At 40.6% G+C, this 62,230-nt stretch overlaps 2 protein-coding genes and 1 long non-coding RNA gene across 3 annotated transcripts; 1 reads left to right on the forward strand and 2 right to left on the reverse strand.

Moving 5' to 3' along the window:
• Positions 1-20,601: 20,601 nt before the first annotated feature.
• On the reverse strand, positions 20,602-23,024 carry LOC113029892 (homeobox protein NANOG-like). Its single transcript, XM_080305816.1, has 4 exons — positions 22,387-23,024; positions 21,945-22,165; positions 21,771-21,854; positions 20,602-21,631 (listed from the first exon to the last, which is right to left on the reverse strand). Exons 1-4 carry the CDS (start codon positions 22,412-22,414, stop codon positions 21,275-21,277), a joined length of 690 nt encoding a protein of 229 aa, XP_080161942.1. The 5' UTR covers positions 22,415-23,024; the 3' UTR covers positions 20,602-21,274.
• A 6,269-nt stretch (positions 23,025-29,293) lies between these two features.
• LOC113029890 (uncharacterized) lies at positions 29,294-31,075 on the forward strand. Its single transcript, XM_026180911.2, has 4 exons — positions 29,294-29,380; positions 29,871-30,229; positions 30,320-30,403; positions 30,799-31,075. The coding sequence occupies exons 1-4, from the start codon at positions 29,350-29,352 to the stop codon at positions 31,051-31,053; spliced, it is 729 nt and encodes a 242-aa protein (XP_026036696.2). The 5' UTR covers positions 29,294-29,349; the 3' UTR covers positions 31,054-31,075.
• Positions 31,076-35,170: 4,095 nt separating this feature from the next.
• LOC145431089 (uncharacterized) lies at positions 35,171-38,478 on the reverse strand. Its single transcript, XR_013911446.1, has 4 exons — positions 38,076-38,478; positions 37,574-37,725; positions 37,029-37,121; positions 35,171-36,731 (listed from the first exon to the last, which is right to left on the reverse strand). It is a non-coding gene; the product is annotated as an uncharacterized LOC145431089 (long non-coding RNA).
• Between the last annotated feature and the right edge of the window lie 23,752 nt (positions 38,479-62,230).

Here is a 62,230-nt window from a genome sequence, read left to right on the forward strand (position 1 = left end):
CACCACTGGAATAGGCTCCGGGACCTTCTTTGACTTAGAAAACAACATTAGCTTAGTCTTGTCAGCATTGAGAACTAATTTTAGCTGAATAAGTGAATGCTGGAAAGCAACAAAGGCTTTCTGTAGGGTTTCAATGGCCTGAGCAAGAGATGATCCATAACAGTAAATAACTGTGTCGTCAGCATAAAAATGCAAATTTGTGTCTGAGACATTTTGACCCAAGTCATTGATATATAAAAGGAACAGAAGGGGACCCAAAACTGAGCCCTGTGGCACCCCCTTGTGGACAGCAACAAATTTAGAACAAAGACCTTCAAGTTTAATGCACTGGGTTCTATTATTCAGATAATTTGAGAACCACGCTATTGCATGTTCTGACAATCCAAGGCTGAGTAGTCTGTTTTTTAGGACAGCTAACAACAGGCATCTGCTGTGATGTTCACAATTCTGATGCTGTCTCACATGTATCAGTACTGATAAATGATCAGAATTATAATATTCCTGACTGCCTGAGGCTAAATTGAACCAAATCAGGACTTTGAGAACCAGAATCGAATGGATTATATCAGTGATGATACCCAGCCCTAGCGAGCAGCGTAGGCCCGACAGAAGTGGATGTAGCTGTGGGTAATAAGAAAAGATGAAAACAACTATTGATAACTTTTTTGTTAATATAAGGCCTGATCCGTCTGAAATTCATAGCCAGTGCTCTGACACGGTGCCATCAATCTTTGAATGCTGAAAAAGCACAGTATCCAGAAAACACATTATATGTTGCAATAAATGCACTGCCCAAATGTCCCCTCTCCCCACTGCCTTTCAGCAGCATGCAGTACAGTTAGTTAATAATTTAGAAATGAATGTTGTCTGTATGGACTGCAATTCCCCCCCAAAAAAGTGCACATGTAGCACTGCGGTGTTAAGCGATGCGGTTGAAAAATTTGAGTGTGCCTAACTTTTGTGCCGGTGTGCGTAAATTTTTCAAGTTAGGCACACTGGTGTGCCCATGGCAAAAAGTTAGTCTAGAGCCCTGCCAATAGCTGTAGAAAATGCTAACATTGTTATCTTTTTACAAAAAGAAATGCTAAACATGAGGTTTTTGGACAAAGTTTGTGTTCTCCATTCTTTAAGCACTGTTTCGAGCACCATTTAAGCACCGGCACAGTTTCAAAAGTACCGGTTTGGCACTAAACGATACCCATCCCTACATAACAGTAGCTACAGTCATCTTTATGCTGTTGAGGCTAAAACTTGATGCTACGAGCTCAATCATCATTGCTAGAAGGCATCATTTAGAATATCTAGTAATAAAGGAGCATTAACTGTTAGCAAGGCTCTCTGCTTTCTCTGTAAAAACTTGCACTGTGAAGTCCAGGGTTGTTCACATTTCATGCAGTGCTGAAGACACTGGTGTTGCAATCATAATGTCCGTTGCCTGGTGGCATCGACCAGCCAAACAGGTGAGGTGAGTTGTGGAGGATCCATTGAGGTTCAGGCACAACATTGCCCACAGCATCAGGATAGTGGGCCTGATTATTTGCACCCATTCTCATGAAGTTGATGTCCAGTTGCTCGCTGAGTGAGGACGCTCCCTGAAACAGAATCACAGACAGATACACAGTCAGTAAAACCACAATAGATTTCTTCTTTGAAATTATAATCAATACATTTCATCAAATGAAATTAATTACCCAGGTAGTGACTGAATTGAAAACAGTTCTGTTTAATAATTGGAGATGCTTACATGAAGCGGGACGCCCTGATTGAGATGCTAAGAATCTGGACTGAACACGGAATAAATTTAATGAGTACAATGTACCCAAAATTCAAAATGAATTCAGTTTCTAATGTTCTAGTAACTTCGAAAAAGATTCACCTGTTTGTAGGTCAGTGGACAAGAGTTTTTATCTGGCTGTCTGAGAACAGCCCCCCGGTCCTTCCTTTGAGCACCTTGGCCTTTGCTTCATTCTCTTCTAGCACTTGTTGCAGTGTGTTTCCCATTCTGGTTTCTCTGGACAGCAAAACTCTGTTCCTCCTCTATGACAGAGCAGGAAACTGCTTTAGCAGTCTCGAAGATGTTGTTCTTCATCTTCTTAGCAAGAGCTTCCTCAGCCCAAGCAGCAAGTTCTTCCAAAGGAAGACTCCCTTCAAGGATGCTGCCAGAAATCCACAAGTGTGTGAGGTAGAAAGACAGAGGGCAAGTAAGCGCAAGTCAGTATGCTCCACATTTGTCATCATGGTTACTGATATTATCTCATCTTCCTAAGACTCTAAATGTTGAGTTTACTTTTATTGGTCCCAAGTCTGATGTTGAGAGTAAAGCCTAAAGAAAAAAAAAAGTTATTGTCAGCTTTTCTACTCTCTGCTCTGTGACTACAGAGACTTGAAATAAAACATGCAATGTTATTAAATCTTCCCCTTACTAAACACCTGAAGTCAGCTCAACTAAATTGTAGGATGCTGCTGATGGCCATGTATGTTTGTACCAGGGTTGTATTGCAATCTGTCAGGGAATGTTACAGATGCAGCATGGAGGCTGGAAGCTCCCAGTTTGAATCATGACTATGCCCCCCCCCACCCAGATTCTAAATAAACGAAGAGAATACACAGATGTGCCCAAGATTCTGAAAGAGCAGCAGATTCCCTTCCCAGCTTGGCTTAAGGTGAAATATACTGATAAAACAAAAATTTAGAACATGGCAGCTGAAGCCACTGAAGACATGTCTAGTAGAGGTAATGCTGTGAAAGTCGTTCAATCACCAGAAACCGCTCTGGAACTGAAGCAGCTAACCTGGAGCAAGGTGGGCAGAGAACCAACGAGCGCAGCGCTGAACAAGAAGCGAGATCCGAGATGGCACCTTCTCCCTCAGGAAACTGAGGTTTACCCACACTGTTTTACTTAAGTCTACTTTATTCGGTTTATGGTGCACAATACATAAATAAAAGAATGCTCTCTACGGTGAGGCCTAAGCCATCGAGAGCCTCCTTCATAGACTGATGAGGAAGTTGGCTCTCGAGGTGAAGCAGGGTCCATTTCAGGGACCTCTACCTTGGAAGTTAAGATCTTATTTTGATTTTTGTTCCTTTGCTTGCTCACAAAGCCAATGATGATCATGACTGGGAAGCCCACCAGCAACCACGTGCCCTGCAACGTTGTGTTTTTCAACAACAGCAAACTTTATTTATATTGCCCATTTAAAAACCAGTGGTATAACAAAGTGCTTAACATAGGAGAGTCAAATGTAAGTAATAGAGAGAGATGAAGGCATGGCAAAGTACCAAACATGCTAGGAATTGATGGCATTAAAAACACAGAGACAAGAGAAATACATAAAAGTATAATAGAATAATATGTGTAAAAGATAAGAGTTAAGAACATTTTAAATCTCCTGAATCTAAACAAACAAATTCAAACTGAAAACAGATTAATGAATACATTATTAACTGAGTGAATGTGGATTGATATTGTTTATTTAGGTATTAGATGATGATAATACACCAGAGATGGCCAACCCAGTCTAACACAGTATATCTGAAACTATGACAAATACTTTGAGTTTATCTAAATGTTACAGCAAAACTTCAGCTACAGTGCCGTCCACCTCTGAAGACATGTGCTTACATCATGATGAGTTAGGACTGATTGTTTCAGACTGCAGAACCATTTTCTCAAGATTCTTTAGATCAACCACTTCATACTATGACTATACTATAGAGTATTGTGGCAGAACATAGAAAGATAGACGTCTAAAGTCGGTAAAGTATTTGGATGTTCAGTCTGTCAGATTTTGAGGCACATGGAAAGTTCAGTTTTGCAGGTGGCAGATTTGTGTTTTATTTCCAGCTTCTCATGCACAAGACATTCTAAAACATGGTGTTCTCTCTCATTTCCCAGTGTTACACTTGGCTCAAAAGCTGCAACATAAAAAAGGAGATGAATACCAGAGTATGGGTGAGAAGAGGTTTTATCTTAAAATGGAATACAAAGCAAAGACAAGTGAGCTCCCTGGGAAGCTTGCCTCAGGTATGCTTTTATCCACACCTGACTAGGTGTGGCCAAGTAGCACCACCTGAACACACTGAGCAGATTAGAGGCTACAGAGGGACGTAACACCCAGAAAGTATATATTTTTTTAAATGTAAAAGATATATTTACAGTATCCACAGATTTTACAAAATTCTAATATTTCTAAAATCCACAGTTTTTAAGATAAAAGGCCTAAAATTCACCTTGTGTCTTTCATTTACTGAAAGAGACTAAGTCTGACAGATTATTTGAATTACATGAGTTTAAACAAAAATTGTCGTGGTCCTGGGTCGTTAGACCCAGTGTTTTGTGTTTAGTATTAGTATTGTCTTATGTTTTGGGTTCATTCTTGTTTACTTAGTTCCTTGGGTTTTGGTTCTTGTATTTAGTGTTTCTGATATCCCTACCTGTGTCCTCTCCCGGTGTTCTCTTTGTATCTCTGAGTTTGTGTCTCAAAACAGTTTCCGGTTTTACATTGAAGGTCTGTGTCTCGTTATGCCCATTAGTTTCAGCTGTGTCCACCCCGCGTGTCATTTCCTCATTGCCTGGTGTGTATTTATAGTGTGTGTTTGCCTCTTTTTCTTGTAACTCTGTCCGTTTAATTTGATAAACCTCTGTTGCTCTCTGCTCTCCATTCTCCACACGTCAACCTCTGTGTCACCTCATTATGTTTTTCCCTGTAGCCTGTCATCACCCACCTGTGATGACAGGCTAAACAAGATTCCATGACTTCTAAAAATGCATGTACTCAAATATTATAGTTCATTATGTTATGAGACTCAGTGAAAGTAAAAGAAAACATTGAGGCTGAAAACTCATGGATGGCACTGGCTTTTTCACTGTAAAAAGAAGTTTTCTTCCCACGCAGTGAACAACATACGCTAATGTTTTTGTCGCTTTTTACGGAATCAAACTCAAAGTAAGGTCAGTACTTCCATGCTTTAAACGTTGCACGCTCATACTCTCTCCCACACTAGTTATATTATCCATTGTTATCTGCACACAGCTGTTGCCACGAATGTAGCACTTGCTTACGTCATTGTCATGAGACACTCTCGCAAACAAAATCATGGTTTAGTAACACAGTAACGCAGCGTGCTTATGGGAAAGTAACAGTAATCTAATGGCCTTTTTTGCAATAGTAATCCCTTACTTTACTCATTACTTGAAAAAAAGTAATCGGATTACTGTCACTTGGTGTTTGCTCGCTCTATGGTAGAGTATCACTTCCTGTTCCTGCTCAAACACAGTGGTGTTTCTGAGTAGCTTATCTGCAATTAGCAATTTAATAAAAAAACTTTTAAATACATTCTTTTTCACAGTATAATCTTCATGTGCTTCATCCGAAGCACACTTTCTATGTACTCACTACCTAATTTATAGCCAAAGTATTCACTCACTGTGTCTGTACTGTTTCGCTAGCTTAGCTCGTAGCTGACTCGTTAGCACCATGGCTACTTCATCTGTCCCTCCTGCACTTTCCTGCTTATTGTGTCAGATGTTTAGCTTTTTTGCTAAGTTGAAAAAATCAACTGTGGGAGCAATCATCAGAAAATGGAAGACATACAAGACCACTGATATTCTCCCTCGATCTGGGGCTCCACGCAAGATCTCATCCCGTGGGGTCAAAATGATCATGAGAACGGTGAGCAAAGATCCCAGAACCACACGGGGGGACCTGGTGAATGACCTGCAGAGAGCTGGGACCAAAGTAACAAAGGTCACCATCAGTAACACACTACAACGGCAGGGAATCAAATCCCGCAGTGCCAGACGTGTTCCGCTGCTGAAGCCAGTGCATGTCCAGGCCCGTCTGAAGTTTGCCAGAGAGCACATGGATGATACAGCAGAGGATTGGGAGAATGTCATGTGGTCAGATGAAACCAAAGTAGAACTTTTTGGTATAAACTCAACTCGTCGTGTTTGGAGGAAGACGAATACTGAGTTGCATCCCAAGAACACCATACCTACCGTGAAGCATGGGGGTGGAAACATCATGCTATGGGGCTGTTTTTCTGCCAAGGGGACAGGACGACTGATCCGTGTTAAGGACAGAATGAATGGGGCCATGTATCGTGAGATTTTGAGCCAAAACCTCCTTCCATCAGTGAGAACTTTGAAGATGAAACGAGGCTGGGTCTTCCAACATGACAATGATCCAAAACACACCGCCCGGGCAACAAAGGAGTGGCTCCGTAAGAAGCATTTGAAAGTCCTGGAGTGGCCTAGCCACTCTCCAGACCTCAACCCCATAGAAAATCTGTGGCGGGAGTTGAAAGTCCGTGTTGCTCGGCGACAGCCCCAAAACATCACTGCTCTCGAGAAGATCTGCATGGAGGAATGGGCCAAAATACCAGCTACTGTGTGTGCAAACCTGGTAAAGACCTATAGTAAACGTTTGACCTCTGTTATTGCCAACAAAGGTTATGTTACAAAGTATTGAGTTGTATTTTTGTTATTGACCAAATACTTATTTTCCACCCTGATTTACGAATAAATTCTTTACAAATCCTACCATGTGGATTCATGGATTTTTTTTTTTCACATTCTGTCTCTCACAGTTGAAGTGTACCTCTGGTGCAAATTACTGACCTCTGTCATCATTTTAGGTGGGGGAACTTGCACAATCGGTGGCTGACTAAATACTTTTTTGCCCCACTGTATCTGGGAGATTACACTTTCTGTTCTTGAGACATTGGTGGTTAAAAAGATAAATTTGTTACCAGATGTTCTAAATGATGCTTTCTAATAACGATGATTGAGATGATAGTATCAGGTTCTAGCCTAGACAGCATAAAGTTGGTTGTAGCTACTGTTACAGCCCCCATTTATTGGTCAATGGTCATTCTGGAGCCTCAAGATGAGGATTTTTGAAATACTGGTTTCAAAAACAACATGGCAGAAATATGATGCGTGGAGGTCTGATTGTGAAACCACATGCTGGTGGTTTTCAGAGAAATTTAAAGGACTTCTGCGTCAACTGTATTTTTCTAACATGGAAACTAGCTGGCACTGGCAGCATATCAGGTTTAATGTAAATTTTATCTGACGGCCAATTTAAATGTTCCTTTCATGTTTCTTGACCAGTGTTGGGTAAGTTACTTTAAATTATTAACTTAGTTACATTACTAGTTACTTCTATCAAAAGTAACTCAGTTACTTCAAGTTACTCGTTACTTTCAAAGTAACTAGTTACTAGGAAAAGTAATTTTTGGTTTTACTCAGAATTCTCTTGTTAATGTGTTGCTTCCGTAACTGGATACCAAGCAAGATTGGCAGTCTTCTAGCTTGCTTACTTGCCACAAGTGCACCGTGCCACCTACCAATAGAAAGGATAAAAATAATCTGTATATTTACACGAGAGAAATCCCACGCCTGGACCGCCGTTGACAGCTGCCATGATTCTAGCCTACGTCACAGTGTCATGTGCGCTTTTTACATCCAACACGAAAACTGCAGTTATGGTGCTTTGAATTGTACTCAGAACTCGAAAATTCTGCCTTCCGAATAGGAAGATGTAGGTAACACCAGACTGCAGATGAACTGCATACGCGGCTGGACTGGGACAAAAAAATTAATAAAATAAAATAAAATAAATAAATAAATAAATCGACCAGCCCACCATTATAGGAAAAAAAAGAAATCATAAAGCCTTTGAATGAAAACAAATGCTGTTGTGACAGTGATGTGCACTTCTCTGATGTATATATGCATCAATCCATCAATCGTTTGTTGTAAGATTCAGATAATTATTTTTTTAAAAAGCTAGACATTTTAAATGAGAATAAGTATTTCTTTGTGCCCCCCTTTCCCTGTTAATGCCCTACCTGGCCCCCCTCGCAAAACTTTGCTAGACCCGCCCCTGCACAGTTACCAGCTGTCAGCTGGTGTTATTTGTCTCTCAGAAACAGTTCAGAACTTCTGTTCAACTCATTCATGTCACCTAAAAGGTAAACCTGTTTCTCCATCACCTGCTCAGCTCTGGTGATTCAGTAAGGACATCTCCTGGTTTCATCTTCATGTTTCCCTCTCACCAGATAACCAAACCGATATCATGACCAGCAGCTTTACAGCTGTGGCTCCAGCAAACATCAGATGATACTAGAAATCAATATTAAATACATTCTAACAACAGCTGAAGTCAGTCGAAAGTATTGTTGAAATGCATAAATTTGTTAAAACTCAGAAATCTGGTGCAGTGTCTACACCTGCCAACTACAAAGAAGCATGAAGCCTGTCATGAAGTCAAGCTTCTTGTTCAAAGCCTTTACGTGCTTCCTCCAGGACACTGATATGGTTAGCAGATGTAGTTCAGAGGAAAGAAAAGAATTCCTACAAGGTCAGTAGATCTGTAACACAGTCTGGATTTCTTTAGGATGGAAACGTTACTTTTCAGAGACACAGAGCTCAGAGAAAACTACAAAAGTGGGTTGTCCATACCAAAATAATCTAGATGGATAAACTGCACCAAACAATAGTAGGAAATATTGACACAGAACTGTGTAATATTTAACTTCTACAGCTTCAGCTACACCAACACAAGGGAAGAAGTGGCCTTCACCATCACTGACAAAGGTGTTCAGGTAAGGCAGGACCTGCTCCTGTCGAGCCACAGTGCTGAAATTTATCTGCATCATGTGCTGGTTTTCCTAAACTTCCTCCTTCAGTTCTGACAACAAGTCTTCAACTGAAAAAAGGAATGATTATAACTATATGGTCCACATGGGCCAGCATATTTACTGTTATGCTTTGGGACAAGTCCCTTTAGAACAGAAAATTATACCAAAACAGTAATTAAATAATGGCTAAATTGCTCACTCTTATACAGAATAGCATCACACAAACACTCTGCACGTTGGCTGCATTCCTACAATTTGCCACCAGATTTCACTTGAACATTGCTCACTGGGCAACAATGCTGAGTACATACCTGTTGAGATTCTGGGAGATTCAAATTGATGAAAGCCATCAGAGTCTTCCAGTCTGCCATTTTTGCAGCTTCACAGACTGGAACACAAAACTGGTTTAAGTATCTCTGCTGGAGCAGGTGGTTTGTCGCTGAGGATTCGAAGCATCTGTTTAAACCATCCTGTTTTGCAGCATCAACAACCACATTGATGTCAGGCTCAGTGAGAGTTGAAGACATGATAACCAGTCATGTGTTCATAAACTGCATTAGGATGTACCTGTTCAACTTCACCCACTGAACCCAGGAGAGTAGGCACTGGAAAATCTCTTCTCCTGACCAGAGTCTGTGACTGTAGAGCAGCTCTTGATGTGGGTGTGTGCCTTACTTGTGAGATGCTGTGGACAGAAAGAAAGAAATTGACAAAGAAAGTAGGCTTTAAGAAAACAACCCCCCCAAAAAACCAATGTGAATATAGACTGCTCAAAAATAAAATAAAATAAAATAAATAACAAAAATGAAGGGAACACAAAAAGATGACATCCCAAATGTAAATTATTAAAATATTCTTAATACTTTGTTCTTCACATAGTTAGATGTGCTAACAACAAAAATCACAAAAAAAATCCTCAATGGAAAGAGACATCAGTGTAATGTCCAATTTAGCACACAGAGCTTCCTGCAGCTTGATCACAAGCAGATAAATTGAAGCCAGTTTTAATACACGGCTGCAAAGCTGGTGGACTGGAAGACGCTGATGATGTCCAGCTTTTCCTTTTATCCTGCTTAATGCTACCTGCATCACATCTTTCCAGAGGAGAACCACGGGAGCTCAGGAGACAGGAACCCAAGTACTACAATGCTGCTGCTACTGCCAGAACCAAGGAAGAGCTCCCATCTCACAGCTCTGAGCAGCAAACCATGGACGGCCAGTTTCACTACCAGGACTCAGCCAGTGTATACAAAGGAAAGCCAGGCCAAGCTGTCTGCCAGTGGCTCATCATAGTATGTATGCATGTTCATTTTTTATTTATACAGCGCCAAATCACAATAACAGTCACTTCACGGTGCTTTATATTATAAGGAAGACTTTTTTTTTCTTTGGTAATATGAACTAATATTAGCAGAGTTAGCTAACCTATGACCTGCTACAAAAATACCCTCTGTGTTGTAAGGCCATGTTTCAGTAGTTCTCCCAGAAGTACTTTCCAGACTAGAAAAGGGGGTCTATCCCTGTTTCCAATTATACCACCACTGTTTTGGTTTTGTTTTGTTTTTTTCCCCCAAATGGCGACACTTGGTGGCAAAGTTTTAAAGCGTGCCACCAGAATAAAACCTTAAAGCTCTGAGGTTTACTTTTGTATTTTCTGATCTAAAGTCACTCATGCCAACACACATCAGTAACCATGCTGACCCATGTGGACCATATAGACTTGTGCTTGGCCTGTGTCTTCGTATCCTCACAGACTTGTGGAGTTCTGGCAGCAGCCTTGAAGGTAGTCTCCCCCTGGCATACCTCACTATGTGGGCTGAGAGAGCTCTTGATTAGGAGATGAGGAACAACATCTTTGAGACTGCTGAACTGTTTCCAGCTCTGTGCGAAGGAAGGAGGACCACAGCAAAAATGCCACTTTGCATGGTGTACAGAGGACAAGCGCTACATATGAGCCCTAGCTTAGCCCTAACCTTAACTTAAAAGTTCTTGTCCATCACTTTAATCTGAAATGTTATTATGACCCACAGGAGGTGAAAGGACTGACCAACAAACAGGTGAATTCATGTTTAATTTTGGGTCAATCTGACTCATTGATTGAAACTGAAGCTGTTTCCAGCTCTGTCACAGAGGAGAAACAGGTTTTTACTGTCCCAAGTGTGGTGGCCTGAAGGAGGAGAAGAGGAAAGGGTAACTAAATAGTACTGACAACACCATTTGGGCGTGCAGTTATGCCTCAGGAAATATTACATTAGCCATTGCAAAGGTTTTCCAGTTACAAAGGCACACAGACTCTGTACTGACAAGACAGAGGCGTGGCAAATTAATATAAAATGTATTAAATTACCTGAGAATATAGAACTGCGGCGAAATGTTAAAAAATAAAAAAATTAAATAAACATAAAATAAACATAAAAAATAAACGAACGCAGCAAATTAAATGGCGGTACTTGCAATACCACCAGACCTTTTAATTTAAACTCTTAATAACCACACATTGCTTAAAAGAACAAGGTTTGTGGCCTCTCGCTGCTTTATTTAAAATAGCAGCTCAAAACTGTTTAATTTGGCCACTTTGGCACTCCTTCCTCTACGTTGCTTCCCCAAGGGGTACCACCTGTTACTCACCCGTGACTCACACAACCACCTAAATGGTGGTTTATACACATCTCCCAGTGTTTACACTCTCATGGATAAGAGGGAACATCACTAAACATCACAGCTATTGTAAATGACGCCGGCTACTAACAATGACTGAGCTGAGTGTATCAGATTTTCTGTGGATTTTATCTGAAAGCCATTTTAATGTTCTGTTGATGTTGACTTAACGGAGACTGTCTTTAACGTAACTATTTTATGACCACAGTAAAATTAAGTACAACCTTTTTTGTGTATCGTGGGTTGTTTGTTTTGTGTGGGGTTTTGGGTAACATACATCGGCCTTCACTTGCTGGAGCTGAAGTGAAGGCCGATGGGATGATGCCCTGATCCAGTTCATGTGTGATGAGAAACAGCTCAAGTGAACTAAGTGAAGCATTGACTTTTTTTCCTGTTCTTTTCCTCATTTTATCTGCCCACTGAGTTTTCATGCCATGAGGACGAAGATGATCTGTTGTTGCTGTGACTTCAACTACACACACTTCTTGTTTAATGTTTGACCACTAGGCTGGACTGTTGAGTATGTACATGAAGTGTTTCTGGAACCTTTTGAATTCAATGGTTAATCATCTGTCACACAAAACCTCTGCATGTCCTCCTTCACTACATCAATGAACCTCCTCTCTGGTTTTCATTCTTTCTGTCCTGGCTGGCAGTCCCACTCTTTTAAAAAAATAAAAAACATAAAATTTGTATAAACCTGCAAGAAGAACACACTGTACATCAAATATCTTTTTATTTTGCTTGTTAAATGTGAGAATGAGGATGCTAATTGTTCAAGTGTAGCTTTGATTTTGTGTGTGTGTATGTGTGTGTGTGCAGTGAGGACATTGCTGCGACTTTGACCACACACACTTGTTATATAATGTTGGACCAGTAGGTGTCACTGTTGTCCATGTACATGGAGTGTTTCTGGCGTCTGGAGAAAATCAGAAAGATTAATGAACTTTTTAACACTTTATTAAAAAATATTATTGATTTTCACATAGACACATGAAGCAGTATTTCATTCCACCAAAGTCCTCATTTTTTTGGAAGTAAAATCATTGGTGATTCATGCATGTCTGACTTCAAAACAGGCGTGCATGTGTGATTGTGTCATCTGGGGCAGGGATAGCTCAGTAGGTAAAGTGGTTGCCCCATAATTCACTTGGTGAGTAATTGGCCTACGGGGATCAATAAAGTATACATTATTGTTATTACTACACAATTCCTCTAATTAGTCCACCCTTTTTCCTCCTCAAGTTTGCCTCTATCATGCGCTGGTTGTAGAATTTCTTCGAGTATGGGGTTGGCTCTCACTTGTATTCTAGAAACATAAAAATAAAAACACTGTTTGGATAGTACTGCCATCTTTACCACCTCTTTCATTTTTGATGGGTCATGGTAAATCACCTTATCAAGAGCATTCTCAGCCCATGTAGTAAGGTCTACCAAGGGAACAACTCCCTTTAAGGCTGCTGCCAGAATTCTAAGACTAAAAGGCAAAACTGGTTTAAGTATTTCTGCTGGAGCAGGTAGTTTGTTGCAGAGGCTGCAGAGATTCTGTTTAAACTATAAGGTTTTGCAACATAACCAACCATGCTGATGTCAGCTCAGTGTGAGTGGAAGACATAGGCATGACAATCAGTGATGTATTCATAAACTGCAAAAGGATGTACCTGTTCCAATTCACTTCCTTGTAAACCTCCCTGTTACAGCCCTAGCTGGGCCTCCTGAAACTGCCCTTGTGTGGGCGTGGTGTTTTTCTCCACCTCCTCCTCTCTTGCCACTCCTACCCCCTCTGTTTCTCTCACTCTCCTCTCTCCCCAGGACACAGCTGCTCTTGGTTAGCCTTGTTTGCCACCTGAATCCAGTCAGCAATCACCTCTGAGGCTATTTAAGCTGGGAATGAGCTCTGCGCAAGGGAGTTTTCTCTGGTGTCTCTGCTTTGTGTGCTAGTTGTGTGAAGGTCCTGCCTATAGTGTGTAAGCAGTATGCCTGCTTTACGTGAGTAGTGTGGGCTTGTGGGCCTTGGCGGCAGTAAAGCTAGCTGCTGGCTAGTGACAGGGTGAGCTTGTGGGCCCCTGGAAGTGCCTCCTCGTGGTGTGGAGTTTGTTTGGTTGTTGTGTTCTGTGTTGTTGCAACCTTTTTCCCTTTTTCCAAGTGTTATTGGTAAAAAGGCCTTGCTGGCTCTTTATGTTAAGATTATCTATAATAAAGACTATTTTATTTACTAAAAACACCTGTCTGTTTTCCTTTCATTCTGTTCTGGACTCATTTGTTACTGGTCCCCTCACTCGTATGCCTAGACCCCTTCGGGGGGGACGTAACAATGTGGGGGCTCGTCCGGAATATGAATGGAAGGAACAGCAATTGAGTATTAGTGAGTTGTTTGCCGGTGGCCTGTTTAGTTGTATGGTATCTGCTACGCTCTCTCTCCAGTTAGCAAAGGGGAGTGTCTAGCTGAGCGTAAGCTCCTCCTTCAGGCACTCATTTTTTATTTTGCCTTTTTTATTTTCGGAGTAATCCCGGGTGGGGATTAGTTCCCTGTCGGGGGCAGGCTTGTCGGTGCTTTGTGCACTTGATGCTTAGCCTTTAAAGTTGCCTCGAGCCTGGTACACTCCAGAAGCTAACTAGGCTAAGATTTTAGTAGGTAGGTCTGGGGAGAGGGTCAGTGGTATTTTTATTTATTGGTTAAACTGTGGCCAAACATTTCCCACCTGTTTTTCATTTGTGTATTGGAGGTGGTGCTTCTTTGTTGTTACTGTTAGCCTCAGGTAGTTTTAGTTTCAGTTTTAATGGCTACCTTTGAAATTGCCGTGTTTAAGGAAAACCCTTCGCTTGTCCAGCTGGACGCCTGTAGGAAGATGGATTTGCATGAGGTCGCATCATTTTATGGCATTTCTGTCTCCACGGCTCTACGTAAGGCTGAGCTGAAAGCTGCTCTTGTGTCTGGCTTGGTGGAGAAAGGGATAGTGGCCCTGCCAGTGTCTGCCAGTCCACTTGAGCATGGTGTAGCGTCTCAGCCTGTTCCGCAGGTGCCAGCTCAAGCTGTAGCTCCATCAGTGTCTACACCTGTTGCTCAGTGGCTGCCTGAGGACGAGCCAATGACACTGCCTCACTTTGAACCACTCTCCATAGAGTCATCCGTAGGTTCAAAGCACGATGCTATGCTACATGTCCGCCTGGCTCGTCTTCAGTTGGAAAAGGAGGATCATGAGAGGTAGTTCCAGCTAAAGGAGTTGGAGCTTAAGCTTTTAGACGCAGAGCTTGCCAGAGCCAAGGAGGTTGAATTGAAAAAGGTGGAGACAGCTGTTAAGTTGCAACAGTTGGAACTCCAGCAGGCTTCCCTTCCTCCGACTGCCTCCATTCGGCAGGCAGACACACCATTTGATGTGGGGGAAAAACATTTGTCTGGTTCCAGTGTTTCACGACATCGAGGTTGACAGTTATTTTGAGTCCTTTGAGCATATAGCTGCAGCCTTGCACTGGCCACGGGATTCTTGGGCTATTTTGCTACGATGTAAGCTGGTAGGTAAGGCTCAGGAAGTTTGTTCCTCATTGTCAGCTCAGGACAGTCTGAATTATGACAAGCTGAAAAGTGCCATCCTGCTATCTTATGAGCTAGTCTCAGAAGATTATAGCCAGCGTTTCCGGGGATTAAAAAGGGGACAGGATCAATCCTACCGAGATTTAGCAAGGAAGAAAAGTGTGCTTTTTGATCGGTGGTGTGTGTCCAGCAAAGCTACTGACCTGGCGTTGATGTGTGAATTAATGTTGGTGGAGGAATTTAAGAACCGTATCTCTAAGCAGATTGCAGTATACCTCAGTGAACAGGTTTCCTCATTACAGCAGGCTGCAACACTGGCTGATGAGTTTGCCCTCACCCATAAAACTAGTGTTATTGAGCACGACCGACGATCAGGATATCAAAATCTTGTTTCTGTTCTGAGACTGAGATGGAAACAGCCTCAGAGGTATCAGTAGTTTTGTTGGTCATCTCCATTTGTAGAGCACTCTCTGCCCATATAGCGAGTTCTTCCAAGGGAAGACTCCCTTCAACCCCGCTGTCATAACTCCACGAGTCTGTGAGGGTAAAGACACAAGAGAAGTAATCACAAGTCTATATGGTCCACATGGGTCAGTTGCTGATATGTTTTGGCACAACTGACTTTGTAACAGACAAATTAACAAAGGTTATATAGATGAGTCTTAAACACAACAGTTTGACACAACCTTGGGGGGGAAAAAAGTGGTCGGATATTTGTAGATTCTTTAAAACCAAAAAGGATTTAAAGTGGACTCTCTGTTCAACTGTGGAGGGAGAAATGGTTATTTCTGCAATCAGGACTTACAACACAGAGTGAAAGAACATTTTTGCAAGTTGTCTTAGAGGTTAGTCAACTCTGTTCATATTAGCTCACCAGGCAACAATGCTGAGTACATACCTGGAGAAAAGTGTATCCCATAATCTTCCATCTTTGAAATCCCAGTGATTAAAACAGGAAAACTGGAGAAAGTATCTCTGCTGAAAGAGCTCCAAACCAAGCAGGATAGGAACTTAAGACTGACAGACGTAAGAGCGATTCTCCTGGGCTTTTAAGGAGGTTTGTGGGTGTGGGCAGGAATGTGGAGGTTTGCGCTTCTTTTGTTGGTTACTTTGCAAGCAGTCAGGCAGTTTCTACCAACTGGCATCATTTACATTTCTTTAAAATGCTGTTTCTCAGGGGTCCGTTCTTCGTACCTCGCTAAGTTAGCTGGATTTGATTGTTGGCGATTTCGCGTGATCTTGGATGGTTCGGTTCCCCGAAGCTCATCCGGGATTTGCTGTCATAGCAACAGATCCGTAAGCGTAAACCTGCTCGGGAGCAGGCTTACTTTACGTAAACAGGATTAGATCGCGGCCACTCAGGTATGTCCGCTTCATTTATATGAAAGCAACAGCGATATTTTACCACTGTTTTACCATAAATAAATATTATCAATGTAACTAAAGTTAATGCAGTACTTGATCCTTTTATTGATTTCATACAGATACATACAGGTCATTTCCTAAAAAAAAGGGAAATGTACTATTAATCATTCTATTTCATGTATTTGATTATTTCAGATGTAATTCATATTTTAGAGTAGTAATAGTAAATTACTTTGTGTACTCAAGATGAGAGACCACGGCTATAAAAGCGAAGGTGGATTTGGGAAGTCTGTCGCAGCCATGTCCTGTCCGTATACGCGAGCCACCCATTGTGGAAGGTGCAAGATTGATAAGGAGAGTCCTCAGAATTCAGCGTATATTGCGGGATAGTCAGGATCCTTTAGCTCAGTGCGACAGTGTGCTCATAGAGATATCGATTTTCCCGTGAGGGTATTATTCACTTAACCAACTTGTTGACGAGGGGGTGCAGGACCACCACCTGTCTATTTTTGCTCTGCCCTTTTCTTGGTTGCTGTTATAAACAAACAAACAGATTATTTCAGGGTCTCTTTCCAAGAGACTAAAAGCAATATAAGTGATAAATATTATCATTCTGTAGAATATTCTTATATTTCACTTTTACTTGTTCCCATGTTCTAGTGGGTCCTGTCGTGGCTCTAATGTGAAAGAGGATATGATGTAATATACTATACTATAATATAATATAGTGTAATATAATAAATTTACCCTACCGCCTACTGGTGTTGGCCAGAGAGGCCGATGGCGCGATATGGCAGCCTGGCTTCAGTCAGTCTGCCCCAGGGCAGCTGTGGCTACAACCGTAGCTGCCTCCACCAGTGTATGAATGTGAGAGTGACTGAATAGTGGTATTGTAAAGCGCTTTGGGTGCCTTGAAAAGCGCTATATAAATCCAATCCATTATTATTACATTACTTACGAGTTTAATTTGTCAGCAACTTTCTGCCAGCCCTCTCTCCTTGCTTTTGCAGCCTTTGCAGTGTTCCCTTGCGTTTTAATTAAACTCTGAAACTCCTGAAATCCCTCAATCAGGAGTTCTTGCTCTGCTGCCGAAAAATACCGAACGCGCTCCTTCGACATTTTCGCCGACCAATCAAAGGGTTGCCGATCAATGTTTCTACTATCGATGCGTAGCCCCTGTTAAGCCACCCAGTGATCTCACATTACTTCATCCAGCTGTACTAATCGTCAACAACAGGTGTGTTCGGAGAACCGGATTAGCGAGCTCAAAGTTAGCGCGATGATTTGATCTTGGATGTAGTAAGCGAGGTACGAAGAACGGACCCCAGGTCTGAAAAAAGAAAGTACAGTTAGAAAGCAGCCATACAAATGAGCTTTACCAAATCCTTTCAGCTCACACTTTATAAAATATGAAACACTTAATACACTTAATCCGCTTAAATCAATTAAATAAACACATCTTTACTCATGTGTTTGAAATACATGATGGACTATATGATGTGAAAAATTCTCATTTTGTAAAGAAAGCCAAACCTGTTGAGTTGCTGACTGTGAGCTGCAGCTGGTGTATATCATGATCTTTATGGATATTTCTCACTGGTGAGTTGAGTAAAGTTTAGTTTGTTCTGCTTTCATGTCAACTAGATCTGTGTTAGATGATTTTGATTTAAATTCCTGCTCTGGTTGTTTCAGACAAGCAGCCAGTTTGATCTTTGCACCGATGATTAATTTACTTTCTATTATCAGAAGATTTGTGCACATAGTTTATAATTTCAAATGTTTCAGAGCAAATACAGCTGCTATTTAAATATATTTTTGCATATGTTCTGCATTATTTCAGTGAGTATTGAAACCTGATGTTAAAAATGTTTTAAAATGAGCCAAATTATACCAATATTACATACAAATAATGAATTAAACCTCTAATTTAGATATTTTTGATCATGTGGAGGTCATTTGGAGTTTATAAGATAGCAAATGGTAGCTTTCACCTTCTTTGAAAAGCACCTTTACATTGTAAAAGTCTCTGACACTAAAACACCCACATAAGTCAATGTCAACAATACCAAGGCTAACGATCCACATCAACGCTTGTCATAAACCCACAGACACATGCATCTGGCCTCCTCTGGCTCATTCAGAATTAGAGACGCACCCAGTTCAGCCAGTGACCACTAAACATACGCTAATGTGTCGTTTAGAGTTCCTGTATCACACCCTGCTACCTCCGATTAATTATCAAGTCAATGCAGACAGTTGGCACCAGGGCCATGAGAGATAAGTGAGGGTAAAGGTGTTTGTGTTGACATGTCTTAATTTGAAGTAACTGCAAAGACACGGAAGTCATATTGTTTGCAGATGATACAAAGTTCTATAATGAACTAACACTGGATCTGAGCAAAACAAAACTCTATTTGGGAGATGTACAAATTCTATCATTGATAAACTGATGATAAATAACAGACTTAGGATCATAAATAAAACCACTTCAACAGAACCACCAAACCCACTTTTTATTAAATACTCTTAAATTTCTTTTTTTTACTTTAACTGAGATTCACTGAGTCTTGTCAAAACAGCCTATGTTTTATATTTAAATGGCAAGAAAATAAAATCTACAAGAAATAAACCTGTAAAACAGGATAAAACATGTATGTAGCTTCCATGTTGAAAACTGCAGATGACATGGAAGTCTTTTAAATCTTTGTGAAAACCACCAGCATGTGGTTTGGCAAGACCAAGGTGGAAGAAATCCTCATCTGAAGCTTTGCTGAACATAAAGATTTCTCTCAGGTCGTCATGATTTGGTCTTTATCCTAATCAAGTCCTAAATGTTGTGGGCCAAAGATTTGTTTTTTGCTTTATAAATCATGTGTAGAGTTCTGAGGTCAACCAAGTCTTTAAATTTAAGAGTATTTAATAAAAAGTGGATTTGGTGGTTCTGTTGATGTGGTTTTATCTATGATCCCTATTACACTTTGTGTGTGTTTTACAGGTTATCGATATATTCATAATGACCATGATGGTTTGTGATTTATTATCACCGGAAGAAGTTTGTTCTTTCAGATAATTTATTTTAATTCTATGTTATTTATCATCAGACTCCTGAATAGTATGAGTTTTGTTTGCTCAGATTCAGTGTTAATTGATTATAGAAAAACCAAGTCTTCAATTTCTTAGTTTTTTGGTAGTTCATTTAGAAGTTGTTCCAAGTTACTTCCACAATAACTTTGTGTCATCTGCAAACAATATGACTTCTGTGTCTTTGAAATTACTTAGCTGAATGTACAATATCAATCCACATTCACTCAGTTAATGATGCATTCATTAATCTGTATGCCTCTTGTATTTCATTGCTCAAATTCAGGACATTGAAAAACACCTTATGTCATAATGCTTTTCAGAAACTCTCAAAGACAACATTACATGGATTATTAGACTCAGTGCTGCTCATTTATTGACTTGATTTTTCATTCCTGCAGCTTCGCTGTTCTGACAGCTCCACTCAGGCTCTGCTTGACACCACCGTGCTCCTGCTGCAAGGCGCCTGGTTTCTGGTACGCTTCCCAGTCATGATCATGGTGGCACTGTGAGCAAGAACCTGGCAACCTCCAGCCACCATGCCCCATCGTAACATTCCTTGACAGATCCCAACACAGCCCTGGTACAAACATACATGGCCATCAGGAGCATCCTACACTTTAAATGAGCTGACTTCAGGTGGTTCAGTAAGGGGAAGATTTAATAACATTGCACGTTTCATTTCAAGACTCTGTAGTCACAGAGCAGAGAGTAGAAAAGGTGACAATAAAATGTTTTTGGAGCTTTACCAAGTAATCAGCATCAGACTTGTTAACAATTAAAATAAAACCCAACGTTTAGAGTCTTAGGAAGATAATCACAGAGGCAAAAACTTTCCACTGTATCGTCTCAGGTTTCTTAAAATGAAGTCTGAGGTAGGGTTGTTATTTGAGGTATTCCTGGAAAAATCTTTTTGTCCATTTGAAAGCTCCAGATTCTTTAGATTATCTGTCTCATACTTTGATTGTGAATATAGAGGATTGTAGCTCAAGTTAACATGGAAAGATAGAGGTTTAAAGTCTCTAAAACATTTGGACCCATATGGAAAAGATATATATAAATCTTATAAAGTTTGGATCTGTCTTGTGTGAAACTTGTATGAAAAGCATATAAGAGTGAAAACAGATATAAGATCCCTTGAAAAATTAGATAATGAAACTTGTATGTTTTGGATACTTACTAAAACAATATATGAAAGTAATGAGAAAGTGGCCACTTTCATGAGTAAAACCACATATAAGTTTTTACTATTTCTTTTCCATATGCGGATGTTCAGTCTCTGACAGAAGGTTTGGAGACATGTAGAAAGTTCAGTTTGAATGGGTGAAACTAATATTTTATTTACAGTTTCTCACACACAAGGAAGAGAATTTTCTTCATGTACAATATTTTTTACAACAAAATGAAACAAAACACATTTTGATGAATTCATCTCTTAATCTTATATGCAGAATTTCTGATGGTGTTTTCTCTGATATCCCAGTATGTATTTTGGCTATTTTGACTATTTACAGTAGCCGGAGCCTACTGAATTCTAATATTTCTAAAATCCATTGGATATTGAATACCCCCCTCCCCCTTTACTGAAAGCGATCAAATCTGAGACTGTTGAGCTACATGAAGACAATAAAAATAATTTTTAAAAAAGTCCTGGGTTGTTTATATTCCATTCAGTGCTGAACTGGTGTTCAAATCAAATTTTATTAGTCAAATACACAGTCATACAAAGTACAACATGCAATGAAATTCCTGTGTCCTGGGGCTGCGGATGTAGCCGCACCAGGAAGAAACCAAAAAGACAAAAAGACAGTGAAAATTCGTACATCAGGGACAAGAGGAAAAAAAGGAACTCTAAAACAGTAACAGTAAAAAAAAGGTCTTGATGGGCTTTCCAAACCCAAACATCGTCTCTCCCCTGCATACCGATGTATGCAGGGGAGAGACGATGTTTGGGTTTGGTGCCTCCAATTTCACAGACAGTCTAAATGTCTGTCACTCGTCACCAGGTCTGTCAATTTCTTGTTGAAGAGCCGTGAGCTTCTCCAAGATCTTATCCATGTTGTGTTCAATGAGAACAGTCTGAGTACTCACAGCTCTTCCCATTGCTTCGATCATAGTGGACATTTTTGCTGGGTTTTGAACAGCTGTGTCGTATTCGTGATGCCCGTTGCCTGGTGGCATTGACCAGCCAAACATCTGAGGGGAGTCGGGGAGGGTCCATTGAGGTCCAGCCGCAGAATTGCCCACAGCATGAGAATAGTGGGCCTGATTATTTGCACCCAGTCTCATTGAATTTACCTGGTGCTGGGTGTACCGCTCCCTGAACGGGGGCTGTCTCTCTCCCTGAAACTGAAGGGGACAAGGGGACTGTCAGTAAAACGAGAATAGTTGTTTTAAATTATTGGCATTACACTTTTTTAAATACAGTCAATTCCCCAGATAATGACAGAATCAGAAACAATTCTGTTTAATAATAGGAGATACTTACATGAAGTGGGACATCCTGATTCACATACTGAGAATGTGAACTCCTCCTAAACTTACTCCGTTTGTTTTGAAACCAAGTTTTTACCTAAAGATAGAAGAAAACAGAAAACATTTAATGAGTACAATGGACCCAAAATTCAATTTCTTATGTTGTAGCAAGTTGAAAAACACTCACCTGTTTGTAGGTCAGTCCTGTCATCTCTGCCAGCTGTTTAATCTCCCTTGGCTCATAGTAATGTTTCGCATTAAAGTGATGGACAAGAATATTCAACTGTCTCTCTGTGAACACCACCCGGGCCTTTCCTTTAGGTTTCTCTGGAGCAGTGCTGGGATGGTGCAGAGTGGCAGTGATGTTGCCATCCTGGCTTCTTGGGAGAGCAAAATCTTGTTTCTCTTCTGAGACAGCAGAAAAAAAGTTTTTAAAAAGTAAATTGCTGAGTCTGAAACACAACAGTTTCCCAGAAAAAAGGTGGGATATTTATACATTATTCAGAACCAAGAGTGACTTCTGCCATCAGGACTTACAACACAGAGTGAAAGAGTATTTTTGCAAGTTGTCTTAGAGGTTAGCCAACTCTGTTCATGTAGCTCACCAGGCAACAATGCTGAGTACATACCTGGAGAAAAGTGCATCCCATGTTCCATCTTTGAAGTCCCAGTGATCAAAAGAGGAAAGCTGGAAAAAGTATCTCTGATGAAAGGGCTCCAAACCAAGCAGGATAGTGCTGTGTATCCTAAGGCTGATTTAAGAGCAATTCTGGGCTTTTAAGGAGGTTTGTGGGTGTGGGCAGGATTGTGGGGGGTTGAGCTTCTTCTTTTGTGAGTTACTTCACCCTACCAAGTTTCAACCAACTGGCATCATTTACATTTCTTTAAAATGCTGTTTCTGAGGTCTGAAAACAGAAAGTACAGTTAGAAAGCAGCCGTACAAATGAGCTTTACCAAATCCTTCCACCTCATACTTGATAAAATCTCAAAAATGTAATGCCTAAAATTACTGTTTTACTTTCAATTTAACCTCTTACCCATTACTTTAGTGTCCATTTTAACTGCTCTTAAATTAACAAAAAAAAAAAATTCAACACCAAATTCAGTTCGGTGGGTCGTTCAATGGGTCGTTCAATGGGTCGTTCAATGGGTCGTTCAATGGGTCATTCAATGGGTCGTTCAGTGCGTTGTTCAGTGGGTTGTTCAGTGGGTCTTTCATTTGGTCGTTCTTTGGGTTGTTCAGTCAGTGGGTGAGTGAAAGCAAGATTAAGTGGAAAGTGTCTATGTGAGTGGAAAGTTCTTTCCACTCACATAGACACTTTACCCTACTGGTGATGGCCAGAGGGGCCGATGGCGCGATATGGCAGCCTCGCTTCTGTCAGTCTGCCCCAGGGCAGCTGTGGCTACAACCGTAGCTGCCTCCACCAGTGAGTGAATGAATAGTGGCATTGTAAAGCGCTTTGGGTGCCTTGAAAAGCGCTATATAAATCCAATCTAGTATCATTATATGTTTTTCTTCTGCCCAAGTTTGAACCAATTTTGGACTGATTTCTTTTCTGTACTGTCAGGGGTTCTTGGAAGTCAGATCTGAGAAGAGCCTTTAATTGCCATATTTGGAGTTCCAAAGATCCCTCTTAATGTAACTCCCCAGCAAACTGAGATCTTAGCTTTTTGTTCCCTTCTTGCTAGATGCTGTATTTTACTTCCATCTGCATTGCAATGGCTTAATACTGTCCAGACATTCTTGTGGAATATCTCAAATCTTTTCCTTAGAACAATGCAATTTACCCACCCTCCGACTAGATTGAAAAGAATTTGAAATGTTCTTTTTTTTTTTTTTAAGGTAGGCATAGGATTTACTCCCCCCCCCCCCCTTTCTATTCTTTTTTAATTTAATTTAATTTTTTAAATTGTATTTATATAGTGTTTAATTTTAATTTTTTACATTTAATTTAATTTAATTTATTTATTTAATATTTTTTCTAATTTACTCACTTTTTTCTTCTTTTTTTCTTTTCTGAATTTTCTGTTCTTGTGTTGTTATGATGTTTTTTGTATTTTAATTTGTGTTTTGTTTAACAAGAAAACGTTAAAATGATTGGGAAAGAAATGTTTGATAAAATATGTCACGTAAGATGTATACAATACAACGTATATAAGTTTGTATAATCTCTTAATAAACAAATTTTTAAAAAAGTTGCTGTCCATACAAACAATACTGATTTGTAGACTTGTAATTGTTTAACTAACAATCTTGTCAACACAAAGTTCCAATCCAATTTTATTTATGAAGCACTTTAAAATACCCAGCACAGGAACAAAGTGCTGTACAGAAAATAAGTTAAAAACAATAGAATAACAGAAAACAGCAAAAATATAGAAATAAAACACATAATGCATAAAATTAAAACAGCCCTATATATATATATATATATATATATATATATATGTATATATATATATATATATATATATATATATATATATATATATATATATATATATATATATATATATATATATATATATATATAGTTTTATTCATCTTTCTTAATCATTTATGGTTGTGGTGTGATCTTCTCCTGGTTCCTTGTTTCCCCGTGTGTGTTGCTGTGTCAGTTGTGCTGCCCCACTGTGCAATTTATTATTTTTAAACAATCGTGTGATTTTTTGTATTGATGTACTTTTGTTAATTTCATACGTACAGGTGTTCCACACACTAACTCCTGTGATTGTAATGCTGTGATATTTTACATTAGTCTTTACCATTGGCTTGGTTCATCTACTCCCGCTGAGTTTGCTACAGTAATAGTTAATGTTTTATTTTTAGAAAGGTGTCCAGTTTTTACAATTTCTTTAGGTAACCCAGGACCAGCATTAAGAAAAAAAGTCATTAAAACCATTTGCAAATTGTTTTATGTCACTGATCAGTGTATTTTGTGTTTGAAAGTTATTGGGATATTCCAATCTTTTAGTTCCTTTATTTACAATATCATTTAGTACTGTCCACGCTTTTCATATTTTTTTTTATCTAAAAGTTTAATGTAGTAATTTATTTTACTCGTTCTCATAATTATTATGAATTTATCTTATACCTTTTATAAGTTTGTTCTTGTATAACAGATTCTTTTTCTTACATGCGTTTGTTAGCCATGTTTTCAGTTTTCTTTGCTTTATTCACCAGGGGATAGCGTTTATTGTAAAGACTTAATATTATAGATAAGAAGTTTACATATGCCACGTCAACATCTTGAACACAGATCTTTCTCTAGTCTTGGTTGTTACACTGTTCTTTAAGGTAGCCGATTTCTTAAGCCTAAATCATAGTATTTACACAATTTTCATTTCATTTACTCCCTGCTGCTCTCCACCTCTTCTCCCTCTCTTGTCTCTTTCTTCCTGCAAGTCTCTCCATTCCCTCAATCTGGTCCACATCTCATCACTCACTATACTTTTTCTACTCCCTCTCTATCACTTCCTCCATTCCCTTTATCTCTCACTCACAAACGCATGCATCCATACATGCAAGAAAACATAATTTATTAGCTCACCCGGATAAGACCCATGCAAAACAAACTGAAGGTTTTTGTCCGGAAACCCACCATCAAAGTACCCATTGTCTCTGATGTCTGCAAATAAGAATAACCAGAACTCCAGACACTGGCTGTGAAGAAAATGCCACCAGTATTCAATTCTTTCATTGGAAGTACTTCCTCCCTCCAGGTAACTCTCAAAGGTGTCGTAAGGAGCCACGGGCACAAGGAAACACTGAAAGCCTATAACATGGCCATTTTCAGTTCCAAGATCACCTCTGGCAACTCTACACCGCTGCACCGCTTCTACGTAACACCCCCCGATCACTTTCAGATTACTATTTGTTGTGTATGCATTAAGACAGATTATTTTTCTCGACAAACCATCAACACTCTCATTGATTGAGATGCCATATGGTTTAAGTTTGCCGTAGGAGTACAGGTGCCAGATGAAGTTCAGCCCTTTTGAAAAATAGTTCGCCTTCGCCTGAGACGTCTTGTGTGCCTCAATGCCACCCCTCAGGGATCCAGCTCAGTCAACACCAAGTGCACATCCTCTTTCCTCACGCGTAGTCAATGTTCTCTGCATTTAGCATATATCCATCAGTACGCGTGAAGCTACCAGAGTACTGCAACTGGTTGTCAATGAATTCAACCAAGACTTCCAGGTCAGAGTACGCTTTTGTGACGAGTGTGTCCCCTAAGAACTCTCTTCAGATGTCTCTCACTTTTATAAAACTTGTGTGTACTGCCAAGCACTGTTTTAATATATTTATATATTAAAACAGTGCTTGGCAGTACACACAAGTTTTATAAAAGTGAGAGTCCAATCTCAAAATTAAAATCTACTTACTTTTTAGCCTTTTTATTAAATACTCTTAAATTTAAAGACTTTGTTGACCTCAGAACTCTACACATAATTTATAAAGCAACAAACAAATCTTTGGCCAAAACATTTAGAACTTGATCAGGATAAAGGCCGAATCGTGATGACCTGAGAGAAATCCTTATGTTCAGCAAAGCTTCAGATGAAGATTTTTTCCATCGTGAGTGATCGTGGCTCAAGAGTTGGGTGTTCGTCTTGTAATCGGAAGGTTGCCGGCTCGGACAGTCTCAGTTGTTGAGTCCTTGGGCAACACACTTCACCTACCGCCTACTGGTGATGGACAGAGGGGCCGATGGCGCGATATGGCAGCCATGGCTACAACTGTAGTGAATGAATAGTGGTATTGTAAAGCGCTTTGAGGGGTCCTGAAAAGCACATTATAAATGTAATCCATTATTATTATTCAATCTTGGTCTTGCCAAACCACATGCTGGTGGTTTTCACAAAGATTTAAAAGACTTAAAACTCATCTGCAGTTTTTCAACATGGAAGCTACACACATGTTTTATCCTGTTTAACTGTTTTATTTCTTGTAGATTCTATCTTCTTTCCATTTAAATATAAAACAGAGGCTGTTTTGATAAGACTCAGTGAATCTCAGTTAAAATAAAACAATAAGAAAAACATTAACATGTAATGTACATCTTTTTTCCCTTGTTTTCACCAGAGTTGGTGGGGCAGATGAAGGCTCGAGTAGGAGATTAATAAAGTCAACTTTTTATATATATTGTAAATGTTGCAGTCAGTGCCATCCATTTTCTTCCAACAAGTGATGACTTTGCTATGATTAAATACTGTCTGCATTTTTGTTTTGCTTTCATTGAGTCTCTAACATCATAATTTACAATATTTGAGGATGTTAAAAAGTGAAAGTCATGAAATCTTGTGTTTAGCCTCTGACCCAGAATGTCACAGCAGAAATGGAGACTCATCAGACCAGGAAACATTTCTCCAATCTCTTATTGTCTAATATTTGTGAGTCTGTTTCCTCAGTTTGCTGTTCTTAGCTGACAGCTGTTGTAGCCAGTGTGGTCTTCTGCTGCTTCTAGCCCATGTGCTTCAAATTCTGACATGTTGTGTTCTCAGAGATGGTCTTCTGTATAGTTTGCTTTAAATGAGTGGTTATTTTTAGTATCTGCTGCCTTCCTATCAGCATGAAGTCATCTGGTCTTTCTCCTTTGACCTCTGACATCAAGAAGCTCGTTTCGCTCAGAGAAGTGCTGCTCACTGGATGTATCGCTGAGTTTTACATTCTTTTGTGCAGTTTGCATTAAGTTTATTTAATTTCTTCTCTTTGATTCACCACTCACTCTTTCAAATTGTTTTCTATCTCGGTGAATCACTGAGATTTAAAGAAGGTTCCACACAAGCCCTGATCAAGTCCTAAATGTTGTGGGTCAAAGATTTGTTTGTTGCTTTATAAATTATGTGTAGAGTTCTGAGGTCAGTCAAGCCTTTAAATGTAAGAGTATTTAATAAAAAGGCTAAAAAGTAGGTTTGGTTTATTATCCTAATTCTATGTTATTTATCAGCAGTTTATTAATGATATAATTTGCTTGACTCCCAAATAGTATGAGATTTGTTTTGCTCAGATTCAGTGTTAAATCATTATAGAAAAACCAAGTCCTAAATTGATTTTCTAGTTCATTCAGAAGTTGTTCCAAGTTACTTCCACAATAACTTTGTATCATCTGCAAACAATATGACTTCTGTGTCTTTGCAGTTACTTCAAATCAAGACATGTTAACACAAACACCTTTACCCTCATTTATCTCTCATGGCCCTGGTGCCATCTGTCTGCATTGACTTGATAATTAATCAGAGGTAGCAGGGTGTGATACAGGAACTCTAAAAGACACATTAGCGTATGTTTAGTGGTCACTGGGTGAACTGGGTGCGTCTCGAATTCGTCTCGAATTCTGAATGAGCCAGAGGAGGCCAGATGCGTTCATGTGGATCGTTAGCCTTGCTTTTGTTGACCTTGGCTTATGTGGGTGTTTTAATTTCACTTTTCACACATTTAGAGGTGCTTATCAAAGAAGGGGGAAACTACCTTTTGCTATCTTATAAACTCAGTAATGTTCTCCACATGATTACAAAGATCTAAATTAGAGGTCTAAGTCATTATTTGTATGTAATATTGGTACAATTTGGCTTATTTTAAAACATTTAATAAATATCAGGTTTCAATACTAATAATACACATTTTGTTTAAAATATATTTAAAGAGCAGCTGTATTTGCTCTGATACATTTGAAATTATAAACTATTTGCACAAATCTTCTGATAATAGAAAATAAATTAATCATTGGTGCAAAAGATCAAACTGGTTTCTTGTCTGAAACAACCAGAGCAGGAAGTTAAATCAAAATCATCTAACACAGATCTAGTTGACATGAAAGCAGAACAATCTAAACTCATTAGATTTATTTGTTTGTTTTATTAAATAAATTCTTCACATTATATAGACCACCTTGTTTCGTTTTAAACACATGATTAACTATGCAGACCTTGATAAATTGACTTAATTTCACTTGCCATTTTCAGACTCAATTATTAAAGTTAATAAAGACAAAATGAGTGGTCAGCGGTCATTGTGATATTCTGTGCCACATTTGTGAATGGTTTGCATGAGTACAAAAACCATTTTTGCCTCAAAAAGCTGCTGTGGGGGTTTACACAGAGGTGTAACTGAACGGCTGCAGGTCAAATTAACGTGAAGATGTTTTTGCAAAAATGTTCTATGTGAGTGGAAAGTTCTTTGGGTGATCTAATACTGCGTTAATTGATGCAAACATGCAGTGAGTTCATTTCAGTAATTAGCTGCTAATTTTAGCTGCTAATTTTAGGCATTAAGTGTTTCATATTTTATAAAGTGTGAGGTGGAAAGATTTGGTAAAGCTCATTTTGCACTGCAGCTTTCTAACTGTACTTTTTTTTTTTCAGACCTGAGAATCAGCATTTTAAAGAAATGTAAATGATGCCAGTTGGTAGAAACTGCCTGACTGGTTGTAAAGTGAAGAAGAAGCTCAACCCCCCCACATTCCTGCCCACACCCACAAACCTCTTTAAAAGCCCAGGAGAATTGCTCTTAAGTCACCTAACTGCTTGGTTTGGAGTTCTTTCATCAGAGATACTTTCTCCAGTTTTCCTCTTTTAATCACTGGGATTTCATGGAAGATTATGGGATGCACTTTTCTCCAGGTATGTACTCAGCATTGTTGACTGGTGAGCTAATATGAACAGAGTTGGCTAACCTCTAAGTCAACTTGTAAAAATACTCTTTTACTCTGTGTTGTAAGTCTTCATGGCAGAAGTCACCATTTCTCCCTCCACAGCTGAACAGAGTCCACTTTAAATTCTTTTTGGTTTTAAAGAATCTACAAATATCCGACTTATTTTTTTATACTTTGTGGGAAACTTTTGTGTTTAAGATTCATTGTGTTGATGCTCAGTCATCAGGTAAGTAAATCCCTGAAGGTTGATTCAGTTCACCTGGATGTAATGTTTTCAATGGGAGAAATGTTTTGTGACTTCTTCAGTCTGAGACCTTTTGGGATTTAAGACTCATCAATTTAACCTTTGTTAAGTTTTTCTGTTAGAAAGTCAGTCGTGCCAAAACATATCAGCAACTGACCCATGTGGACCATATAGACTTGTGCTTACTTGTCCTCTTGTCTCTTTACCCTCACAGACTCGTGGAGTTCAGGCAGCGGCCCTGAAGGGAGTCTATCCTTGGAAGAACTCGCTACATGGGCAGAGACTGCTCTAAAAATGGAGATGAGCAAAAAAACCGCTGATACCTCTGAGGCTGTTTCCAGTTCAGTCTCAGAGCAGAAACAAGATTTTGCTGTCCCAAGAAGCCAGGATGGCAACATCACTGCCACTCTGCACCATCCCAGCACTGCTCCAGAGAAACCTAAAGGAAAGGCCCGGGTGGTGTTCACGGAGAGGCAGTTGAATATTCTTGTCCATCACTTTAATTTGAAACGTTACTATGAGCCAAGGGAGATGAAACAGTTGGCAGAGATGACAGGTCTGACCTACAGACAGGTGAGTGTTTTTCAATTCAATAGATTATAAGAAATTGAATTTTGGGTCCATTGTACTGATTAAATGTTTTCTGTTTTCTTCCGTCTTTAGGTAAAAAATTGGTTTCAAAACAGACGGAGTAAGTTTAGGAGGAGGTCACATCCTCAGCATGTGAATCAGGATGTCCCACTTCATGTAAGTATCTCCTATTATTGAACAGAATTGTTTACGATTTGATTTTATGGTATTTTTAATTTGGTTGTTGTTTTGATCTGTGTTGTTCAGCACTTTGGTCTGCCTGGTGTGTTCTTAAAGTGCTATACAAATAAACGATGATGATGATGATTCTGTCATTATCTGGGGAATTGACTGTATTTAAAAAAGTGTAATGCCAATAATTTAAAACAACTATTCTCGTTTTACTGACAGTCCCCTTGTCCCCTTCAGTTTCAGGGAGAGAGACATCTCCTATTAGAGTATCTCCTATTATTAAAAAGCACTGTTTCTGATTCTGTCATTATCCGGGGAATTGATTGAAGTATTCTTGAAGTATTCTTATTTTACTGACAGTCCACCTGTCTGTGTTTCAGTTTCAGGGAGAGGGACAGCCCCCATTCAGGCAGCAGTACACCAAGCACCAGGAGGTAAACCCAATCCCAAATGGTGGAAACCATCAGGGCCCCTATCATCATGCTGTGGACAGTTTTGCTCCTGGACCTCAGTGGACCTTCCCCAACTCGCCCCAGACATTTGGCTGGTCGATGCCACCAGACAACGGCCAGTATGAATTTAACCCTGCTGCTGGTATGAATGTACATGAAGAATACTATATGCCTTTTGTATGAGAAACTGTAAATAAAATATTTACACCCATTCAAAACTGAACTTTCTCAGCCCCTCCCCCCCCCCCCCCCCTCTTTATTTATAGAGTTTTTACATGTAAGTTGACATATCAGGCCCAATAAAGAGGGTACCACAGACACAAAGATATATCTCAATACAGATTAGGCCATTAAAGTTAAATAAATAAATAAATAAAATAAAATTAAAATAAAGGAAAAAGTGGGAAAAACACACAGAGAGAGAACAAAACAAAAGAAAAAGCAAAGAAAAAAAGAACAAACAAAAACAAACAAACAAACAAAAAAACACTCCCCCCAGAACCAGAACAAAAGAAAACCCCATGGTACTAAAGTTTAGTCTGTTGGAAGTGTTTTCAGTGAACTGAAGTAAATAATAAAAGGCTGCCACATCTGTGAGAACTTATTAACATTTCCTCTGAGTCTGAATTTTATTTTCTCCATTTTTAAAAAGAACATAACATCTTCCAGCCAACGTGATCGGGCTGGAAGGTGATGAGCTTTCCAAGACAGCAAAATTCTACGTCGTGCCAGCAGTGAAGTGAACATAACATCCAGCTGTTTATGACTAAGGTTTAGGGTGGCATCTTCAGAAACACCAAACTAGTGGGCATGGTTGGAGTGTAACGCTCAAAACATGAGAGAGCACTTCAAAATAAAAAGTCCAGTATAACTTAAGTGTCGGGAAGGCAAAAAACAGGCGTTGCATCTGTTGCACAGGTCAGGAATGCTGGGGTATATTTTAGATAATCTAGATGTGTAATCTGTATACCGTCTTAAACTGAATAAGGGAGAGTCTTGCACATGAGGCTGAAGAATGAATTCTGTCAACTATTTTGTCCCAGTAACCTTCCCCAAACGTAAGACCCAGTTCCTTTTCCCAATTCAAAGCAATTATTTGGTTGAGTAATTGCTCGATGCCATAATTAAAGTATATACTTGTGATATTAGAGCCTTACTGTGAGGCTTCAACTGGAATAAGTCTTCCCACCAAGGCTTGAGAAGCTGACTTGGAAACTCTGGCAAGATAGAAGATGCACAGTGTCTTATTTGAAAGTAGCAGAACAAATGATACGAGGGCAAATCATACAAAGAACAAAGGTCACTGAAGCTGAGAAAAATGTTATCTTTAAAAAAGTCATAAAAACATTTGATACCTTTTCTTGCGCATATGCAAAAGGGGGAGTCCACCAGCGATGGGGGGAAAAGGTGGTTGTTGCAGATTAGGGTCAGAGCAGAAGCAGAGACTGAATTGAAGTGATGCTGGAACTGATACCATATTTTTAGAGAGCCAATTAGAAAGGGGTTGTCTGTGAATCGTAACAGGGAAACAGGAAGGGATGAAAATAATAGTGCCAAGAAGTGATACAGGAAGGTTTACCCTTCTTTGAAAAGACAACTTTACATAGGTCAGCAAAGGGTTAAATTTTGCTGCTTGCAAAGCTTTAAATGAACTGGTAATATGCACTTTAAAGCCTGAAGAAGCTAGTTGGAAATCAAAATCGGTTTGTCTAAGCTCTTGTGCAGCTGGGTTTATGGGAAAACATTCACTTTTTTATATATTAATCTTGTACCCAGAGAAAGAGCCAAAATGTAGAAGTATTTTCATTATAGAGGATAAATGAATTGTTGGATTTGTAACATATAATAATAAGTCACCTGCATATAAAGCAACCCTATGTTCCGTACCACCACGAATAACCCCTTGAAACAGAGGCGAGGTTCTAAGAGCCACAGAGAGAGGCTCTATTGCTAAAGTGAAAAGTAAAGGTGAGAGTAAAATACTCCGAAATCAGTGTTAGTACAAACAGATGCCAGTGGCGTAGTATATAAAAGATGAATCCAAGATATAAAATTGTTACCAAAACCAAATTTCCTCAAGACTGCAAAAAGATACCCCGATTCCACTCGATCGAATGCTTTTCCTTAAAGGCCGCATTTTAAGGCCGATTACGTCACAGCGACGCGACGAAGGCTGTCCCAATTCAAAGGCTGCTCGAAATGCAGCCCTCAGATGCATCCTTCATTTCCCTGAATTTTAAGGACATGGCGGTGTAGACTTCCTGGCCCAACATATCCCAGAATGCATAGCACGGCGGTGGGTGTGGATAATTTTGCCGAAAAAAAAAAAAAAGGCAGATGAGGGGCACCCGAAGAGTAAACTTTAAGTACTGAATATTATGTCACTTATTTATGTGCAAATGTTTAATAATGAAGAACATTAAAACATTACTGTTGGCCACACAAAGTTATGTGACATTAGTGACGTTTGTACTAACTTGGTTTTAACGCCTTTACTTTAAAATATACGCCGTTCAATAGCTGAGCTTAATCTTACAGAGAATGATCAAAGCTCACGTAGAAACAAACAAACGAACAAAAGATTTTCTCCTTCATTTCTGTCGAACAAAGCTGTATGAAATGTTTCCAGCTGTTAGTATCATGGTTGCTGGGCAACCTGGGCAGCGCAACGGAGGCTAGACCGTCCCATTTCACAAGGCTCGCACTTCCGGCCTTAGCGGTCTTTAAGTACGCGGCCCTTGTGGACCGTTAAGGCTGCGTACTTTAAGGCTGCAGACCCTGAATTGGGATACAGCCAATGACTCAATTGTTTATAAGGAAGTGAATCACTGGTGGGATTTGTGGCGTTTTACCACGAAGAGATTTTTGGGCAAGAGATAAGTGCGCAACATATTGACAGATATGGAGTCAGCAAGGAGGAGAGGAGTTGCCCCTAGTGGACCTCATCACAGCCACAGAAACCACCATACGAATTAACAAATTGTCACAGACACAAGCAGAGCAAATCAGGATGAAAGTTTCATCCACCCTCTCCAGTGCCAAAGTCTCTCCGTCTAACCTCACAATACAAGAAAAGAAGGCCATCGCTTCCCTGAGCAAAGACCACAACATCAATATATATTACCAGCTGACAAGGGAAGGTGCACTGTGGTCCTAAACACTACGGATTACCACACAAAGATCACTACTCTCCTCAATGACAACAATACCTACGAAGCCTGAAAGCGAGACCCCACAAGCAGCTACAAAAAGTTATAGCTTGCTTCAAGACATTGAAAAAGGACAAAACCATTGACCGCTTTACATATCACCACCTTTACCCAGGGGATGTCATACCCTGCATCTACGGACTTCCTCAAAGCAGGTGTCCCGCTCAGACCCATTGTCAGTAGCATAAACTCAGCTACTTACAACATTTCGAAACACCTTGCTACCATCCTAGCACCACTTGTGGGGAACACACACACATCACATCAATAACTCCACCGACAAGGTCCAGAAACTTACCCTGGAATCAGATGAAACCATGGTGTCCTTGTATGTAGTCTCTCTCTTCACTTGCATACCTACCACGGAAGCAGTGGAGACGTAGTGATAACCCATGTAAAACATGGCTGTGCTATGGGCTCCCCCGTGTCACCTATTACAGCCAACTTTTACATGGAAGAAGTGGAAAGAAAAGCTCTTCGCTCTTTTAAAGGGAGAGTACCCAGCCACTGGTACAGATATGTAGACGACACCTGGGTCAAAATCAAAACACAATAAGTTTAATCCTTCACTGTGCATGTAAGGACAAGAAAGACATTGTGGACAAAACAGGACACCCCCCATAATCTTTAGTTAAATGGTCTGATTGTTCAAATATGTATTTTCTTTGATTGTGGTAATATAATGTGTGCCCCAGTCTCCAAAAATGACATAGTGCAGGAAGCACTCAAAAAAATGAAACGTTGACTTTAATTAAAATTATTTTGTCAACAGGTTCCACGAAATTGAATTATGTTAGTTTAAAGCAAAAATCTTTAGTTCATCTAATTTAAAAAAACTACTTAAGATTAACAAGACATATTTAAGACTAACTAAATCAAGTTATGTTGTATGAACATAGATGATATATTTACAGGTTAGATAGTTAAGATTAGTTACTTCAACACATTTCTTATTTGTGGCAGTAAAATGTTAAATTTAAGTTAGATTAATTCAAATATTATATTTTCAGCCACCTTGTGCTTTATTAATTAGTTTTACCTAAATCTATTTTGTCAACAGGTTCCACAAAAATGAATTAAGTACATCCAACTTATTTTTTTAAATTTATTTTATTGCCAACACATTCAGTGAGCATTTGTGTAAACCCAGTCCAAAATAAAACACAACAGCTCATTAGGGTTAGTAATTAACAGTATGTAGACAGATGCAACATCAAGACTTTAAATTAAATGTCTGTATCTACCAGAAATAGAAGAAAAAAAAACGCATTGAAGATCACATAACACATTAATAAGATGACACTTGAGTTATGCACATGTGATGCTAGTAAGGTCTGTGAGTGTTTTTTTTCTTTTAGTGTCTAAAATGGATAGCAAAGTTGCTATTTGCAATGATTGCTTAGGGTCAGTCCAGTAACACAATGCCAATGAAGTGCTTTCCTTTAACAATGCAAAGTGAAGTGTCCACCTCAACAGCCACAATTTAAAAAAAAATTATGTAACAACAACAACAATAATAATAATAATAATAATAATAATAATAATAATAATAATAATAATAATAATAATAATAATAAATAGTCCACTGATATTATCAATCAAAGAAAATTACATCACCATCCCAAGTAAAACTTTAACAAAACATGCCAACATTATAGTCTAACAATAAAACAGCTTGTCAGCGTTCAGTTTTTTTGCAACAGCACAGCAGTAACCACTTAACACTTGCCACTGTCAACATTTATTTTATCAGTGTTTGGGCAAAAAACTTCAGATGTAAACATTTTAACATGGAAACAATTGTTCGTCTTTAAAAGTCCACAAAATATACATTCATCCTGCATTCCCAACTTGGATGATTTGATATCCTCGTGTTGGTGTTGTTCCCAGACCATCATGAAAATGTTGTTCCAGGTTCAACATTGCAAGTGACCAATCACATTGTTGTGATGTTATTCTTTTGCGCGCCAAGCCATTCGTGCATTTATGAAATTCCAATGTTGCAAGGACAATATCAATTCTGCTTACTGTTTATTAAAGGGTTACGGTTAGGGTTAGGGTCAGTTGATCGGCGGACAGAGGCGGTTTCACGCAGCTTAAGTACAGTTTTTTGTTTTACGCCGGTTTTTCCCGAAGTCGCAAAAGTATGACGTCACAACATTCTGATTGGTCACTTGCAATGTTGATCCTGGAACAACATTTAGTATGATGATCTGGGAACAACACCAACACGAGGATATCAGATCAACCTCCTAACTTACCCTTATTTTTAGTATGTATTGCAATTACCTTTACAATGCACACAATGTAACACAAACTGAATATGAACATATTTCCACCTCATAACAATATGCCTTGAACGCTAATATACACACCACCCTTCAACATTTCTGGTGCAGTATCATCTCTCAATTAAATCCTTTAAATCTCAATACTTTTGATTGTCTCTTAGCTTTCAGTCTTGAGGTTAACTGAGATTCAGTGCATATATCCCACCCATTAAGAGTGCACATGCAGAGGCCAGGTCTTCCAGGTCATGCAGGACACACTAGATGGTTATACCCACATCGGCTGGAGGAGTGCTGGCATCAGCTCATTCGATGGTAAAGATAGCAAGGGTAATTTGTTCCAGCTCCCTCTGAACAGCTGTAGCTTAGACACAAAAACATAGAAAAATGGCATCCAGTTTTAAAAAAAGAAAGAAAAAGGGCCAAAGCTACCCTTTAATGACGTAAACACAATATTAGGAACATGCACCCCAGTGCGCCACTATTTCAGACTACAGATTCAACGATAAATAGAAATAGTTTGGGTATACAAGAAGATTTCCCAAAACATTTAAACAGGTTCCATGCAAATTACAACAACAACAACATTACAACATGCAACAACATTAGTTATTCAAAATTTGGTTTAATACAGATAAAAAACTAAACTAAAATTACCAACCAATTATTCTTTGAAGAGGATGCTTGAGTCTTCATTCAGGTAAAAAGGTAGTGCCCTGAGGACACACTCCCTCCCCTTTTCAATGGTTTCCTTCTGTAGAGAGTGGCAGAGATACAGGAAGAGAAAACAGATATACTTTAGGATGACAGAAACTCACATTATACGCAAAATGAATGACATATCCACTGCACAGATAGACATGTACACAAGACCAACTAATCATCACATGGACATGAATAGTTAACCTGTTGGGCAGGGTTTCCACCACATTATATATGTCCATAATGGAGGTAAAGACAAACTAATACATCATCTTTTTTGCATTCAAAACATAACATAAAAACATTCACTTCTGGTTTAACCTAAATCAAGGGATCAGATTTTACATATGTTTAGGTAATTTAAATTTTCCAACGTTTTGAGTACCAAACTTTGTCTTGCTTAATATAAATGTAAGTGCACTGTGCAGCTACCATACACTAGCTGTTTAAATTTGAAAATGATCTTATTAGCCATAATATTTTGCTACCAACAGAATAACGCACCTGTGTGGCTGGGGCCAAAGTTTGTCTAATTTTCTTCCCTGCAACGCCTCCTTTTTTCTTGAAGACTTTTATGAGCTGGTGTATTGGTCAAGTTGTGTAAAAAGCCTTGGAACATGTGCAGCAGTAGTAATCCTCACATATTCTGCTTCCACCTGAAAATATGTCAACAAACACAACATACTGTACTGTAAATATACATACTATATGTACACATATACAAACTAAAACTAATGTAGAAAGACCTCATTAAAGCTATAATTTTAACACAAACATTTACACAAAATGCTAATGGAGCCATTACAGCTTTTATTGTTATTTATCAAGTTCCAAAAAATATTGATCACAGCTGATCTGAAAAGAATTTCATGCCTCAGGCCCTTGAACTGCAACCTTTACCATGGTTCAGATGTGGAGAAGAAATAACAGGGGCATGGGATGGGTCACAAAAGAAAACTTAACTTATAAAACAGTTTTGTTTTTAAAAGTATAACAGTTCACATACCACATACAAGCTCAGCAATACCACATACACCACATCAGTATAGGAGGGAGCAGGTAAAGGCAGGATCTGAGATTTATAAAGTAAAACAAGAAATTCATTACTTAATTTCAAGAAGCAAATTATTGTTTGAATTACAACTAAATAAAATACTACTCAGAAGAAAAGCAAGAGATTGACACTGCCATGTGCTAACTTTCTATAGAAGCAATTATCACCAGGTCTGTCGACCTCCATTGTCTGTCCACTCATATGTCTTGAATAATTTTATTAAAAAAATTAAGTGTGTACTTTCACAAACTGTAATTTATAACTACATTGATATGTATAACTCCGCTAGGAAACATGCTGTATTTACAGACCATTTTTACATAATACAGATTACTGGTAGAGCAGAGCAATGGTGTCACAGTGGCTTTCGCCCTTCACTTTTTGGATTTTAAATGTCACTTTATGCTATCCTTGCTATCCTATTCGATATTTCCGACTCTCGGATTACAGAAAAGGAATCCCAAGAAAGCAAATGGAAAAATAACCCCTTGAAAGAATAACCCCATGAACCCCTGTAGCTAATCCCTTAATAAAACAAAAAACAATAAAAATGTTTCTTATACAGTCCACAAAATAAGCATGTCCAGGACCCAGTAAAACTAATGTAAAACAAGCACACGCAAACGATATAACATGTCTTGTAAGACAAACGTAAAATATAACCATGCTGGACATATAGATACTACACAACATAGTCAAAGAAAAAAGTGGTCTTACCTCTCAAAGAAACAGCAGCTTGGCGCCAAAACAGCCTTTTTCAGTTAAATTTGAAGTCTTGCGCATGAGCAGGCACAAGCCGTGAAACCTTCTTGTTCTGCGCAGTTTCATTACAACTGTTTTTGCATTACTGCCACCTTGTGGATATACAAGGTATATCGATCCTAATTGACTTAACTTAAATGTTATGCGATCAAGTAACACAGTATTATGTACGTTGAATAATAGACACAATTACGTAGACTTGATTAGAAAAACATATGTTAACTTAACAAAAACATATATTTTAAGTAAAATGAAAATAAATAATTAATATACACTGAACAATCCACCTCATTCATTTTTTTGAGTGTAGTTATTCCTCCGTTACACCACAAGAGCGAGTATCCCCTAAAATGAGCAGCTCTAGCGGGAGTAAATAAGCCCAGCCACTACCCATAAGGCAGTGCGCCTATAAGAGTTGTGTGAGACTGCAAAAGTGTGTAACGTTGTGCTATGTCCATGTATATATTTGAGAGTAAGCAGATACAAGATGGTAAATAACTTAAAATGTATCTACAGATCAGTCCACGGGGTTGCAGAGAATGTGGGAAAGTTGTGTCATTAGTGTATAAGTTATTGGTAGCGATGTGAATTAGCCGTGACGCTAACGATTAGCAGCTAGATCTAATTCATTAGTTTGTGCGGAAACCTCGTGGCACTTTTGTGGATTTATACCTGTACCGGGCTGTAATCACAGCAGATATAGACTGGTGGATCACACTATCTTTTGTTTGTGTTTATTTCATTGTTACACTGTAAGAAATATTAGTGATTTGAGTTTAAAGACTACCCATAAGGCAGTGCGCCTATAAGAGTTGTGTGAGATTGCAAAAGTGTGTAACGTTGTGCTATGTCCATGTATATATTTGCAGATGCAGTAAAGGCGAACTCACAAAGCCACACTGGTTTCAATTCATTTTAATCCAAGTATGCAACAAAATTTGGTGGCAGCGGTGGGATCAGCGGTGCTACTGAGAAGCAGTGTGAGATTACAGAATCGTCACACACATTATGGAGTTGGAGCAACTGCAAGACCAGCTAAGTGAGAGCTTGCTGCAGTTAAGGTCAGACCAACTACAAGAAGTGTGTTTACAAGCTAAAATCTCAATTGGGAAACAGACAAAGAAGCACACGCTGATCAGAACAATAAGTGAAGCAGTTGAAACAATTATTGAAGTGGAGGAAGAGGAAGTAGCACACACATTCCTGGACAGATTAATTAAAACTGTTAAAGAACAAAAGGAAAGAGATGACCCTGCACAGGAACGTGAAGAGAGTATCGGTAGGGATGCAGTTGCATTGGCCAGTCTACAAGAACAATATGCAGCATTGCGACTAAGTTTTCAAACCTCAACAAAAAGGTTAGAGGAAGAAATGGCAAGACTGACAGACAGAATGGCCTCCCAAGAAACTGCACAGTTACCTACTCATCCATCACCGTTACCTGCTTCACCAGCAACGCAGCCCCCTGAAGTGACTATACGCAGGGAATTTAGAGTCAGTGGCCAAATTGGGGAACGGGGTCAGAAAGACAAACTGTCATACTCCAACCTGATTCATCAAATCAAAATGAGACTTAAAAAGAATCACAGCGAAGCTGAAATTATTGAAGCTGTTGTTAGGGCCATAAGCCCAGGCCTAAGTCTCCGTGATATGTTAGAGATTAAAACAGACCTCACCCTCATGCAGCTTCGTACCATACTGAGGGGACACTACAAGGAGGATAGCTCTACTGACCTCTATCATCGTCTGATAAATATCACTCAAGGAAGTAATGAGTCCCCACAGAACTTTCTATTTAGGGCAATCGAGCTGAAAGAAAGAATCCTAGCATCATCAAGGGAGCCAGGAACAGATGAACAATACAGTGTCGAACTGATTCAGAAAAAGTCTCTGCGAGCCGTTGGCACAGGTCTGATTAGCGACAATGTGAAATACCAGATCAAACCCTACCTGGATGATCCAGCAGTCACTGACGATGTGCTGATTGCAAAGACAAATGAAGCGGCCAGCCTTGAGTGGGAGAGGCAACAAAAATTCAGAAAGACCACCCGAGAAATGAAAGTAAGAGAGATAAAAGCAGAGGCACAGTCAGTGCAGGAGGCAGCGGTTGGTGCAGTGGGTGGGCAAGACCAGCCATTCTCCACCTCGACAAAAGGTAAAGCTGCTAAAGCACCAGCAACAGTGACACGCAAGGAAACTGAGCTGTTTGATATCATCAATCAACTAAAAGGGGAAATAGCTGAAATAAAAGGAGTTATTCGTGAGTCGCGCCGACCTTCTCCCTCACACCGCCCAAGTCTCAAACGTGGCTGCAGGGATTGTCAGGACAGCAATAGAGGAGAAAACTGCGACCACTGCTTCAAATGTGGACAAAGTGGGCATTTGTCAAGGGGATGCCACACCCGGAGAAAACTTCCAGACAGGGCAGAGCAGATTGGTATGTCAGCTAGCACGGTGAACCCACGCCCGTCACCCTCTTTTCAGCTACTAAACCAAGGTGAGCAACAACAAGATGTTCACAAACTCTTAACGGACAGTATAAAACATTTGGAGACAAAAGTAGCAGCCGCCACACAAGATAAGAGGAATGAAGTGGTCTCCGTCAGCCTCCTCTCCCCAAAGCGAAGAGCCCAGCTCCTCAATCTTATTGGGAAGACGCACGTGATCACCTGCCTGCTTGAGGGAGTAAAAACCACAGCGTTGTGGGACACAGGATCACAGGTTTGTCTCATAAATGAAAAATGGAGACAACAGAACATCCCACACCTCAAAGTTAGGAGTTTAACTGAAATCATTGGGCCTGGTATATTAGATGGAAGGGCAGTAAACCAGACACTTATCCCATTTTCCGGGTGCGTTGAAATCAAATTCAGGTTGCCTACAGAAGAGGCTGCGCAGTTAGAGCTTCTTGTGCCAGTACTAGTAGTAGCTCAGGAAGATGGGGTGGCGGAGGAGCCAATAATTGGCTTCAACATGATTGAATACATGCTAGAGAGGGGAATAGAGCCACCTCGTGCTGTAACAGAAGCTGTTAGCACAGCATTCTCCATTGACTGTAAGAAAGCTGAGGTCTTTATAAAGGTGATGAAGAGTGGAGACGATGGGCTAGGTGAGGGCAGAGTGAAAACTGGGAGAGAATTAATGAGTATCCCACCTGGTCAGACAAGAGTGGTCAAGTGTAGTGTGAGAGCAGGCCCACTCCCAGCAGGATGTCCTGTTCGAGCCCAGCCCCTACCCTCAGATGCCAGAGGGATTGGAGGTGCAAGAGTGCGTTGCCCATTTACAGCAAGGCAGCTGGTCCCGTATTAGCTTCCCAGTCACTAATACCAAAGCTTATGAGATCATACTGCCTCCGAGAACTGTTTTGGGACAAACTCAGAGGGTCCGAACTATTTACCCAGCTAACACAGTGGCAGTGGAAATAGAACAGTTGGGAACAACAAGACCTACTGTACAAGCAACAGCTGCACCTCCAGCTAGCCAAATTGGGGAACAGGAAAACAGAACAAGAAGCAACAGTGAAGGTGTATGGGACCCCCCAGTTCCCCTCAACCATCTCTCTCCGGCACAGCAGCTGAAGATCAGGCAGCTATTAAGGGAGGAGAGTAATGCCTTTGCTCGTGATGAACAGGATGTTGGCAATATCCCCTCACTGCAGCTTAAGCAGCGACCCCACACCTGTTCGCCGAACATATACATCAGTGCCTAAGCCACTTCATAAAGAAGTAAAAGAATATCTGGAAAACTTGCTGAATAGAGGGTGGATAAAGAAATCAAAATCCTCCTACTCCACCCCCATCGTATGTGTGCGAAAAAAAGATGGCAGCCTCCGCTTGTGCTGTGACTATAGGGAGCTAAATATGAAGTCAATCCCTGACCGCCATCCCATACCACGCATACAGGATATGCTCAACACATTGAAAGGAAGCTCCTGGTTCTCGGCCTTAGACCAAGGGAAGACTTATCACCAGGGCTTCCTGGAAGAGTCAAGTTGCCCTCTCACAGCATTCATCACACCCTGGGGATTGTATGAATGGGTAAGAATCCCTTTTGGGCTGTCGTCTGCACCGGCAGAGTTTCAGAGGTCGATGGAAGAATGCCTTGCAGGGCTGCGGGACGACACATGTCTGCCTTACTTGGATGACAACCTTGTTCATTCAAAAACATTTGAGGACCACTTAAATGATCTAAAGCAGGTCCTGCAGCGTTATCAGAGCCATGGAGTGAAATTAACACCCAGGAAATGTGAACTGTTCAAAAATCAGGTGAGATTCCTGGGGAGGTTGGTAACTCAAGATGGTCACACCATGGACCCCGCTGACATTGCGCCTGTCCAAGCCTTAAAACAAAGGAACCCCACTACCATTGGGGAAGTGAGGAAGCTGTTGGGATTCATCTCATACTATCGCAACTATATTCCTAACTTTTCGTGCATTGCAAAGCCACTCTATGACCTGCTCTCCTCAGAAAAGCCAGGGGAAGGGAGAGACAGGAAGTCAAAACACAACAAAAAGACAAAGAATCAAGGGGGTCAGCTACCATCCTCTCACCCAGTGGCATGGTCAGCTGAGCATCATCAGGTGGTCTGTCAGCTCGTCAACTTCCTCATTCAGCCCCCCGTTTTAAGTTATCCTGACTTCGAGCAACCATTCATCTTACACTGTGATGCATCACAGGAGGGACTTGGAGCTGTGCTTTACCAAAGACAAAATGGGAAGCTAGTGGTTATTGCATATGGGTCTAGGACCCTTACTGCCCCAGAGAAGAACTACCACCTCCATTCAGGGAAGCTGGAATTTCTTGCCCTGAAGTGGGCCATATGTGAGAAGTTTAGAGATTATCTCTACTATCCACCACCCTTTATTGTCTACACTGACAATAACCCCCTCACATATGTGCTGACAAAGGCAAAACTGAATGCAACCACACACAGATGGGTGGCTGAACTCGCTGACTTCCAGTTCTCCATCAAGTATCGACCTGGTAGAGCTAACAGGGATGCAGATGGTCTCTCACGAATGCCCTTGGATATGGAACACTACATACAAACGTGTACAGAAGCAGTGACACCTGAGGTCCTAAACAGCGTGACTCAGGCTCTGGCTGTTCAGCTGCAGGGAAGTGAACCCTGGCTCTGCCCGTTAAACATCTCAACTGTGGTAGCAGAGCAAAGTGAGGAGGTAGGGATGTCAGGTCTGGAAATCCCTAAGGCAAACTTAAGAGATGCACAAAAAGAGGATCCTGTGATCGGGGAAGTCCTGAAGTATGTCATCTCTAATCGGTGGCCAAAAGGCAGAAAACAGGCAGGCAACAAGGAGATCGCTGCCCTGGCAAGGGAAAAACAGAAACTGCACCTTGATAAGGATGGTTTACTGTACAGGAAAACACTCAGCCGAACACAGCTACTCCTGCCTAAGAAGTTCCATTCGCTCAATTATAAAGAACTACATGAAGTCATGGGTCACTTGGGGGTGGAGAGAGTTTTGGCCCTCATTCGGGATCGCTTTTACTGGCCTCACATGCAGAAGGACGTGGAGCACTACATAACACAGGTGTGTAGCTGTCTAAAAAACAAGCGTCCCCACAAGCCCACCAGAGCCCCACTGATCAATATCACTACAACGTACCCGTTTGAGCTGGTCTCCATTGATTTTCTACATTTGGAGAAATGTAAGGGAGGGTATGAGTATATCCTCGTGGTCATGGACCACTTTACACAATTTGCTCAGGCTTATCCCTGCAGAGATAAAAGTGCCAAAACAGCGGCAGAAAAAATATTTGGAGACTTGTTGTGTTGAAGTTTGGTTTTCCCACACGGCTCCATCATGACCAGGGAAGAGAGTTCGAAAACAAACTCTTTGCCAAGCTGGAGGGATACAGTGGAGTCAAGGGATCCAGAACCACACCATACCACTCCCAAGGAAATGGTCAGGTAGAAAGGTTCAATAAGACACTGCTGGCCATGCTTCGGAACCTTCCAGAGGGAGCAAAAGCAGACTGGAAGGCATCCCTGACAAAGGTGGTCCATGCGTACAACTGTACGCGCAGTGAGGCTACTGGATATGCACCTTATTTCCTCTTGTTTGGGAGAAACCTCAGACTCCCCATTGATATGATTTTTGCTCTCACAGCTAATGACCAAAGCCCTTCTCATCAAGACTATGCTGAGAAGTGGAAGATTCGCATGCAGGACGCTTACAAACTGGCCTCAGCGACAGCCTGTAAGGAGAGTCGACGGGGGAAAGTGCTCTATGACAGAAAAACACATGGCACAGAGCTGTACCCAGGGTGCAGAGTACTGGTCCGGAATTTTGGTGAGAAGGGAGGACCAGGGAAACTGAGATCCTTCTGGGAGGACCAGGTGTTTCAGGTGACACAAAGGAAACATAAGGGGAGCCCAGTATATGAAATTAAGCCAGAGAATGGCAAGGGACGTGTCAGAGTCGTCCACAGGAACCTCCTGCTGCCGTGTGACTTCTTGCCAGTCGAAAAAGTCAAGTCACATGCAGAACTGGGAAAGCAAAAACAGAAAAACAACAAGGACAGACATGAGTGGCATGAGCAAGAGCACAGTTCGGAGGATGAAGATGAATGGAGAGCAATCAGAGGACTGTCAACAGAACAAGGGGAACGTGGTAGACAGTCCTGGTGGACAGAAGCATCAGAGTTCAATGCAGAGACTGGAGCAGTCAGTAGGGAGGATCTCTGTGATGACAATGACATGGAACACCAGGAGGACTGCAAAGAACAGAATCCGGGCGTGGACAATATAGAACACCAACACGACCAGCATGACGAGGATACAGAGGCACAAGAGAACAATAAAGACAAAGAGCAGACGCACCAGCTTGAGATGGAGTGCAGTGACCAAGAGGACACTGACCAGTCACCTGTCAGTGTGAAAAAGTATCCTTTCAGAATGAGAAAACAAAAGCTAATGTTTACTTACCACAAGTTAGGACAACCAACATTAGCACTTGAATAAGTACCTCAGACACAGTCATATGTTACATATTGCAGTAAAGCAGTTATAACAGTTACATTTTCAGGCTTTCATTAATGCTTTATTAGAAGAATAGAAATGTTAATTCTGCTTTATAAGCCATAAAGAAGAGTTAGTGTAATGACTTGTTATGAGAATGGCACCCATGTTATGTAGCGAGGTTATGTCCAGGTGAGAGCACCTTACTCAGTAAAGATGCAGATACCCGTGATATGGATGGAAAAGCAGTGGACTGTTATCGTGCACAATAACACCTGCTGCGACATATGACTTGAAGGGGAGATACATGTCATGTGTTTCACTGTGGCTAGCAGTGATGCTGAACTCTGACTCCTAAAGGGATGTAGCCTCCTACAAGCAATGTATAGTTGCCACATAAGGACTGATATTGGTAGAATGTCGGGACGCCATTAACTTTTTGAGGGGAGAGTGTAAGGACAAGAAAGACATTGTGGACAAAACAGGACACCCCCCCATAATCTTAACACCGTGGATAAAAATATCAAGTTCACCAGGAAAGACACAAAGGATAACTGTTTGCCTTTCCCGGACTGCGCTGTGCACATTGAAGTTAATGGAAACCTCAACAATTAAGTTTACCAGAAGCCCACACACACGGACCAGTACCTCCACTTTGTCTCCCATCACCCTCTGGAACACAAACTTTGAGTACCGTATTTTCCCGACCAAAAGACGCACATAAAAGTCTTAGATTTTCTTCAAAAAGTGCAGCGCGCCCTATAGTGCAGTGCGCCCTGTGTGTGTTGTTGTAAAGAGGACGTAGTAGAGAACACCATGAGAACGCTAAAGGGGGAAGTGTGGTCGTTGACTGTATATAAAAGAACAGGTAAGTGCGTTATGCAGAACATCGTTGTTTTAACAACTCTGAAAATAGAAAAGAGACACGCTTATGAAGCACAGTTCAAACTGAAGGCCATCAGCTACGCAGAGGAACATGGAAATCGAGCAGCCGCGAGAGAATTTAAGATTAATGAATCGATGGTTTGCAAGTGGAGGAAGCTGGAAAACGAGCTCCGACAGGTCAAGAAGACGCAGCTGAGTTTCCGCTGACATAAGGCGAGGTGGCCCGAGTTGGAGGAAAGACTCGAGCAGTGTATCATCGAGCAAAGAACGAGTGGGAGAAGCGTTTCGACGGTCACCATTCGACTAAAAGCAGTAGCGCTAGCAGAAGAAATGAAAATTGAACATTTCCAAGGAGGTCCGCCTTGGTGCTTTCGTTTCATGAAACTGCTATTTTTCCATCCGGACCAGGACTACGGTAGCGCAGCAACTTCCAGCGGATTATAATGAAAAGCTGGCCATCTTCCGCTCCTACTGCAGCAAACACATCGGCGACAAAAACATCCAGCCCAGCCACATCACTAACATGGACGAGGTGCTGGTCACTTTCGACATCCCGGTGAGTCACACTGTGGAGAAGAAGGGGACCAGCACGGTAGCGATACGCACAACGGGGCACGAAAAGTCTTCTTTTACTGTTGTGCTTGGCTGCCATGCTAATGGACAGAAACTGCCGCTTATGGTGATTTTTAAGAGAAAGACTTTGCCTAAAGACAAGTTTCCAGAAGAAGTCATCATTAAGGCAAATGAAAAGGGCTGGATGGATGAGGAAACGATGAAAGAGTGGCTGAGGGAGGTGTATGTAAGGAGACCAGGTGGTTTTTTCCACGCATTACCATCACTGTTGATCTGTGACTCTGCGTGCCCATCTCACAACCGATGTGAAAAAACAAGTGAAGCAAATGAACTGTGAGCTTGCTGTCATTCCGGGAGGCCTGACAAAGGAACTCCAACCGCTGGACATCGGTGTGAATCGGCCGTTCAAAGTAAGGCTGCGAGTGGCGTGAGAGCGATGGATGACCGGTGGAGACCACAGTTTCACTAAGAGTGGAAGGCAGTGCCGGGTGAGTTACGCCACAATTTGCGAAAGGATTGTAGATGCTTGGGCTAACATGTTTGCTGGCACTGTTGTTGGAGCTTTCGCAAAAGCCAGCATCATTTCCGAGGAACTGCACGGCACAGAAAGTGACTCTGACAGTGAAGAAAGTTAACCTGGCATGTTTGATGGAGATTTAGCGCAGCTGTTCCATTCAGAAACAGAGGATGAGGACTTCGATTTTTTTGATTGATGTCGATTACTGGTAAACTGTGAATACCAAACTCAGTTTTGCTCTTGCTCCATTTTTAAATATGCATATGCGCCCTATAATCAGGTGCGCCTTATGTGAGTGTTAAATACAGTAATGGCACACATAACTGAGACTGCGCCTTCTAGTCTTATGGTTGTGAAAATACAGTAATTAGGAGCCTACACCACCAGGCAGAACATGTTCCCTCTAAGCCTAAAGGGAAGAAGGAGGACACACATGTAAAGGAAGCACTCAAAATATGCGGTTATCCTAATTGGGCGTTTATAAAGTCAGCTAAGAAGCACATAAAAGAAGATCAGACACCGGCTAGGATAAGAAAGGCAAACACAACAACATTGTCATCCCCTATGTATCAGAGAAACTCAGGAGAGTCTTCTCCACCCACGACATCCCAGTGTACTTCAGACCCAGCAACACACAGACAAAAACTGGTTCACCCTAAAGACAAAACTCCAAAACACAAACTTAAAAATGTGGTGTATGCTGTACAGTGCAGAGAGGAATGCCCAGACCTCTACATTGGAGAGACCAAACAGCCACTTCACAAGCGCATGGCACAACATAGAAGAGCCACCTCCACAGGACAAGACTCAGCAGTCCATCTGCATCTAAAGGACAAAGGACACTCTTTCAAGGATGCCAATGTTCACATTTTGGACAGAGAAGACAGATGGTTTGAAAGAGGAGTGAAATAAGCCATCTCTGTCCACTGTGAGCGACCATCTTTGAACAGAGGCAGTGGTTTACGACACCAACTGTCTGCCATCTATAATCCAGTTTTGAGATCCCTTCCCAGACGCCTCTTAACGCCCACTCGCATCCTGGGCCATCTGACCTCAGGAAATCACATGATAGGGTGGGGCCAGGTTTCACAATGAGCTCACCCGAAACCCTGGCTGATTGTGACCCACACCCGCTTTCACACCTTGACTCGTGTGATTAGGTAGGATCATTAGGGGTCCTTTGTCCCTTTTTGGGGGGACAATCCTAAGTGATTAAAATCTGGAACTCTCCACCATTTTACCCTAGAACTGAAGAAGCTTCTCGGATAAGAGGTGAAACGTCTTCAAGCAACCTAAAGAGGTCCAGACACTTTTTTTCCAAAGGTCCTTAGACAGCAGTACTTGTAGTCTGGAGTACAAGTAGACTAGACTAGAGTGCAATCAAATACACCTGCCTTCAATGAAACCAGCCCAATCACAGCCACTGGCTCACAGCAGTTGTGAAACAAACCCACTCACACATCAGTGGCCATTTCCCACAGTAAATGTGGAGGTGAGTTAATATGCAGGTGATACCAGTCCACCATCTCACACAGCTGATTACAAATGTATAAATGACCTCTTGCAGCCCTCACTTTGATATCACTGGTATAAAGAAATGGAGAACCTGCCACCCAATCCTACAAACAGGTCATTATCTGGGAGATTACACTTTCTGTTCTTGAGACATCGGTGGTTAAAAAGATAAATTTGTTACCAGATGTTCTAAATGATGCTTTCTAATAACGATGATTGTGATGATAGTATCAGGTTCTAGCCTAGACAGCATAAAGTTGGTTGTAGCTACTGTTACAGCCCCCATTTATTGGTCAATTGTCATTCTGGAGCCTCAAGATGAGGATTTTTGCCATACTGGTTTCAAAAACAACATGGCAGAAATATGATGCGTGGAGGTCTGATTGTGAAACCACATGCTGGTGGTTTTCAGAGAAATTTAAAGGACTTCTGCGTCAACTGTATTTTTCTAACATGGAAACTAGCTGGCACTGGCAGCATATCAGGTTTAATGTAAATTTTATCTGACGGCCAATTTAAATGTTCCTTTCATGTTTCTTGACCAGTGTTGGGTAAGTTACTTTAAATTATTAACTTAGTTACATTACTAGTTACTTCTATCAAAAGTAACTCAGTTACTTCAAGTTACTCGTTACTTTCAAAGTAACTAGTTACTAGGAAAAGTAATTTTTGGTTTTACTCAGAATTCTCTTGTTAATGTGTTGCTTCCGTAACTGGATACCAAGCAAGATTGGCAGTCTTCTAGCTTGCTTACTTGCCACAAGTGCACCGTGCCACCTACCAATAGAAAGGATAAAAATAATCTGTATATTTACACGAGAGAAATCCCACGCCTGGACCGCCGTTGACCGCTGCCATGATTCTAGCCTACGTCACAGTGTCATGTGCGCTTTTTACATCCAACACGAAAACTGCAGTTATGGTGCTTTGAATTGTACTCAGAACTCGAAAATTCTGCCTTCCGAATAGGAAGATGTAGGTAACACCAGACTGCAGATGAACTGCATACGCGGCTGGACTGGGACAAAAAAATTTATAAAATAAAATAAAATAAATAAATAAATAAATCGACCAGCCCACCATTATAGGAAAAAAAAAATCATAAAGCCTTTGAATGAAAACAAACGCTGTTGTGACAGTGATGTGCACTTTTCTGATGTATATATGCATCAATCCATCAATCGTTTGTTGTAAGATTCAGATAATTATTTTTTTTAAAAGCTAGACATTTTAAATGAGAATAAGTATTTCTTTGTGCCCCCCTTTCCCTGTTAATGCCTTACCTGGCCCCCCTCGCAAAACTTTGCTAGACCCGCCCCTGCACAGTTACCAGCTGTCAGCTGGTGTTATTTGTCTCTCAGAAACAGTTCAGAACTTCTGTTCAACTCATTCATGTAACCTAAAAGGTAAACCTGTTTCTCCATCACCTGTGATTCAGTAAGGACATCTCCTGGTTTCATCTTCATGTTTCCCTCTCACCGGCTAACCAAACCGATATCATGACCAGCAGCTTTTACAGCTGTGGCTCCAGCAAACATCAGATGATACTAGAAATCAATATTAAATACATTCTAACAACAGCTGAAGTCAGTCGAAAGTATTGTTGAAATGCATAAATTTGTTAAAACTCAGAAATCTGGTGCAGTGTCTACACCTGCCAACTACAAAGAAGCATGAAGTCAAGCTTCTTATTCAAAGCCTTTACGTGCTTCCTCCAGGACACTGATATGGTTAGCAGATGTAGTTCAGAGGAAAGAAAAGAATTCCTACAAGGTCAGTAGATCTGTAACACAGTCTGGATTTCTTTAGGATGGAAACGTTACTTTTCAGAGACACAGAGCTCAGAGAAAACTACAAAAGTGGGTTGTCCATACCAAAATAATCTAGATGGATAAACTGCACCAAACAATAGTAGAAAAATATTGACACAGTACTGTGCAATATTTAACTTCTACAGCTTCAGCTACACCAACACAAGGGAGGAAGTGGCCTTCACCATCACTGACAAAGGTGTTCAGGTAAGACAGGACCTGCTCCTGTCGAGCCACAGTGCTGAAATTTATCTGCATCATGTGCTGGTTTTCCTAAACTTCCTCCTTCAGTTCTGACAACAAGTCTTCAACTGAAAAAAGGAATGATTATATCTATATGGTCCACATGGGCCAGCATATTTACTGTTATGCTTTGGCACAAGTCACTTTAGAACAGAAAATTATACCAAAACAGTAATTAAATAATGGCTAAATTGCTCACTCTTATACAGAATAGCATCACACAAACACTCTGCACGTTGGCTGCATTCCTACAATTTGCCACCAGATTTCACTTGAACATTGCTCACTGGGCAACGATGCTGAGTACATACCTGTTGAGATTCTGAGAGATTCAAATTGATGAAAGCCATCAGAGTCTTCCAGTCTGCCATTTTTGCAGCTTCACAGACTGGAACGCAAAACTGGTTTAAGCATCTCTGCTGGAGCAGGTGGTTTGTCGCTGAGGATTCGAAGCATCTGTTTAAACCATCCTGTTTTGCAGCATCAACAACCACATTGATGTCAGCTCAGTGAGAGTTGAAGACATGATAACCAGTCATGTGTTCATAAACTGCATTAGGATGTACCTGTTCAACTTCACCCACTGAACCCAGGAGAGTAGGCACTGGAAAATCTCTTCTCCTGACCAGAGTCTGTGACTGTAGAGCAGCTCTTGATGTGGGTGTGTGCCTTACTTGTGAGATGCTGTGGACTCAAAGAAAGAAATTGACAAAGAAAGTAGGCTTTAAGAAAACAACCCCCCCAAAAAACCAATGTGAATATAGACTGCTCAAAAATAAAATAAAATAAAATAAATAACAAAAATGAAGGGAACACAAAAAGATGACATCCCAAATGTAAATTATTAAAATATTCTTAATACTTTGTTCTTCACATAGTTAGATGTGCTAACAACAAAAATCACAAAAAAAAATCATCAATGGAAAGAGACATCAGTGTAATGCTTTAAGAATTTCTACCAGGTCCTTGCAGGGAGAGCTGAAGCTCTCTTTTAAAGACCTGTTGGTCAATCTCAACACATTCTTGACCAAACCAGTGACTGCTGAGGGCCTTTTTAACTGAGGTCAGAGTGAGTGCAATGTGCAAGATCTTCATGTGGCCTGATCCATACCAGACTGATGTTGAAATGTGCCAAAAAGATTTGAACAGATGCTCTACACCCAACCATCTGCTTCATGCTTCCTAATAGCTTAAACCTGTCATGGTCCTGCGACCATGACTCAGTGACTTTATGTTTATGTTCTTTATTGTTATTACTTTCATTTTTATTCATGGCTGTTTTGGGATGGTTTGTGTTTGGGATTTTAGACACTGGGTTCTGGGTTTGTGGTCCCTCTGTTGGTCCCTGGTGTTAGTGTTCCCCTGTCTCGTCAGGTTAATCAGGTCCAGCTGTTTCCCCCACCTGTGTGTGATTTCCCAGTGTCTCTTTGTGTACTTATAGTGTGATTTCCTCTGCTCCTCGTCGCGTCGTCTGTGTTCATACCTGGTGTAATCCCCTGCGTGCTCTCCCTGCTGTTCTCCCTTCATGCTCAGGTTTGCTATTTCTTTGTGTAGTTTCTCCCAGTTAGTTCATCCTTAGTTCTGTTTTACCATCCCCACTTTATATTTGATATTATCAATAAATCACCCTCACACCTGAATAAATGCTGCGTTTTGAGTCCTCCTTCCACTCTCCACACGGCCGCTGCCCCGGACCGTGACAAAACCAGTTTCTTCAAACTGGACTCCCTGTTCAACTGTGGTGGGAGAAAGCAGTGTCAAGATTTCAGTACAACCACGCACATTCAACTCTCAGCAATCAGCAGCAAAGAATCCTCATGCAGACAAACAGCCCCAAACAGGCCATGCATACCAAATCCTTTCAGTTAACAACAGGGCAGCTTATTGTGCATATCCACCAGTAAATGAAGCTTCTAATGTCATTTCAATCATTTAACAGTAAGGGCCTACCTCCGTGTCTGGATCCATGTCTGCTGACTTTAATCCTCTCCATCCTTGATGCCATGCTCCATGTAGAGATTCTTCCATAGATGGATTTTTTTGGCAAATTTCAGCAACTTCAGAATGTGTTAGTGGAAAATGATTCTATGTTTCTTTACCTTCTTTTAAATGTACAAAGATGCCTTTTCTCTGCCCTTTGTCTATGGTTAGATTAGTTTAGAATTATCCTTTTAGACTTTCCCAGCGAAGACATATTGTTTTGGGACATATTGTTTTAGATTGTTTTATCTCTCACAGCTTTCTCCCAGCTCTCTGCTGACGAGACTAGCGCCACATATGGAGTTGTTTATTTTATCTGTTTATTATTTTCTTATCCTGTTCTCACTGTCTTTCCTATAAAAAGTGCCAAGCCTCTGTTCACGATGTGAGTTGTTCTCAGCAGCTCACCCGTGTACACGTTTAGCAAAGAAAGTAACTTTGTCTCATTGTGTCTTTATTTCTCCTGGGTTTTTTACAGAGTTTTCTCCCAACATTTCTTGGTCCTTCGAGCCGGAGCACCTCCATCGTGTCCCATCTCCGTGACCAGTCCACGTTGAATGACTGTCGACAGCTCACACACTAGGTGTGTGATAAAAGTCCAGGAGCGTTACATTCGGGTCCTGGCCAACGTCTTAGAAAGCGACCCACGGTGGTGGGGTCCGATCGAGGTGGACCAGATCCGGCGACACTGACCAGGTAGATACAGACACACTGACACAATCTTGCGTAAAAACGTATTTTAAATTCAGGGAATTTAAAATAGCGGAAGTAGCTCGTTGACTGGTAGCTTTGGAAGCTCGTCGATTGGTAGCATAGCTCGTCGACTGGTAGCTCTGGGAGCTCGTCGACTGGTAGCTTTGGAGCTCTGGGTAGCTCCCCCAGCTGGGTCTAGACTGGGTCTAGGGAGTAAGTAGCTCTGGGAGCTCCCCTTATCATAAGGGTTCCGGTCGCGCGCGCGTCGAAGCTGTGAATGTGAATGTGTGTGTATATTGTTTTAATTTACGGAGCAAGCTGAATTTTCACGGTCCAATAAGAGACTGAGCTGCTCCTACTGTGTTTTTCTTTTACTGCTATTCACTGACGTGCTGGTGAGTTGAGAGAACGGTCGAGTTCCGTCTCGTAAAGTTCACACCGCTTTCTGAACTAGTCCGAAAGTCGAAGGGCGTGTGAGCAACCACTCTCGTCTCTAATACCAGCGAAGGTGATAGCAGCTGTATCGCGTATACATTACTTAAACAAAAATAAGTAAATACACAAATAAGATGGGTAATCAAGCAAGTGAAATTAAAACTCACTCCTGCTGACGAGCAGTGGTGAGAAAAGAAAAGTCCAGGCGCCGGACAAAACAATGTCTGTAAACTGAGAGATTTAAGAAAACAAAATATAAACAGAAGAACAGAACTCAACTGCCAGTTTAGTAAAACCAGAAGACGAGACACTGTGCAGTGCCCACAATCCTTTTAGTAAACCAACACTCATTCCTGCAGCCGCATCTGCAGCAACACCCATATCAGGAAGAACATAATAATCCCTTATTAAGTGAAAACTAGAGATCACAGTAGTTTGAGGTAGTTTAAAAGGGTTGAAAACAGACCCCACTGAGTAGATATAAATATAAAAAGTACGAAATAAAGATAAACAAAGGGAAAATTACAGTAGAAATTATCTTTAGAGTATTTGAAATTAATAATAGCAAGGATAACAACCTGTAAAGTGATATTAACAATGAAACACAGTTGGCATGATGACCATGCCCACAATGTATAAAATGGATATAAAGCAAATAATTCACACGAAAATATTTTAATAACATAAATAAGGTATATTAAGGCTGTGTCACTGTTCAGCCAAGGACAGTGTGTGAAAAGGTAACTGTCTCCACCTTGGGAAAAGGATGATACTGCAGGTCATCTGAAGCCCTTGATGGATACAAAATAAAATATAAATAATATAATAGAACTGCCTGGTCCGCCATGCAACAGAGAGAACAAATGTGACCGCAGATTGGATGAATTCTAAATTATCTGTTTGCTGAATAAGATGATCCTAACTAACAAATTGGCTCAGTAGTAGTATAATGGTACACACTAATAAAACATTATAATATGCTATTGCTGTTATATAAGACAAAGAGGATAATATTAACAATGACATAATATTAATATGAAGAGGCACCTTAGTCGGTTATGATGTGAGGTGGATAATTGTTAAACAGTAGTCTGCATCAAGCTTAAGGTCTGCTGAAACTCAGTGTAATGACATATGAGATGAAGACAATACAGAGAATAACTAAACTAATGAAGTGCATAGAGGCACTTGACCAGCTTGAAACTTATCATCCTAGAATGACACATTGCTGAGATATAGAGCACACCTATAATAACAACCAATAAGCAAAACCCTGTAGACAACAGCCAAAACTACAGGATTGAGAAGCTGAATTAAATATGTAGACACTGCTAAGCTGATGAGCATGTTACACATTTTCTTTTATTTTTATTTATTTGTTTCTTTTAGAGCAGAAGTTGCATGCTATTAAAAGCCAACATGTGCAGACTTCTGCCTTGTTCGGGTGGCAGCATTTTTTTCTTTTTTTCTTTTGTGTCCTGACACGTGTATGTTTTTGTTTGATTATTTTGTTGGTTTTGGAAACGAATTTAAACGAACTTGTGACAATACTTGAGAATCACAATGACACATAGTGATTAGGCATATGATTGAAAAATGCCTAGGTTTAGAGCTGTGAGCTATGAGCTGTGAGCAATGCAAAGTTTAAATATATATATATATATGTGTATAAATGGGAAACAACCCTAACTTCAAAGTTTGAAATGTGTGAGATGCATGAATTGTTTGAAAAACTAGAAATTATCTAAAAATGCCTTAAGTGAAAATGTAGTGTTGCATCTATAGAGAAGAGAAAAAAGAAGAAGCATTCTATAACTTAAAAATAAGGCTGACGTGTTGACAATAGACTAAGAGACTCATTTGCAGGTGGCTATCAGGAACAGAGAGGCAAGCAAGGTCACAGACACCAAGGCTGTAGACAGCCACGCAGAGACAGCAGATAAAATAGAGACAATGCCTGCTAGAACCGTGGAGAGGAAAGTCACTTCACACGAGATTGTAGGAGTAGGCCACAGAGAAATAATGCAAAACAGTTTTGAGGCAGCCACTTACGAACTTACAGTTTTCAAAGGACAAATTAGTTGTACAGTCAGCTGCAGGCCACACAACTGTACAACAATTAACTGCTGAGTGCATGCTAAATGACACCCCACCAGAGCTAAAAGCACTACACGATGTGGCCCATCAACACACACCCGCCACATCCACTTTCCAGAAACCAACCGAGTATCACAACATTCTGAGATTTAAACAAACTCCAGGCCCAGATCCACCTTATGATCAGCAAGTGTGGAAGCTAGGAGAACAGCATTTGACCTTACAGCACAGGCCGAAATTGTGTAGGTTACGCAGTAACCACAGATAGTAGGATAATAGAAGCAAAACCACTTTCTTCTTCATATTCTGCACAGAGCGCTGAGCTGATAGCTGTGATTCGCGCATGTGAAATACACAAAGACAAACTAATAAATATACATACAGACAGCCAGTATGTTTTCTCTGCTGTGCATCATTTTGCAAAAAATTTGGCAAAACAGAGGAATGATTACATCAACCGGAAAACCGGTTCAGTATGCCAACCTCTTACAACGCCTACTGACTCATTACTACAGGCAACAACTTTGCTGACAGAGCAGCAAAACAGGCGGCACAAATGACAAACATCACATTGATGGCAGTTAACACACATCAGATTCCACTGGATGTGTTGCAAAATGAACAAAAAGCAGCAAGCACAGCCGAACAGACAAAATGGCTAAAACACGGTGCAGTTCTGACAAACGACTTAATGATGTGTTATGGCAAGCCAGTGTTGCCAAAATCTCTCCACAAGATGGCGGCATTAGTGACTCATGGCTGTACGCATTTGTCATCGGGGGGAATGACCTGTATTGTCAACTCTCATTTCTACACTGTAAATTTTGAAACTTCAGCAAAACAATTTGTCAGAACGTGCATGACGTGTCAAAAACCTCACCCTTTTCACACAATTCATATGGATTTTATTGAGCTAAGCGAATGTCAAGGGTCGAAATACGCCCTAGTGGTTATAGATGTGTTCTCAAAATGGCCGGAAAACTATCCAGTGAAAAAGGCAGATGCAATTTCAGTAGCAAAGTGCCTGTGCAATTACTTCATACCCACATATGGCATCCTAGCTTTGATACAATCAGACAACGGCACTCATTTTGTAAATGATGTCATCACTAAGGTCTCTGAAGCACTCGGTTTCAGCATAAAACACCATTGTGCGTATCACCCTCAGAGCGCAGGCCTTGTAGAGAGAACTAACGGCGCTATAAAACAAAGGCTCAGTAAATGCATCGCAGAAACAGGAAGGCCGTGGCCTGAATGTTTGGGTTTAGTGAAAATGTGGATGCGCTTAACGCAAGGCTCCCATAAACTAACTCCATTTGAAATCATTCATGGTAGGCCGTTCCCACTGCCCATCACCAGTCAACCAATAGACAAATCAATCAGAGAAAACACATTAGCAGAATGGATGTCTAAGCTGTTAGAAAACAAGGAGATCATTGTACATAATCAACAACCTGATGATGTTTCTCCAGTGTCTTGCAGATTACAGCCCGGTGACTGGGTTCTGATAAAGGTGCTCCAAAGAAAAAACTGGAGCGCACCCAGGTGGGAGGGACCACATCAGGTTCTCCTCACCACGCCCACCGCTTCCAAAATTGCGGAACGACCATCCTGGATCCATCAGAGTCACTGCAGGCGAGTAAGTGAAGCCATCTAAACTCAGTCGACACAGGCTCGCCCAATTGTTGTGATCTCGCCCGGTGGAGGGAACAGCCTTTCTGGCCGGGGGGTCTACTCACGACAGGAGGGTGTGTCCTGTTGTCATGAGGTGGTGGCTCCTAATAACTGCAGCGGCCCTGACCCTGGCCGGGCTCCTCATCTTTGCTTCCGTGAGGGACAACAAGTCACGCTATATGAAGAAAAGGCAGACACTGTATGACAAAGGAAAGTACACCAAGTTTCCCCATGGCTACGCCACTAACTTCTGGTGGCAGTTTATGAACACTACAGCTCACTTGAATAATAAAACTGACTGCTATGCATGTACCCATATGCCCCTATCCTCACAGACGTCTGGCCTGTGGCCATACAGCATACCTGAAGATCGCAGTTGGTGCCTGTTGGGCCTGGCAACACACCCAGGCTACGGTACTCTTTGGTCCAAGGCCAACTACAGCATCCCAGCAAAAGCAACCTGGAGGTCATCATCACCCACAAATGTGAACTGTTCCGGACAGACCTACCTACTGACCTGGCCCCAAGTCTCAGACCCACTGCCTGATGTAATTCTACTGAACAAACTGAACGCATCACAACTGCCAGTATGTGTGATGAACAATGGATCGCGGGCAGTGGGGGAGCTGCCTACTCACCTATGTAAATACATATACACTTTCTGCCCACCGAGGAATGAGAGGAAGTGTATGGCCTGTTCAACCAACACAACCTGTGCCAGTAACGCGACGCTGATGAGCCTCAACTGTCGCTCCGACTACAGCTACCGAATGCCACTACAAACAAAGACTCAGTACCAGACAGGATGTGCACGGACGGCACCCAGCAGTAGAGGAACCAGAGTTTTGGCTGACTGGTACTTCCTATGTGGCAATAAGGCTTATCTGTCACTCCCTGAAGGTTGGGGGGGGTCTGTGCGCCCTGGTGCAATTATCAGATCACGTCTTCTTCATGCAAAGTGTTGCACATCACCCAAGCAGCCGACAGAGACGTGAAGTGGACATCGCCTCACCCAATTCTTTCGGCATTACAGTGGACACTGGAGTGCCGGGAGAGTTTCGCATCTGGGGAGGAGGAGTGAAATTCTTACAGAGCTTGGAGTTGCCGAGGTGCGGGATCACGTGGAAATCAACCAATATGCTCTGCTATGACACATCAACTTAACTAAGACCCTGGGAACGGCCTTAGCAGGAGAACAGAAGGCCATCAGAACGATGGTGCTGCAGAACAGACTGACACTGGACCTGCTAACAGCATCACAAGGAGGAGTTTGTAAGCTGATCGGGGAGACATGTTGCACGTTTATCCCTGATGGATACGAAGCTGGAGGAGACATTTATGAAGCTTTGCAGAATTTGACCATTCTGCAGAAATATGTCGCTGACCACACATCTGGAGCAGCCACATCACAAGGCTGGCTGGACTGGCTATTTGGCGGCTCGTGGTTGGCTGCTGCAGCGAAGCCGTTTGTCTTTCTAGGTTTCATCATGGTAGCACTGCTAATATTAGTGTTGTGTGTGTTGCCATGTCTAAGAGTAATGATTTCAAAGATGATAACAACTACAATGACTGCTTATGTTGCCGTGCCTCAAGAAGAACAGCATCCCGTTGAAATTCTGTTAGAGGAACTTGTAATAGCTGCTAATAAATGACGTGGTGATTAAAAATGACTTGTCAAGTGATCATGCACTGATTAACACATTAGTAGTTTATACAGGTACAACATAAGGTTTTCTTATTCTTTTATTTTCTTTTATTTTTTGTAGTTTTAGTTTAATTATTTTCCTTCATTATCACTTTTGTATTTTCTTTTACTGTGTCTTCCTTAATTCTTTTATTCTTTTTTTGTTTTATTCTTTAGGCCACATGATTTACATTTCTGCTATGTTGACATTTTGACCATTAAAAAATTGCTAAAGATACTTAATAAATAACCTTCACAGACAATTGTTGTATACATTTAAAATAAGTTAAAACAGGAGGGAATGTTAGTGGAAAATGATTCTATGTTTCTTTACCTTCTTTTAAATGTACAAAGATGCCTTTTCTCTGCCCTTTGTCTATGGTTAGATTAGTTTAGAATTATCCTTTTAGACTTTCCCAGCGAAGACATATTGTTTTGGGACATATTGTTTTAGATTGTTTTATCTCTCACAGCTTTCTCCCAGCTCTCTGCTGACGAGACTAGCGCCACATATGGAGTTGTTTATTTTATCTGTTTATTATTTTCTTATCCTGTTCTCACTGTCTTTCCTATAAAAAGTGCCAAGCCTCTGTTCACGATGTGAGTTGTTCTCAGCAGCTCACCCGTGTACACGTTTAGCAAAGAAAGTAACTTTGTCTCATTGTGTCTTTATTTCTCCTGGGTTTTTTACAGAGTTTTCTCCCAACAGAATGAAAAGGCTGCTGAGGAGCTGAGAGTGAGCCTGAATACTTGTGTGCCGCCTTCTCCAAAAACAGTGACTCACTGAGACAGAAAGAAACTTAAATCTTTATAAATAAAAGAAAACTAAGAGAAACAAATCTAAAGCAAAGCACGCAAGAGAACCAAAAACTCAACAACCCCAAAACAAAAAGCCACACATCAATCCTCTCTGCTCCAACTGACACTGCATGAACAGGTGCCTCAACATTTAGAGTCTAAGGGAGATAATCACAGAGGCAGAAACTTTCCACTGTATTCAAAGGAGCTTGCAAGGAGCTTGCACTGTATCATCTCAGGTTTCTTAAAACTAAGTATTCAAAGTCTGAGGTAGGGTTGTTATTTGAGGTATTCCTGGGAAAATCTTTGAGGTCTATTTTGAAGCTCCAGATTCTTTAGATTGACTGTCTCATACTTTAATTGTGAATATAGAGGATTGTAGCTCAAGTTAACATGGAAAGATAGAGGTCTAAAGTCTCTAAAACATTTGGGTATTCAGTCTCTGACAGAAGGTTTGGAGACATGTAGAAAGTTTTGAATGGGTGAAACTAATATTTTATTTACAGTTTCTCAAACACAAGGCAGATAATATTCTTCATGTACATTATTTTTTACAACTATTGGAACAACAAAATTAAACAAAACACAATTTCATGAATTCATCTCTTAATGTTATATCCAAAACTCTGATGATGTTCTCTTTCATGACTTTTTAAACTACATCAATTCATCAACGTCAAAGACTTGATATGTTACATTAGTCCTTACTACCAGCTTGCTGAACATAAAGATTCCTTTCAGGTCTTGTTCTGACCAAGTTCTAAATGTCATGTGTCAAAGATTTGTGTGTTTCTTTATAAATTATGTGTAGAGTTCTGAGGTCAACCAAGTGTTTACATTTAGGTGTATTTAATAAAAAGGCTAAAAAGTGGATTTGGTGGTTCATTTGAAGTGGGGTTTTTTTTATGATTCTAAGTCTGTTATTTATCATCAGTTTATTAATGACAAAATTTGTACGTCTTCCAAATAGTATGAGTTTTGTTTTGCTCAGATTCAGTGTTAACCGACTATAGAAAAAGTCTTCAATTTCTTAAATTGATTTTCTAGTTCATTCAGAAGTTGTTCCAAGTTACTTCCACAATAACTTTGTATCATCTGCAAACAATATGACTTCTGTGTCTTTGCAGTTACTTCAAATTAAGACATGTTAACACAAACACCTTTACCCTCACTTATCTCTCATGGCCCTGGTGCCAACTGTCTGCATTGACTTGATAATTAATCAGAGGTAGCAGGGTGTGATACAGGAACTCTAAAAGACACATTAGCGTATGTTTAGTGGTCACTGGGTGAACTGGGTGCGTCTCTAATAAACTCAGTAATGTTCTCTACATGATCACAAAGATCTAAATTAGAGGTGTAAGTCATTGTTTGTATGTAATATTGGTTTAATTTGGCTTATTTTAAAACATTTTTATACATATCAGGTTTCAATACTCACTGAAATAATGCAGATTC

The sequence above is a fragment of the Astatotilapia calliptera genome, chromosome 9, assembly GCF_964374335.1.
Source record: "Astatotilapia calliptera chromosome 9, fAstCal68.1, whole genome shotgun sequence".
NCBI classification, from domain to species: domain Eukaryota; kingdom Metazoa; phylum Chordata; class Actinopteri; order Cichliformes; family Cichlidae; genus Astatotilapia; species Astatotilapia calliptera.

What these genes read in the sequence shown, in the direction of transcription:
- LOC113029890 (XM_026180911.2), top strand. Translation starts at nt 29,350, where the DNA reads ATGGAAGATTATGGGATGCACTTTTCTCCAG. An exon ending in TGGGATGCACTTTTCTCCAG is followed by an intron (nt 29,381 to 29,870) that starts GTATGTACTCAG and finishes TTACCCTCACAG; the next exon opens with ACTCGTGGAGTTCAGGCAGC. An exon ending in ATCAGGATGTCCCACTTCAT is followed by an intron (nt 30,404 to 30,798) that starts GTAAGTATCTCC and finishes TCTGTGTTTCAG; the next exon opens with TTTCAGGGAGAGGGACAGCC.
- LOC113029892 (XM_080305816.1), bottom strand. Translation starts at nt 22,414, where the DNA reads ATGGAACATGGGATGCACTTTTCTCCAG. An exon ending in TGGGATGCACTTTTCTCCAG is followed by an intron (nt 22,166 to 22,386) that starts GTATGTACTCAG and finishes CTGCTGTCTCAG; the next exon opens with AAGAGAAACAAGATTTTGCT. An exon ending in ATCAGGATGTCCCACTTCAT is followed by an intron (nt 21,632 to 21,770) that starts GTAAGTATCTCC and finishes TGTCCCCTTCAG; the next exon opens with TTTCAGGGAGAGAGACAGCC.